This window comes from Lemur catta, chromosome 5, assembly GCF_020740605.2.
Source record: "Lemur catta isolate mLemCat1 chromosome 5, mLemCat1.pri, whole genome shotgun sequence".
Lineage (NCBI taxonomy): Eukaryota > Metazoa > Chordata > Mammalia > Primates > Lemuridae > Lemur > Lemur catta.
Window position 1 is genome coordinate 96,358,569 of NC_059132.1, and position 72,089 is coordinate 96,430,657.

The following is a 72,089-nucleotide window of genomic DNA, read 5'->3' on the forward strand; positions in this document are numbered from 1 at the left end:
GTGTTTCCAGCCAGTATGAAGCCCAAGTTCTTTCTAATAGCTCTCCTTCCTTGTGGCTGATTTATGAGCCAGGTTTGCCTCTCCTTCATTTCCTGGGGATTTGTGAATATAGAGGAATGAGCCTAGGGGCAGGAACAGGAGAGGAGAGGAAGGAGAAATGATGCCTCTGGGGGCAGAGTTATACACCTTTCACCACAACCCTTCAGAGCAAACAGTTTGCACTAGTTTCCAGCAAGGTGGAACTCTCAGGCAGGAAAATACCTTCAGGTGAGAGTATTTAAAGAGAAACTGCAGAGTTCCTCCTCCTCTCTTGTAAGATTTCTTCAGGCTAGCCATGCAAATCTCAAAACGTGTTGAAAGCTATAACCAAGACAGTTGAAGGTATTTCCTTTTGTGCAAGATCAATATCAGATCTGGAGAGATTCAGTTTAGGCATCTATCCAAGAATGTAAATGTCTTCCGTTGGTGATATAGAAGCAAGTAGAGCCCGCCATTTTGAAGATTTCATGTTCATGGTTGGAATGTTTGAGCTGAGTCTGAAACCGCCCTTTATAAAGTAATAAAGAGGTGTAAGGTGAGAACTGTGTGGTAGGGGCCTGAACTCTGCAAAGGCACAGGCATACTTAAAAATAATAATAACCAACCATTGTCCCCTAGTTTGCTTTCCTATAATTGTTACTCAGGAGACACATAGCTGATGATCATAAAGATTCTTAACTGTCTTAATTACTCCCATAGATAACAACACCCTTGTGAAACCTAAGGCTAGTTTTTGAGATATCTTTTTTTAAGAAGACATTTTTATTGCTATTAAAAACTATATTTTTTTTATTTCAGAATATTATGGGGGTACAAACACTTCGGTTACATATATTGCCTTTGCACCATCTGAGTCAGAGCTACAAGCGTGCCCATCCCCCAGAAAGTGTGCACTGCACCCATTAGATGTGAATTTACCCATCCTCCCTGCCCACACCTGCCCAACACCCAATGAATGTTACTTCCATATGTGCACAAAAGTGTTGACCAATTAGTGCCAATTTAATAGTGAGTACATTGGTGATTGTTTTTCCATTCTTGTGATACTTCACTTCAAAGAATGGGCTCAGCTGCTGCATTTGAATATTTATAGCAGCACAATCACAATTGCAAAGATGTGGAAACAACTCAAGTGCCAAAAATACATGAGTGGATTAATAAAATGTGGTATATGCATACCGTGGAGTACTATTCAGCCATAAAAAACAATGGTGATCTAATATCTCTTGTATTATCCTGGATGGAGCTTTTGAGATATCTTCCAGGCACTGCATTCTAGTGGATCTGCTGAACCACCCAGACCAGTGGCCCATACCAAGGAACAGACTCAACTGGTCTTGCAATCCCCATCCAGAAACTGACCCAGCACAAGAAAAGAATTTCTAGATCCCTATAATTCCACCTCAAACCCAGCCAATCAGCAGACCCAATTGCCTAGCCCTTTGCCCACAAAACTATCTTTAAAAACCGTTTCTCCCAAATTCTTGGGGAGATGAATTTGAGAAATTCCTCCCATCTCCTTGCTTGGTGCTCTACAAATATTAAACTCTTTCTCCACTGCAACCTTGGCTGTCTCAGTGTATTGGCTCTTCTCTGTGCAGCAGGCAATATAACCTGGTTGGGCTGTAACAAGTGCATAGGTCCATAATGTGTGAACATGAATTTCTAGTTCTAGGACTGATTAATGTGCAATATCTTTTTCAGTGAGGGAAAATAGATGCCTTCCTATGTAGCTTCAGGAGTCTGGTGAGCATTAACTGTAATTAAGGTCAGAATGGATAGTTTACAGTTGTGAGTTACACTTACTGCATTTAAGAAAGTAAATTATAGTGAATCAAGACAGAGGATTTGGGGATTCATGAAGGTTTGAAGATTCATGAAGGTTTTGGCCTATATTCTGTATACATATCAAACATATTCTCCATCTGCAAAAATGTTGCACACATTTTATTAGAGCAGTTGATACCTGTAATAAAATGAAAAACCTATTTGATATCTGACAAGCTCTATAGCCTATATGATTATGAGAGTCCTACACAGCTTGGTTTTAATTCATTCCTCATAATAGTGAAGAATTGCTAAAAAAGAAGATTACCCACATCATCGGGACTAGCCTTTCCTAGAGATCACTGGGCATTGCTCTAGAGATTAGAGAGGATCCTCATTCATAACTTTTTGGGGTAAATGGAAGAGGTTTTAGGAACAAAGGCTTCTGCTCACTTATTGCTCCTAAATTTTAACTTGGCACAATGAGGACATACAGGGCCTGCTTTGGGAAGGTAGCTGAGTCCACCTCCTAAAATCGCTGACCTATAACTTACTTCTACCTTATCTAGAAGTGACTTATGAGTCTCCAAACAATTCTTCCTTGATCTCCTATAATACAAGAGCAAATAAGAAAGTAGGAAGAAAATAAGAAACCATTTTGGTTTATTGGATATTCTGACATTTGATCATGGTTGCTAAATAACAAGTTTCCCTATTTGAAAAAACAAACCTTTTGAAAAGTGCTGAAGTGTCTGTATCATCTGGCTGGATAGATCTTTCAAGTTTTCAAACTTCAGTAACTTAAAGGCAAACTACGTGGAACTTTGTTTAGCCTTAGAAATTAAAATAAAATATTCTACTTACAACTAATTTTTATTTCCTTGCCCTACCCATTTCTTCATCATTTGAAAAAATTCCCTAGTCCACTGGGGTCCTATTACCTAATGCATGGAGCTGAATTGCAGGTGTAATTAATATAGTCTCTTCTCTTTACTGACAATCCAGATATAGCATGCTCACTGGCTCATGGTGATCAACACAGGAAATCAGACATGACATTATTTGTCACCCTGAATCACTTCTAATCATTATCCGTGAAGTGAAATTGCTACTTTCCCATCACATTTCATCACCTTAACACTTTTTTGAGAATCCACCAGTTCCAATGTCTATACTCCTTGCTCTGAATCTACATGAGAATAATTAGTACAGTTATATTGGAGCATTCAGAGTCTAAACACTGTTTTTCTTCTTTGCCCCAAAAGTGAAACAGAGCATTAATAGGACAGTTTTTAAATACAGCCCAAGGCAGGACATTTCGGCTGGCAATGTTGGATAAGAAACATCTAATTCATAATTTTACTTGTTCTGATCCCCTGGAGGTATTGTTGAGGTAGCCATGGTGAAGTATCCGTGGTAAAGTTTTCTTATACTCATTCATTTTTTTTAATTAAGATTAAAAGCAGTTTTTCATGCCTCATGTAAAGATGGTTTTCACAACTCTGAGTTTATAAGAAACTCAATTCCTTTGGGGGTAAAAATATATTAAAACATAAGTTAATTTTTGTCGAAAATTTTTCAGGGGTCTAATCTAATCTTGGAACTTCAATATGTATCCGTCTTCCTATTAGTCATAAAATTTATAAAAACAAATAGAAAGCTTTGTTTTTAATTGTAATTACATTTAATGAAATCTTTTAATAATAGGCATCTCTTGCTTCCAAACAAAACCTCAGGAACTTTTTGAGTTTTTGATTTTTTCTATTTCAGTGTTGTAATGGAATTTGTATGTAAAAACCATAAAATCTAACATAAAACAGAAAAAGCCAGACTATAAAATCCTCCCTTGACTTTGTTTTCCATTAGAGAAAAATTAAATCACAGATATAGAAACATATATATTAAAATGATACTATTAATAAAAGTATATAATATTAAAACATGCCTAATTTATTAAATTCTTCTTGCATGGGTCTCTCCAGTGAGTATGAGGCCTGCAATTCTAACACACATCCCATCTTATGTTACTATTTTGCGATGTGAAGGTTCATGCTAACAATCTACTTGCAACTTCAGACACAGAAGCTCATGCCAGAAACCCAGCTCCCAGAAATACAGAAATTTATTGGTAAAGGAGAATTTTGAGTGATACTGTCTGACCTCTTCATTTTACAGATAAGAAAGTGAACACTCAAAGAAATGAAATGAATAGCTTTTCATCACTCAAGTAATTCACTGATTTAACAAATATTTATTGAGTAAATAGTGTGTGTAAGGCTTAGAAAGATGAATAAAATAATATCACAGAGTAGAAATCCCAGTACTGAACAATAAACTCATTGGGGTAAGAAAAAGGACAATAATAACTTCCAGAGTGGAGGAAGGATATCTAACCCCTCTGTTAGGCTGAGCAATCTGAGATGAGACCTGGAGCACAAGCAGGTATTAGCCTGGTGAATATAAGAGGAAAAGCATTCAGAGAGAGAGAATACCATGAGCAGTGGCATGGTGGTCAGAAAGAGCATGCTTCTGTGATTTTGAAACATTGAGAAAATATACGTAGCTTCAGATGAGTCTGCAAAGAGATGCATTATGTAATTATGAGAAATACCATTCTCAGCTATCATGAACAGAGGCTACACATTTTCCTATTTGGGTGGATAATTTTGGGTGTTTTTCTTTTTTAAATAACCTGTAAAATATTTTCAGTGATCCGCTTATCTTCACTATTTGCATTAGCCCTTCCACTCCCCATTCTAGTGGAAGAAAGTCACTTTTAATCCACTTTTAACTTTCTCTGTTCTCACCCACTTCCACACTCCACAGAGACTTGAAGCAGCCTTTTTTTTTTTTTCAAGAACACTTCAAATCAATTATTTCTCCTTAACAGTTTGAAACCAGTTTGGAAGTGCTTATGTAAACCCAAATGATCAAATCTGAACAATGTCAGCACTCCAGAATTTGGAACATGTAAGAACAGAGTTTAGCATTGCTTTGCCTAATTCTAGTTGGACTAGAGGAGCTACTTACTTCCCTAAAGAAACTAACTGGTGAGTGATCGGTACATATGAATGGGCTCTGAACATACATAGAGAGAACAGTTTTCATCATGAATGATTCTGGCTTTTAATGTACCCGAGATAAGATTTTTGGAGCAAATGTCTGTGGAAGTAATTTTCTTTCCACAATCCTCCCATAGACTTCAAGAATTCCCAGGTGTGTGGTTATTGCAACATGGATTTTAGTGTTGAAAGAAAGTACTTATGTTCTAGTTAGTAGGAAACATTGAAGCTGCCCCTTAGGGACAAAACCACCTAGCGATTCTTGGCTTTGGGTAGTGAATGATGAGGAATTAAACATATGTAGTTACTATGATAAGGGCCTTTTAGATGGTTTCCATGATATTCTACAGCTCATTTGGATGAACCATTCCATTCGATGGAGTTGGAGATTGACTGGCCTTCTAGTCTTTCCCAAATAAGACAAAATTAGAAATAAGGTCACATTTAAAAGCAGGGTATCTATTTATTTATGCATGGATCACAGTATAGTCTATGGGAGATAGTACAGTAAAGAGATTAATAACATTGGAATCAGAAAAACTTGAGAATAAATCCTTCCGTAGTCATTTACTAACTCCATAACAATGTTTAAATTAATTAGACCATGCAAGTTTGGCACTTAGATTATGCTAAAAACACATAATTCTCTGGATGAGTTTGAGTAAAACTGGCAATTTTTCTTTTTTAAATATTTGATAGAACTCCCTTATAAAAGCACCTGGGCTTGGAGGTTTCTTATGGGAAGGTTTTAATTACAGATTTGATCTCTCAGTGGTCATAAGACTATTTAGACTTTCCACTTCTACTTGTGCCAGAAAAATAAGTAGCAATAAGAAGTGTTTTGCTAGGAACTTTGCCAGTTCATCTAAATCTTCAAACTCATTAGCATAAAATTCTTTATAATAGCATCTTATAATATTTTGTAAGGATTTTAGAAGGATCTATAGGGCTATCTCTCTTTAAAATTAATCATATTGATCATTTGTACTTTGTTTTATTTCTTAATCAATATCACCAAGGATTTACGAATTTTATTAATCTATTCAAAGAAGAGATTTGAATAGATATTTACATCTTTGTTCAAACAGATGTTTGGCAAAGCCAAGTTCAGTGCACTGGGGCAGCACTTTAAGAGGCTGTCTCTCAGAACACATTGCCTATAAAAGCCTGGGCTGCCTGTACCTCAAAGAGATCTAAGAGGCAGGTGAGTAAGCCAAGGCTCCCAGAGGTGAAGGAACTTGTTCTTAATTAGCAGCGTTGAGCCCCCCAAGCTAGAAGAATAGCACCCTCCCCACAGCCCCAGCCAAAGTGGCTTGACCCCACTGTGACTCTGGAGCCTTTGTATTTAACTCCTTCCCCAGGTGGAGAGAGTCTTTCCCCCAGGCCATATTGGGGCACTTGCAGGTGAGAAAGGCCTCCTTAGCTGGGGGGGACTAGTTAGCCCCTTTTGGCCTGGCCTCTTCAGCTGCTCCACTGGACTGAGGAATTCATTTTTTTCTGTCTCCTCATGTGCCTGGTTATCATTTATTGTGTACTGGATATCATATTTAAATTTTACTTATAGAACCCACCTTCTAAAACCTATAAAACATTTTTGAGAGAAAAATAAAGTCTAAGCAAATGCAGAAATACACCAGGTTTGTGGATTTAAACACTGAATAACACTGTTAAGAAGACAATTCTCTCCTAAATTTGTCTATAGATTTAATGTAATTTCAATAAAAATCCCAGTAGTCCTTATATTTCTATAAACATTGCCACTAAGTTGTAAAATTTATATGGGAATGCCAAGAAACTGGAAAACCAATTAACATTTTAAAAGAACAAACTTAAAGGAGTTTTTCTACCTTATCTCAAGACTTACTATAAAGCTACAGTAATTAAGGCGGTTTGATAGTCATGAAATGATAGACATATAGATCCATGAAACAGAATAGAAAGTCCATAAATACACCTACACTCTTACTTCATATCACATACCAAAATTAATTCCAAATGGATCATAGATATAAATGTAACAACTAAACTATAAAACTTTGAGAGGAAATCCTTGAGACCCTTGTGTAAAGTCTCTTAGATAAACTCTAAGAGCACAAGCCATCAAAAAACTAAAAAATTGGACTTCTTCAAAATTAAAAAAAAAAAAAAACTTTTTCTCTTTCAAAGACATCATTAAGAAAATGAAAAGGCAAGCCACAGGTGAGAAGATACTACTGTTCACAACACATACATCTGATAAAGGAATATGTAAAGAATTCTCGCAACACAGTAAGAATAAAAATAACCCAATCTTTAAAAAGATGGATAAAATTTTAAAACAGATTATAGAGAATGAGATTGAAGACAAAAAAAATTATAATGATATCTTAGTTTGGAGTGCTAGAACACAGTGCCATAGACTGGGTGGTTTATAAACAACAGAAATTTATTTCTCACAGTTCTGGAGGCTGGAAGTCTCACAATCAGTGTGCCAGCATGGTCAGGTTCTGGTGAGGGTCCTCTTCTGGGTTGCAGACTACTGTCTTCTCCTTGTGTCCTCACATGGCACAAGAGTGAGAGAGCTCTTTGGAGCCCCTCTTATAAGGGGACTAATCCCATTCATGGTGGCTCCACCCTCAGGACCTAATTATTATCTTCCAAAGGCCCCCTCCTCTTAATACCAACCTGTTAGAGGTTAGAATTTCAACACATAAAATTGGAGGGGGCACAAACATTCAGTCCATGGCATGCCTCCCCTAATCCCCCAAAAAACTCATGTCCTTCTCACATGCAAAATACATTCATTCCATTCCAACAGCCTCCAAAGTCTTAACTTATTCCAGTATCAACTCTAAAGTCTAAAGTATCATCTAAATCAAATATGAAGCTGGGCACGGTGGCTCACTTACAATCCCAGTTACTCAGGAGGCTGAGGTGGTAGGATCCCTTGAGGCCAGGAGTTTGAGACCAGCCTGGGCAACATAGCAAGACTCCATCTTCCAAAAAATACAAGTTAGCTGGGCACAGTTGTGTGTACTTGTAGTCCTATCTACTTGGGAGGCTAAGGTGAGATGATCACTTGAGCCCAGGTGTTTCAGGCTGCAGTGAGCTATGATCGTGACACTGCACCCCAGCCTGGGCAACACAGCAAGACCCCATCTTTTAAAAAACAAAAATCAAATATGAGTGAAGTTCAAGTTATGATTTATCCTGAAGCAAAATTCCTCTCCAACTGTGAACCTGTGAAACCAAACAGTAATGTGCTTCTAAAACAATAGTGGGACAGGCATAAGTTAGATATTCCCATTCAAAAAAATAGAAATGGAAAGAAAGATTGGGCGATAAGTCCCAGGTAAGTCCAAAAGCTAACAGGGCTCAAGAATTAGACCTTAAGTCTCAAAAATAATTCTCTGCCTAACTGCTTTGCCCCCAGACCCCTTGTGGGAGGTGGCCCATTTGCACACTTCTCCTGAGCTGGAGTTATGTGCCCATGGCTCTCCTAGGCTGTCTGGGATCACATGCTGGTGGCTTTGCTGCTCTGGTGTCATGGCACTGTGGCCCCCATGATTCCACCAGGCACATCTCACGCAGCCACTCTGGGCATGGGAGCCCACTGAGGCAGTGAGTGGGGGCATCCTGGCCTGCCTGAATCAGAGAGGATGCCCAACCTTTTGAAATTGTTCTGTGCCTCAGGCCCTTGCAGTATGGGCCTGTGGTGGGAGAGGCAGACCTGATGATCTCTGAATTGCCTTGTGGGATGAGAGGTGAGGGGTGTCATTCTTCCATTGTCTTCAAGAATAGTGCTTGGCTCCTGTTGAGATGGCTGGTTAGGTCTGCAGTTGAAATGCACACTTGGCCACACTCTTAGTTCTCTCTTCTAAACACACTTTCTCATTTTTTGCAATAGAATAGTCTAAGAATTTTCCAAATCTTTAAATTCTGGTTTCTTCTTGCTTAACAATTGTGTATTCAAATTATTTCTTTCTTCTCACACTTTACTATAAGCAGGCAGAAGTAACCAAGCTGCCCCTTCAACACTTTGCTTAGAAATTTCCTCAGCTAAATATTCAATTTTGTTGTTAGCAAGTTCTACCTCCCACAAAACACTAGAACATGTACGCAAGTGAGCCAAGTTCTTTGCCAATTTATAACAAGTATCTCCTTTTCTCCATTGTTCAATAACATGTTCCTCATCTCCGTCTAAAACCTCAGAAGAATGGCTTTACCATCCATTTTTCTACCAACATTCTATTCATGATTACTTAGATGTGCTCCAAGAAAACAGTAACTTTCTCTATAGCTCTACTCGTTTCTTTCTGAGCCCTGACAGGATTTGCCTTTAAAATTTTGTTCATGGCAATCTAGGCTTTTTCTAGCTGAAAACTCTTCCAGCCTCTACCCATTACCCATTGCCAAAGCTGCTTCCACATTTTTAGGTATTTGTTACAGTAGCACCCCTACTTATTGGTACCAGTATCTGTCTTGATCAAATGGCAATTTTAATAGTTCAATAATAAAATTGAACTGGGAAGTTGTTAAGAGATACTGAGAAATGAAAAAACATGGTGAAGTATCAGATGTGGTGAAGTATTGGGTGTGGTAAAGACTCAGGTTTGGCTCCCTGTATTCTGACTTTAAGGATTGACATAAGACCAATGGGTAGAAACACCATATGTTGGGATAGAGTGAGAGGAGGGAAAATGAGTTGAATTTTCAATTTGTCAGGCTTTAGGTGATTAATGGATCTTCCCAGGGAGACTAGCTGGTGATTACTTCAAGGGAGAAACTAGAGGAAAAACCTGAAGAGACGGTGTCAGGAAATCAAGGAAGGAAGAAATAATTAGTAATGTCAAAAATATTAAATAAGGATTGAGAAATAACCAGTATATTTGACAATTAGTTTGCAGTTATTTGTGTGGGAAGAATTTCAATGGAGTGGAGGAAGCAGAAAGAAAATCATAGTAGATAGCATGAGTAAGATACGAAAAGAGGGAAACAAGAATTATACATTGATTATCCTTTCAATGAGGTTGATTATGCATGAGTTATAAAATGAATAAATGCAGTTTCTCTAGTAAGAAGTTGTGAAGAAGATATTACAAGCAAAGGCATGAGGATAAACAGTCCTACAGAGATTGGTGGGTTGAGGGTGGGGTTGCATAAAGAGAAGGGAGCTGATTATATTGTGTTTAAGTGAACCTAATGTGAAAATGCTCTTAGTGGGATTTGTCCCTGCAGTATGTATTAACAATAAAAGTGTGTAGAAACAAATGTTCAAAGTCTACCAGGAATTCCCAGGCTATGACTTCAGACCCTCCTTTCTTTGATTTCCAGTGAACTCTAGATGAAAAGTAGAACTGATCTAAGCAGCTTTAAAGTGATGACTGAGGATTTATTTTTAAAACATGTGGGTATTAAATTTAAATAACTTGTTCAGGTGTTGATGCCTTCTGGGAATTTTCATGATAACTATCCATCTTTGTAATTTAATCACATAAATAATGATGATGATTATTCCAAACAGAAATACTTCTTTCATTTTCTTCTTAATTGTAGGAATAGTATTCACACTTTCATATATTTCAAATCCTGTTGACATTTAGTTAGAATGTGTTTAGTTAGAAATGGAATGGATTATGCTTTGAGTAGCAAGTCTATTTTTTAGGTCATTTGTAGGTGATATAAACAATTTTAATTATATGCTATTCTAGCTTTAAAGTTTGCATAGATATTAACTGTGCAAGAGCAAAGAATGACCTAGTCTATTTTATTTAAATGCTATATTTCTTGTGGTTAAAGAGTTTAAAAAGAAAAGAACACAAAGACAATTTTGTAAAATCAAGTAGCAATTTCAGAGAATAAACCTCTAAACCATCTCATTGTTCTGTATATGATAAACCTAAGACCAAAACTGTGAAATAAACTATGAAAGTCACCACAACCAATTAGGAGGAAATGTCAGATAAGAAATTCAAATACAGATCTTTACAATCATGTTCTATTTCCCTCTCAAACATTCGATAATGCTAATAATTTATGTTTAATTATAGGTATTGCCAAGGACAAAATTATAATTTAGCCCTGATACATTAAATATCACGAAACTCTCTAGAACCCCTGCATTTAGGCAAGAGAGCTAAAGGAAAGATAAATTAATAGGAAAGTATACTTCTCTATGAGTCACCTGAAGAGAGAGGAATATGTATATTTCTTTGAAATTGTTCGGCTAATTCTCCACTTTATAAAGAAGTAGAAATATGCCATCAGCAATATCCTTAAGTGTTTGCCTGGAGTAAATCCCAAGTAGTCTCATGAAGGTGACCGTTGTGATTAATTTCCCACATCCATCACACTCTAGCTGATTCTTCTAAGTGAGTCACAGTCATTCTTTTTTTGTAAACTTACAATTAGCTCAAGAATGAGAATGGTATGATACTTCAGACTAAAGTTAAAAAAAAATAGAGAGACTTGTTCAGGTTTTTTTTTTTTTTTTTTTTTCCCCTTAAGAGTGAAGATTTGCATCCTCACCTGCAATTGCTCCTGGACACATTCTTACAACCATGAGGTAGAATAGTATTGCTGTCTAGTAAATACATAGATGGTAGAGAAAAAAAGCAGATAGTGCCTGAGTACCAGGTGACTTGTTGAGCAAACAAATAAATTACCCAACCCAGAAAGCTGCACTACCCTGGGTATCAAGCTGTATGAGCTAACAGATTTCCTGATGCATAGCTAGCTTGATTCAGGTTTTCAGTTACCAGAGCTGAAAAGATATCAAAGTAATCTGATTTCCTTCTCTCTTAACATCTTTATACTACCTAATTGTAGTTTTAAAAAATACATCAAGGGAAGACATAATGGGGAGTGAAAAATAAGTGGATGTCACAGAATATCAGACAAAAGACATAAGTCTGTTGTGAGGGGTGGGTGAGCAACTGTAGGAGGAAAGTGATAAAGAGGGAAGACGAGTTATGATCACACAACCAACTCTAATGTATCTGGTGTAATGGTAAGGTGCTGACTAGATGGAGATGAGCTTTTTGGATCATTTTTAGCACTAATCAGTAATGATGTTTCTGGAAACAGGGAATGTTGGCAGCAAATGCAAAATAGATTTCTAGACTAGACAGGGTCGTGGCAAGAAAGAGATTGCATACTCAGAAGCTTTGATAAAAATTAATTTAATTCAGGGACTATTTATAGGAGTGTAGGTGACATTAATGGAAACTTCAAGAGTTGGTGATACACCTACGGACAAGTAACAGAGACAGAATGTTACCATCCCTAGACCCAATGGACCAGGGAAAGGCATGGAGAAACTGCACTTTCACAGAAGCTGAGCAGTAGGAGGGGGCTTCCCAACAGGAGCTGTAGCTCCACATAGCCACTGCCAGAACTATGGCAAGAGAAGGCATGAGTGAGCAAATACTATAAATGCCCTGAGCCGCCCACTCCTCTGATATTGTGAACGCTGCCAGTGCTACATATAGACCAAGACCACTCAAAGCCCCGAAGTGCCTAAGGATCAGTTCCCCAGGACACAGAACAGTGAATTGATCTGATGAGGTGGGAATAGTCCAGACAGAAAATCACCAACATATTCTTCTTTAAACATATGACCAAGCATGGCCACTCTGACTTTCTATCTATTAAAAATGTCTTGGTGCCTATGTAGGTCAAACTGTGCTCAGAATTCTGGATAATTCACAGAATTTTCTTAAATATAAATGGAGAACAAGCTGTGTGGTGTGGTTTTGGAAAAAAAGAATTATTAAGAAGCTTTATCTAGTCCTCTGTGTTACACTGCACCCCTTTATAAGGTGATTGTGGGACCACTCTTTAGAATCACGAAACACCCTATTTGTATAAATTCATCTTTAAAATACATAGGAATATGATAGTGACTAAAACTTCAGGCTTTTTTCTTTCCTTTATCAGTAATCTTTCTAATCATTGAATTGATAATCCACAGTTTAATTACTTAGGGAGAGGCTCTTACAAACAACCCATCAAAAATCTCCAAAACCTCTTTAGTGGCCCCAAAACAAAAAGAAAGAAAAAGAAAAAAACACATCTGTATCATGAATACAATTTTAGTCTATACATGCAGATATGAAAGAAATGTAGCTTTTTTGTTCTTCCTTACTAAAGTAAATTTCTTTAAGTCCACAGCTAGCTTTATTGTGAAAATAAATACCATCTAATTCTCTGAAATGTCAAAAAGGTTATTCCTTTCAATTTAGAGTCTCCCCCACTCCCTATAAATTCCAGGACCCTTTTAGAGAGACAATCACCAGGCTCTGTAGGGCAGGATCTGATCTACACTGTATTTATCCTGTGTACATTGGCCTTAGCTAAGATGGACATGTTCTCTCTAGCCCTGAATCCTTGTTGCACTCACTTTGCTGTTGCATTCTCCTCACCTGGCCACATGGTCTCTCTTCAGGTCCTTGGAACCTCAGTGTCATATCCATACTACTTTTAGACATCTGGGAAAATATTCTCATACCATGCTGAAGAACAGGATGCTGTCTGATGTCCACCTACCTGGCAAATGCTGAACAGCCACTACACTACATGCCTGTATCATGGAACAAGATTAGGTACAGGAAGTCCCTAGGAGACTTGTGATCTTCCAAAGGAAGTCGACCACAGTGAGTATCCTTGTTCTTGAATACCTAAATAATTCTGGAGATTCTACTTTCTCTACTTCTAAGATTCAGCCACATTTGTTATTTATACTAGGTCACTTTTGAGAGTAAAAAGAAGCACTCTTAATAATGCATCAGCAAAACAGGTAAAAACCAGATTGTAAAGAACAAATGAAGACCTATGGTCACTTTATTTCTCAGGAATATATTTTTAATTTTCCTTTTGGCTTCTTCTCTGGATAAGAAAAAAACTAGCACTGAGAAACTGATTAAATGTATGGTTTCCTATATCAATTGTTTATCCTAGGATCTCAGGTATTAACACACACGTGCATGCACACACACACACACACACACACACACACACAGATTTTCTTTGATTTTTGATTGTATCAGCCCTTCTTGGAGACATAAATCAGAATGCCCATCCAAATGGCTGCCTGGATGAAAGAGGATCCATTAATATAAATTACCAGAATAAAAAAAGAAATAAGATAATATGTTAAAATTCCTCTATACCTCACCCAAATTTGCCATTAACCATTTCTATCCTTTCAAAGGGTCTGAATCACCTTCTCCCATTGTTTTTTCTATCCCAGTTAAGGTTTATACACTAGATATTGGGATAGCTGTGGATCAAAAAGGGGAAAAGTAGAGAACTACTATATTTTGCCACATTTGACTTTTTCTACTAACTTAAAAAAAAAAAAACCCTGCAAAAATTGATTATGTGCCTCTTTCTTGATTTTTCAGAAATGTATATATCAATGTTCAGGACTGGGGATTGCTGAAAGTCCTTATGTTTAGTCAGGTTCCTACATTTTCTTATAAAATATTCCTACTACTCATTTGTTTATTTTTATGAAAGGGAAGACGAAATACACAAAACATATAGTTATAATATTGTTAAAATGTACTCCTACAAACAGGTGAAATGGACTCCCTGTGGGTAAAATGAGACACACAATGACAGAACCTAATGGCCATATCGGGGTGAAGAGTTGGTCATGCACCCCTGTGTTACTACCTGCTGATAAACAGTTGCAGGCCTCAAGCCAGCTTATGGAGACTACCAAAAAATGTCTTTGTGCCCTATACTTCACCTTTTGATGTGAAGATCCAAATTCTACCTCATTTTAATACCAAAACCTCACCCTGAAAGGAACATGGAATGTGTACTACATATCTGTCTACCCACTGCTCGTGCGCTTAAAGTCCTTCATAAATATTCATGGACTTTCCGCAAACATGCTGAATATGTTTGTAAGGCAGACCTTGTAAACCTGTAGTCCCCAACCCCTAGGCTGTCAGGGACCAGTAGTGGTCCCTGGCCTATTAGGAACCAGGCTGCACAGCAGGAGGTGAGTGGCCTGTGAGCTAGCAAAGCTTCATCTGTATTTACAGCCACTCCCCATCACTGGCAACACCACACAAGCTCCACCTCCTGTCAGATTAGCGGTGGCATTAGATTCTTAGTAGGAGCAGGAACCCTACTGGAAACTGCACGGGATCTAAGTTGTGGGCTCCTTACGAGAATTTCATGCCTGGTGATCTGAGGCGGTGATGCTAGCACTGGGGAGCCGCTGCAAATACAGATTATCATTAGCAGAGAAGTTTGACTGCACAATAAATGTAATGCACTTGAATCTCCCAAAACCATATTCCCACCCCACCCTAGTCTCTGGTGCCAAAAAAGGTTGGGAACCGCTGCTGTAAGGCATAAATACCAGATTTTCCCCTCCCTTCTGCAAAGCATGTACTTTACACTTTCTCTGGAGGTTGTGTTCCCCAATCAGCAGATTGTTTCTCTCTGAAAATAGTTTTCTCTTTATCCTTCCTCCATAGATCTCATGGTCTTTTGTAAACAATACATAATATATTTAAAATAAACATGCTATTTTTAATATAGTCTATAAACTACTGATGTTATCAATATTTATATTCTATAAAATATTAATGTATATTTACATATACATATATAAAATAAATTATTTTCCATTTTATGTTGTTGAACTAAAATGTACCAAATCTTTTGGTTTAATTTTAGATCGATTAGAAAGAATCATTCTTCACCAAACACTAGCATCCAATTAGCATGGATTTTGAAAGTCTTAACTTGTTTCTGTTAATATTTCACTCCAAGGTTTCTCTTGCTACTTCTTGACTTGTTTCTAAACCATGAAATTCATATTGAAATCAGCATGTGCTTTTGATTAGAATTCTTCCACTATGCCAGAAAAGAAGAATAGTTTTAATTCCAATACAAGAGCTCCTAGAAAAAAATCCTAGAAAAAAATTTGTATTTCAGAACACTGAGTTAAGTTTACATTCCAAATATATCATACCGAAGCAAGTATTTTTAGGCTTTGGTCTGATGAATTAAATTTGCCCTGTTTTTATCTCTCCAAAGGGAGAGAGAAAAAATTGGATTTTAATTATTTTTTAAAAGTGAAATAATTTCTTAGAACAAATGAACAAACCAACAAACAAAATCCCATCAAAGTCTAGGAAGCTGAAGGAGTGAAGGATGTGCCACCCTAAAATATACTGAACTGATATATTGATATTTCAAGTTGGAAACATTGGAGAAATTGTAGTTTCACAAAGGGATAGGTGACCTGTCTCTTCCTGCATGCAACAAGCCATAAAGACTCCACTGGGGTCTTGCCATACCAGGGTGAGAAAATAGCCCTATCACCAGAAACTGGGAACTGGGAGCTGCAATGGACCTGCATAAATATACTTACGGAAATAACTTTTATCTTCCCCTCCCTCCATATATCTCCTAGTAAATCCTCTAGAAATTTAATGCCCAGCCAAATCCCCTTTGTCCTGTAATTTCTTCTCAAATTTGTTGTTCTTTGTCTAAAAAGTGTAAAATAACTTTGCTTTAACCACTTTCCAGAACTTCACTCTTGTGAACATCCCCATGTACATGTAAAATTAATAACATTTGTATGCTTTTCTCTTGTTAATCTGTCTAGTGTCTATTTGGCTTCTAGACCCATCTGAAGAGCCCAGATAACAGCTAATGGGGACGAGGGGGTTAGAAGTGATCTCTGGCACCCCTACAGAGCACAATCCTATATAAGGAAACCCAAACCCAAATAACCAGCCAAGCATGGTGGTGGGGGTGCATGTCTGTAGTCCCAGCTGAGGAGGCTGAGACAGGAGGATTGCTTGAGCCCAGGAGTTCAAGGCTGCAGTGAGCTATGATTGATCACTGTACTCCAGCCTGGGTGGCAGAGTAAGATCCTGTCTCTGAAAAAATAATAATAAATAAATTTTTAAAAAGATAAAAAGCCACCATTTCCTACTTTATAAAAAATTCTATAAAATCCTATTTTAACTATTAGAAACTATAGAGGAAACCAAAATAAAAGTTGATGTGTTCTAACCTATGCAAGATGGATTTTTTTCTCCTAAGGCAATTTTCTTAAAATTTATCGTATATTGATGGTTAGAATACTGATCCTGTCTTTATAATTTTTTCTACATTTCTTTGTGATATCTGGTGCAGAGATTTATTGAGTACTGGAGATTTTTAAAACAGCATATAACTTAGTAGACAAAATGACTGGATTATCTCATCTGAAGTCTAAGGTTGAATTTTCTGCTGATGGTGTGGTAACGTGAGATAGAAGTGGTGTATTTAAAAGTAGGAATATTACAGGAAAATCAGTTAGGTACATGACATTTTTGGATAAGCAGAAACAAATCAAGCTCTTTGTAACAGTCCTTATTCCAAGCATCATGCAACAGGATGAATGGGGCAAATACAGCTTACTTGGCTCAGCATGCCTGAAATGAGTGGAGCAACAGCACAATGTGGTTTTATTTGTTTTCAAGGGAAGGGGAAAAAAGGCAGCCACAGTGAATGTTCTCATCCTTCATAGGTTACCAGAGGGGAAACAGAAGCTCCCTTCATCCTTAGCCCAAGTATAAAATCACCTTCTTTCAGCCAAGTTTAAAGTAAATTACAAGAGGTGCTTGCCTAGACCAAGTTCAAATACCAGCACTTAAGAGAAGCTGCCTGCCAATCTGCCCACCTTTAACAAGTTTATTCAATGAAGATGTAAGTGCAGCTTCCTGAAGCCTTAGGGAAGGAATAGAAAAGGCATTTCTCGGCAGGTTTATAAATATTACTTTGATGATCTCTTCTTTCTGTGTGTATGCAACACCATTTCTCTATGGAGAACATGCTAATTCACCTAGGGCAGCAGTCCCCAACCTTTTTGGCACCAGGGACCAGTTTCATGGAAGAAAATTTTTTCCATGGACTGGGGTTGGTCGGGGGCAATGGTTTCGGGATGATTCAAGCACATTACATTTATTGTGCACTTTATTTCTATTACATTGTCGCTTGCCACTCACTGATAGGGTTTTGATATGTATCTGCAAGTAATTAATTTATTATGGTCTCTGTGCAGTCAATCCTCGCTGCTAAGGATAATCTGTATTTGCAGTTGCTCCCTAGCATAAGCCTCACCTCCTCAGCTCCACCTCAGATCATGAGGCATTAGATTCTCATAAGGGGCACACAGCCTAGATCCCTTGCGTGAGCAGTTTACAGTAGGGTTCGCACTCCTATGAGAATATAATGCCTCCACTGATCTGACAGGAGGCAGAGCTCAGGTGGTGATGCACAATGGGGAGCAGCTGTAAATACAAATGAAGCTTTGCTTGCTCACCTGCTCACCTCCTGCTGTGTGGCCCAGTTCCTAACAGGCTACAGACTTAGGTTGGGGACTGCAGACCTAGGGTATTTTGTGGATCTCAAGGCCTTATTAGCTGAATAATATGGATATTAAGACACCATATTGCCACTAATATCATTGACTTATTCTAATATTTTATGTTGTCAGAAGACCCTAATTTTAATGTAGCATTCAGTTACCCATGGTACTTAATTCTTGCTGCACATTAGAACTTGGGAGCCTCTTTAAAATACTCATATTAAGACTGTGGGGACCAAGGCTCTTGGACCCCTGGAGGTTTGCTGAAAATCACTGACATAAGGCAGATTGATCAATAGGAGAAAAGGTATACAAATTTTGTTTAACGTGTATACATGGGAGCCTTCAGAATGAAGACCCAACCCTGCACTGGGGTTCAGAAGCTTATATACCATCGAAGATTATAGAAAGAATGTGTACTCAGACTGTGGCCCAAAAACAGGTTATGGTGTTAAATTAGGTTTTAGTGGCAAGACAGGTTATGGAAAGGGGAGAAGAGGTTATGAGGTGAAACCTTGCGGGTAGCAGCCCTCAGAGAGAATAGGTGGTTTCTTTCAGACCTTTAAAGGTGTCATATTCTCTTACTCTTTCATTGATCTGGGTAAGAGAAGACCCAGCTGTAGTATTAATGTAGATTCTCTATAGAGGCAAACTTCTCCCACAAAAGACAGCTTTGCAGGACTATTTTGCTGGCCCTCTGGTAGCCATCTCAAAATATGTCAAACAATTTGGGATAAAATATTTTGGTTTCCTTCAGGACCCCTCCTCAAAGTCTGATTTATTTGGTCTGGGATACGATTCTGACATTGGTAATTTTTATAAGCTCCCAGATGATTCCAATTCACACCCACGGTTGAGAATTACTGAATTAAACAAACTTTTATGATTTTAGTTTTATATCAAATTTTATTCAAGGTTCTAGAATTGAAAAGAAAAAGAATTACCTGCAGCCTCGGGGCCACATGTGGCCTTCTGGATCCTCGAGTGTGGCCTTTTGACCGAACCCAAATTTTACAGAACAAATAAAGGAATTTGTTCTGTGAAGTTTGGATGCCATCGAGGGCCTGTACTTGGGGATCTAGAGGGCCACATGTGGCCTTGAGGCCACAGGTTCCTCACCCCTTGGATGGTTTAGCTCAGGTTTTAGGCCACACGTTTTTAATGGTGATTTTCTCCTGGTTGTTATAAGCAGTCCAAGCAAAGCAAAGAAGAAGCAAGACTGTAGAATAAGAAAGAATCAAGTAACCTGCCAAGGTCATAAGCTTAACAGAAAGGAAATATGTGTCCAAACTTTTGTGGTTTTACCGGAATATTTGGGGTCTTTGTGAAAAAGTTCTTTAAGTTTTTGAAAGTGGGATTCAGTGTTAGTGAGCAAGGAAATTATAAAACAAGGTTTAAAAACACGTGAAACAAAGGCATCTTAAATTGCAGAACTTAATGAAATATGTAAAACAGGAATAAAAGGAGAGATGGAATCTAATATCAGGAATAAATATGGGGTTATTTAAATTTAAGAATTAATGCATCCAGAAATTCGATAAGATTTTATCAAATAGCCATAGGTACAAATTAGTAAATTAGAAGATCTATAACATTTATTAGAGTTCATGAAGTCAAGATATATGCAAACAAATAGTGTTTGGAAAATTCACAAGGATTTCTCAAGAATAAAAACAGAAAAATAAGTCTTTTAGCCAGTGCACAAATTCTCAGGTAATATGGCAAAGTGATCTGGAAGTTTGTGAATGTCTATAATGGTAGCTGCTGAGGATAGAAAGGGTTGGTGGTATGAATATTAAAAAAGTCCCAGTTGTAAACAGTTCGTTCAGGAAATGCTTGTTAAATTACCATCACCTCCTTTGAACTCTAAGTTTACTCTTGAGTGGAAAACAGTGTAATGAGAAGAGTCTAGAAGAAGCAAAGAGCAAAGAATTTTGTCTTCTACCCTAATGCAATGAGATGGCAATCAAAGGCTTTGAATATGAGAGAAAACTGATCCAAAATAGTCTTAAAGATATTCTGATAGCTGTATATAGATCAGATTGAGAGTGGCAAGAATTAAAGTGGAAATAGGAAGCTATTCTAGTCATTCAGAAGAGAGGTAAAACTTAAAATGAAATAGTGGCAATGGACATGGAGAAAAGTGGAGAGGTGTGAAATATACTTTTTCAGTAGAATAGGCAGACTTTGGAGATGAAGTGGATGAGAATATACAAGAGGTTGGGGTCAAGGATTATTGTAGGCATTTGGCTTATGTACCTAGGTACAAAGAGGAACCATTTATGGAGATGATGAAAACATTGAATTGTCTGTGGGTAAGAACAAAAGTTCAGTTTTGAAAGTGTTAAGTGAGAGAGACAAGTGGAGATGTCAAATAGGCAATTGCATACATCAACACGAAGCACAGAAGGAAAGTCTTCCAACGTCTTTCCAGCTTAAGAATGAATGTCTTTTTGAAAGAAAACTTTGAAGAAGTTGAAACATGTTTACATTTTCTTTGGTATTTAGGCAACAAACCTCCCCATTTCCACAGTAGTTACCAGAAACTGAGATTTAATTATCATGTTAATGTTCCAAGTTGCACCTTTGAAGACAATCATAACTAAACTGAACACAACTGTAGTTAATACAGTACATTAAGCAGCCATGGATCTTCTGGCCAACAAGAAACCAATAACCAGTTTGGCACCTCTTTCAAATCCCTCAGTCTGCCAGATGGGAAGGCACATATTTACTTTCTGTACTTTCTTTGGAAAGCTATCCCGGGGTCTGGACACCTGGTCTGTCATATTGGATATTAAGTGGTTACAGCCTGCCAATTGATGAGATATGTCAGTCTGAAGCAAAAGTCATTCTAACTTCCAAAATGAATCTTCTCTTCTTCTTAATTAGGGCAAATAAAGCCACTGATGGCATAAAACAGATTCTTAAAGAGAAAGTTTGCATTATTTGCCACACAGTTCTGTGAGTAGTAACATGGTCGGAACAGCTAGAAAAAACTCAGAGAAAAACTTCTTGGGGAAAAGCTAGAATGTTTTTCTTCTTTCTTCCTATATAGTACCCCGCCTAACATAAAACAAAATAAAATAAAAGAAAGATTAAGGACTTGCAGAATTTTACATATATATGTTATATATATACTTTTCTATATATACATCCTTCATCATCACACTGGCACTGTACTGGATGTTAAAAAAGACAGATCTAGTACTTCCAGTAACTAAACATCTCAGGACAGAAATCTGAAACCCATGCTATACAAAATTCAGAGCTGTGAAAAGAAAGACTTCTCAGTGTTTACTGAGATTTATGGAATAGATAAAACTCTGGACACATAGAATTACTCTCTGCTCCATAAATATGCTCTCAACTGAAAAATTCTGCCCTACCCTGTGGCCCTCTTGACTTTCGTATTCCAAGTGATAAAATCTTACTTTCAAGGCCAAGTTCAAAAGCTACATTCATCCTGGAGACTTCCCTGATCCTCTGAGATAAATTGTTCCCTCATCCTGACTCCAGTGGCATTGTGTTAAGTACCCAAACTACAATATTTGTTTATTTGCTATTTTTCTGAGTTAGACTGAGGGATCTTGAATTTGCAGTAATACCTCTTGAAACAGAGAATAGTTGCTGATAAAGAAAAAAATAGAATTGTTCAGGGAGAAAAAAGCATATGTTCATTGAATAATATAGAGAAAGCTCATGAAAATAAAGCCCAGAATATTGAGTCAGGCTTCGTTAGAATTAGAAACTGGTCAACAAACACTCTCTCATCCTCTCTTCATGGTATGTATACTCTCTTGTCTTTGACTCTTTCATTAGTTTAATTCTTTCAGTTCTATCAGCAGGTATGATATCCCTGCATGTTCACACTCTCACATATTCTTTATTTCCCATCATGGCAGAAAGAATTTGTTTGGTTCACCATGTTAGGCTTGTTTCAACTTTGTTTTTTTTTGTTGTTGTTGTTGTTGTTGTTTTTTGAGACAGAGTGTCGCTTTGTTGCCCTGGCTAGTGAGTGCCGTGGCATCAGCCTAGCTCACAGCAACCTCACACTCCTGGGCTTAAGCAATCCTACTGCCTCAGCCTCCCCAGTAGCTGGGACTACAGGCATGCGCCACCATGCCCGGCTAATTTTTTTTTTCTATGTATATTTTAGTTGGCCAGATAATTTCTTTCTATTTTTAGTAGAGACGGGGGTCTCGCTCTTGCTCAGGCTGGTCTCGAACTCCTGACCTCGAGCGATCTGTCCACCTCGGCCTCCCAGAGTGCTAGGATTACAGGCGTGAGCCACTGCGCCCGGCCTGTTTCAACTTTGCATTCCTGAAAAAGGTAATCTGATTTATCCTGTTAGGTGAGCCTGATCCAACGAAGGTGTTTAGAGGCCAGCATCAGGTGATATTTTTGGCTACCAAATCTAGGGGCTGTGATATAAAATTTACTTTTAGAAGGGGGATTTATTAGAGATGAACCCTTATAGTCTCCTTTTATCTAAGCGAAATGCCTGACATCAAACAAGAGCTGCCTGATGCCAAAGTCTGTGATCTTTACATATACCAAGTTGCCTCCCTGTGGAATATTTCTGGTTAACCCTGAATACCTGTTTTCCTCTTTCTTCATGGTAGCAGAGTTGCAGCTCTTCACAGGACCATACCACTAAAGAATAAATTCCCTAGTCTTCCTCTTGGCTAGTTGTGTCAATGTGACTACATTCTGGCCAATAGGATATGAACATGTAGTAAATTCTTATAATTGTATGTTGCCTTGGTACCCATTTTAAATAGAAGCTGGACTTTTCTCATCTCAGAAGCAGAGCTCAGTCACCCTTGACACAGTTTCCACTTTTCCATCTCCTCTGAGTTCTTCAATGTTAGTGACCCAGATATTTGCCTTATGCAACCACCTCCCAAGGGGCAGATATATACAACCTACTTGATTCATCCTGCATGGACAGCTCAGATATGCTCCAGTGACCCCCAACCCAGTCACAGCGTGACTCCATGGAATTTGTGCCTACTTGTTCTAAACCCACTAATTAGAATTCCCCTGGGAAATATGCCTCAATAATGCCCTAAATCTCTATGAAGACTTCAGCCTGCAGGTCCCTCACACTCTCTCCCTTCCTGTTAGCCCTTCAAGGCATGCTACCTTCTTCTTTCTGGGATTGGTAAGTAATAAATCTACTTCTGTTGTTTATGTGTTTTGTTATGCTACCTCCTCTATGTCTCACCAGACTGACACACCCAAACCTAACTCTCTTCCAGATCAGGGCTCTCCCAGAGAATGGGTATCTTGGTAGAAATAAACTGGACATAGGTCAGAAAAAAGCAACAAGGTCATCTGCCAGTATAAACAAATTTCCTGTGAGAGGGACTCCTGGTCACAGGTGAGACACTTAGGATTAGGCCTTCTGTCAAGATTAAAGAGTATCCTATGAAAGGCACACAGTAAACATACATGCCCACCTCCTGTGGAGTCCTGTCAAGGAAAGGCTACAGTTTAAATCCAATCTCAAGAGAAAGACCTCAAGTGCCACTTATGAATATTGCACTTGAAATAATTGTATGTGTACACTGGTGTTCCTTTTCCCCTTTCTACTGGCTGAGAGTTGATGAGAACCAGAGAATCTTCCTTAAACCCATAAATAGAAACCTTTTTTTGAGCATGGGAGAGATGCCTACCCACCCTGGATCAACTGCCTACATCTGGCCTAGTACATGAGGAAAATAAATGTCTATCTTTTGTAAAAAGTCATTGAATTTGATGTCTACTTAAAATAAATATTCAATATACCAGAAGGAAGCTGCTCAAGTAACTATCAAAGTAAATATATGTAATTGACTTAGCAGACAAGCAGCAGATGCTGAGAGCACAGAAATTTCTGAATAGAAATCCAGTGATCCTTATTATGTTATGACCATTAACCAAATTTGGTGAAACTGTTGCCTCTGAACATTAAGAAAGCAAGTCAAGTGTCAGGAGAGTCTGTAGCTTTAGTGGAAATGATCAGAAAAATTCAGATTATTCATGTATAATGGCTGACAGTTTGCAGCTTTTAAACAAACCACAGAAGAAAAATAGAGAAACTCTGATGAGGGGGGTTCAAGCAGAGTTGGAAAGAAATATGCTCTGATAGGGGAAACTCTCTTTTCCTGCATCCTCTAGTCTAAACAAACTATAATGTGAGTCAAGTATTTTTGAACCTTTCAATGTTGGAAACCCAAGGTTGCTAAACCCTAAACACAATGAGATAAAACTGAGACATGAATGTTTTTAGAGGGCCTTCTGTCTGACTCAAGTGATCTTGGCCAAACAATGGAACCTAATTCAGATCATAGATTAGATTGAACAGTAATTTTCAATTCCTGTTGTTTCAGACAGCCTCAGGTAGTAGCTATTAAATTGAGGGAAAGAGATGGGCCAGTTGCACAGGCCAATAGCTGAAAAAGATTTAGTTAGGTTTAAAATCTATGACTAGACAAGATCCTTGGCTGTAGTTAATTTCACATGAAACTTACTGCAAGTAAATAGACTGTAAGTCTACTAGTTTTGAGGTATTTGTATTGGCAAAGATATTGCAAGTTTGAATTACAAATGTTTATGGTTAAATCTATCCCTGAGCCTCCAACCTGCAAAAGGAGTTTGTGTAATCCCCCAAGGTTGCATACTCTCCGGTAAAACTTTATATGTTGCCAGAGACAACAGTAGACAAGAAAGAGTCCCCAGATCTCACAGAGGACCATGAATGAGGAAGTTCTTCACAAAAAGTAAAAACAGGTGTTAATCAAAATATTTATACTATTGCCTTGAAAGAGAATCTTCACAATTTCTGCTTCTTAGGACCTCAGTATTATTATTATGATTGCCCTATTTCCATTTGTCTTTTTTCAGGATGAAAGTTAGCCACTATCCTATTTCTTATCCACTACTGAATGTCGAAAGCAAGGAATATTGGTAATTGCCTCTTGTTAGACCCAAAATTTAAAGCTCATATTTCTTATAAAACAATAGAACAAAAGGGAAAACAAAGCAATAAGGTAACAACACCCCATATATCAATTATATCACTCAACACTACTGGTCTGTATGCCTCACTCAAAAGATATACACTGGCTGAATGGAGTAAAAAATACAATCCAAGTATCTGGTATCTTTAGGAAACACATCTACCCATAAGGGCTGACAGAGTATCAAGGTGAAGGAATGGAAAAAAATATTCCACACAAATGGAGACCTAAAGAAAGCAGATATAGCCATTCTCATATCAGACAAATTGACTTTAAATCAACAATGGTAAAGAAAGATAAAGATGGTCATGATATAATGATGAAGGGAGAAATTCAACAACTAAATATATATGCACCTAACACAGGAGGTCCCAGATTCATAAAGCAAATTCTGCTGGATCTAAGCAAAGAGATAAACATACACCATAATTGCTGGGAACTTCAACACCTCACTGACAGAGCTGGATAGATCATTGAAGCAGAAAATAAATAAAGAAACACTGTACTTAAACAGGACTCCAGAACAAATGGACCTAACAGACATTTACAGAACACTCTATCCAAAAACTACTGAATATACATTCTTCTCATGAGTACATGGGACATTCTCCAAGATTGATTGTATCTTAGGCCACAAAACATGTCTAAACAAATTTAAAAAATCAAAATCATACCATGAATCTTCTTAGACCACAGTTGAATAAAACTAGAAATCAATTCCAAGAGAAACACTCAAATCCATACAAAGTCATGGAAATTAAACAACCTGCTGCTGGATGGTTATTCAGTTAATGTTGAAATTAAGATGGAAATCAAAAGATTCCTTGAACTAAATTATAAAGGGGACACAAGCTATCAAAATCTATGAGATTCAGCAAAACCACTCCTACGGGGAAAATTTATAGCCTTAAATGCCTACAGCCAGAAGGCAGAAAGATCAAAAATTAACAACCTAATGTCACATCTCAAGGAACTATAAAAGGAAGAGCAAAGCAAACCCAAAGCCAGAGAAGAAAAGAAATAAAAAAGTTCAGAGCAGAACAAAATTAAATGTAAAACAAACAAACAAACAAAAATACAAAGGATCAACAAAACAAAAAGTTGTTTCTTTGGAAAGATAAACACAATCCATAGACCTCTTGCTATATTAACCAGGAATAGAAGAAAAAGGACCCAAATAAGCTGAATCAGAAATGAAAAAAGAGATATTACAACTGATACCACAGAAAAACAAAATATCATCTGTGAGTATTACAGAAGTCTCTATGTACATAGCTAGAAAATGTAGAAGAAATGGACAAATTCTTCTACACACTATCCGAAGACTCAATCAGGAAGAACTAGAACTCCTGAACAGACCAATAATGAGCAGCAAGTTCAAAGCAGTAATAAAAAAAAAATTTCCCCACAAAAAAAGCCCCAGACCAGATAGATTCACAGGACAATTCTACCAGAACTACAAAGAAGAGCCTGTACCCATACTACAGAAATTATCCACAATATCGTGAAGGAAGAAATCCTCCCCAACTCATTCTATGAAACCAGTTTTACATTTATACCAAAGCCAGGAAAGGACACAATAAAAAGGAAAACTGCAAACCAGTATCTTATATGGATATAGATACAAAAATCTTCAATAAAATACTAACAAACCAAATTCAACAGCACAACAAAAAAATAATCCACCGTGACCAATGAGCTTCATCTCTATGATACAAGGATGGTTCAACATACATAAATCAATAGAGATGATTCACCACATAAACAGAAGCAAAAACAAAGACCATACAATCATCTAAACAGATGTATAAAAAGCATACAACAAAATCCAGTATACTTTCCTAATAAAAACCCTCAACAAACTAAACATAGATATAATATATCTCAAAATTATAAAAGCCATATATGACAAACCCACAGCCAACATCATACTGAATGGGGAAAAGTTGAAAGAATTTGCCCTAATAACTGAAACAAGACAGGAGTATCCACTGTCACCACTCTATTCAACATAATACTGGAAGTCCTAGCCAGAGCAATCAGGCAAGAGAAAGAAATAAAGAGTATCCAAATTGGGAAAGAGGACGTCAAAGTATCACTTTTCAGTGACAATATGACCTTGCATATAAAATATCTCAAAGATCCCACCAAAAGAATGCTACAATTGTTAAATAAATTCAGCAAAGTCTCAGGCTATAAAATCAATGTATGCAAATCAGTAGCATTTCTATATACCAATAACAGTCAAGCTGAGAGTCAAATCAAAGACTCAATACCACTCACAATAGCTACAAAGAAAACAAAATACTTAGGAATATACTTAACCAAGGAAGTGAAAGATCTCTACAAGAAGAACTACAAAATACTGAGGAAGGAAATTGCAGATGGTGTAAACAAACAGAAAAATGTATCATTCTCATGGATTGGTAGATTCAACATTGTTAAAATGGCCATACTGCCCAAAGTGATTTACAGATTCAATGAAATGCCCATCAGAATACCAACATTATGTTTCACATATCTAGAAAAAAATAATTCTACACTTTGGAAACAAAAAACAGCCTGCATAGCCAAAGCAACCTTAATCAAAAAGAACAAATCTGGAGGCATCACATTACCTGACTTCAAATTATCCTACAAGGCAATAGTAACCAAAACAGCATAGTATTGGTACAAAAATAGAGACATAGACCAATGGAACAGAACAGAGAAACCAGATATAAAACCATCTAGCTACAACCACGTGATCTTCAACAAAGCATACAACAACAAACACTGGGGGAAAAAGCCCTGTTCAACAAATGGTGCTGGGAAAATTGGCTAGCCACATGCAGAAAAATGAAACAGGACCTCTATCTCTCACCACTTACAAAAATTAAGTCCAGGTGGATAAAAAATTTAAATGTGAGTATGAAGCCATAAGTATTCTAGAAGGAAAATGTAGTAAAAAGTCTTCTAGACATCAGTCTAGGCAAAGAATTTGTGACTGAGACACCAAAGGCAACTACAGTAACAATAAATATAAATAAGTGTGACTCAATTAAATTAAGAAGCTTCTACACGTCAAAAGAAATAGTCAATAGAACAAATAGACAACCTCCAGAATGAGAGAAAATGTTCACAAACTATATATCCCATAAAGGGCTAATATCCATAATCTACAAAGAACACAAACAAGTCAACACGAAAAAAAAAAACACAACCCATTAAAATGTGGGCAAAAGATAAGAACAGAAATTTATCAAAAGAAGATAAACAAATGGCAACAAACGTGAAAAAATGCTCAACATCACTAATCACCAGGGAAATGTTAATTAAAACTACAATTAGATATCACCTTACCCCTGTCAAAAAACAGATGCTGGGGTGAATTCAGAGAGAAAGGAAAGCTTCTACATTGTTGGAGGGACTACGCATTTGTACAACCTCTATGGAAAACAGTAGGAGATTCCTCAAAGAACTAAAAGAAGACCTACCATTTGATCCAGCAATCCCACTACTGGGTATCTACTGAAAGGAAAATAAGTGATTTTATCAAAAAGACACCTGTGCTCAAATGTTTATTGCAGCACAATTCACAATTGCAAAGACATGCAATCTACCTAAGTGCCCATCAATTCAAGAATTGGTTAACAAAATGTGGTATATGTGTGTATGTGTATACATGCACACACACACACCATGGAGTACTACTCAGCCTTAAAAAAAATGAATTAATGTCTTTTGTAGCAATTTGGATGGAACTGGAGACCATTATCCTAAGTGAAGTATATCAAGAATAGAAAACAAACACCACATGTATGGTCTAATAATTTGGAACTAATTGATGGGCACACATGGGCACAGAGAGAAGTTAAAGTCATTGGAAATCAAAATGTGGGGAGGTGGGAGGAGTGGAGGAGTAAAAACCTACCTAACAGGTACAATGATCACTATTTGGGTGATGGGCACAAAATGGTTGGGGACTGCTGCTCTAGTTAATAAACTTTTCCTGTGGGGGTGCAGGTAAACCGTTCTGATTCTCATATATATGCAACTGGAACTAGACAATTAACTAAATGGCTAGCAGATGGTGGGAGTCAGATTTCTCCCTCTTGGAGCACTAGTTTGGGATAAGCAAGGGGAGGAAGCTAGAGTAATGTGGTTGTGGACTGGAGTTTGAGACACCAGCATGCACTCAATGTTTAGCTTAATATAGCTACAGATGGATACTGCCTTAGACCATTTGGACAACAAAATACACTAAACTGGGTAGCTTATAAATAACAGAAATTTATCTCTTACAGTTTTGGAGGCTGGGAAATCCAAGATTAAAGGGCTAGTATGATCATGGTGAGGGCTGCATCTAGGTTGCAGACTGCCAACTTCTCACTGTGTCCTCACATGGTGGATGGGTCAAAGCAGCTCTCCAGGACCTCTTATAAGGGAACTAACTCTGTTCATAAGGGCTCTGTTCTCATGAGCTAATCACTTCCCAAAGGCTCCACAATGTAATACCATCACCTTACTGATTAGGATTCAATATATGAATTTTGGAAGGACACAAACATTCAGACCATAGCAGCTACATATAAAAATATTTGTACAACAAATTATTATACACACATAATTTCCTTTACTTTGTCATCTGGAAGGCTTAGAAGCAATGACACCCCACTGGCAAGGAGCACACCTAGCAGCCCAAGGTTACCACATGAGCTGCATGCCCATCACTCCAACAGTACCCAATTCCATTGCCCTCTTCCCTACCTTTCTTCCCTTAAGCTACAGGGTTCATGTCTATAATACATCAATAATAAACAAGATGGCTTTGTGTGTTTCTCCTCCCAAACAAAACTTGATATTAAAATGAAATTTTCAGTATTTTATCCAAAGGCACACTAGGACTTTTATGATATCAATGATGGAAACACTACTTTTGAGCTGGATAAAGAGAGGGAGTTCTCAATATCCTTAAGTCATACTACTTCCAAATTTCACAGATCTTACTTTGGCTTTAAGACACATTTTATAAAGTATTCTACATATAAAATGTTGGGCCCACCATAATGAATAGTAAGAAATAGTACATATAATATTTTTAAATGAAATTATAGTAATAACACTATTATCTATATTTTATTAAACTCAGCATGTACTAAATCTTTTCTAAACTCATTACATATATAATCACTTTGAATTCTTGCATAAATTCTGTTTTTTATAATTATTTATAATTTTTTTAATGAATGTAACGGAGCACTCACAAACTTAATACTCACAAATCCTGTATAATATTGTGCCATTAGTCCCATCTCCAACTGACAAATGAAGGCATTGAGGCTTATGAAGATTAAGTAACTTGCCTAAGGATCATGTGATTTATTGATGGTAGAAATGGGATTAAAACACACATCTCATGTCAAAGCCCAGGCTCTTTACCTTTACTCCATGCTGTCCCCATAAATCATAAACAGCATCTTCAGTAAATAGTGTTCTGATGCTCAAAGGAAAACAAAGATGGAAAGAAAGAAAAAGAGAGAGAGGGAAGGGGGGAAAGACAGAGAGAGAAGGGAAGGAGACAGACAAAGGGAAAGAGAGAAGCAAGGAAGGAAGAGAGGGAGGGAGGCAAAGTGGGAAGAGAAAGAGGGAGGAAGGAGGAAGCAGGGAGGAAATGAGGAGGGAAGGAAATAAGAAAGGAGAGAGAAACAAGGGGCAAAAGAGGGAGAAAGAAAGAGAGAGGGAAACAGTTCTTTGTATATATTTTTTCATATTACTCCCTACTATCTTGTTTTTACAAATAATGTGGACTGTGTGTGATAATGTATTCAGCAGAGGTGAACTTTGGCTAAGCTTAGTTTGAATAAAGACAGACTCTATATTTTATTCCTTGATTCACTACTGACTCATTGCATTTAATAGGATAAAGTCGTTTCAATTTGGGGAGCCTTGAATTTGACCGCAATAAAATGAGGAGGTTGCACTGTATCTAATTTCTAAGGTCACCTCACATTTTCAAAGGGTACAGTCCATGAAATTCTAATTCTGTATAGATTCACGTTTCTCCTTTCTTGGATATGGTACACCTGAATAGACATCATCTGATGGGGGAAATTGTGAGGTTATTACTCTTTTAGTCTTCTGTCTTCCTGTATGCATGCAGGAAGTTCCTACAGATTCCCTGTCCCCATTGATGCAGGGTGCAGTGTTCAGCAGAGGGCAGTGGAACTCTAACAATAAAGAGAGAATTCTAAGCACTGGCACTGCACAGGTTGCGTCTGTACAATTATCACTGCTTAGATTTCTTTGCTTGCTTAATTTTTAAAAAATTAAGTACAAACATATAGGCATACATGTCCTCAGTGAGTAATTAGAAGTTATTTATGATTATTATTACAAATATTTTGGTGTAGCATTTTCCAAAACAGGTAACTAAAAACAAAAATGAAAAGACTGTTTATCCAGCTTGCTGTTGTAGAACTCAATAAGGATTAAATTCCTTTTTAAAGAAATCAAATTATTTCAGTTAAAATGAGAATAATAAAATTGGTTGTTTTAATCAAATAAGGAAATGAGAATGTTCACATTAGTAAAGAAATATATAAATACTTACACAGAGTTTAAAACTCAAAACTAGCTTATCTCTTGCTAGGAATTTTTTTTAAGGTTTTCCTTTCATTTCATATCATCTATGAAGAACTAAAAATGAATGAACTAAAATGGAAAACTATTTCAGGGCTATCTATATACCAGAGAACTTAACAACTCTATAAAGATGTTGCAAGTAAATTTGGGGAAATTATTGATTATTCCCATTTTATTGTTTGTTTCACAGCTTTATTGAGATTTAATTTACATACAGTAAAAGGATGTACATACAGTAAAAGAATGTAGTTCCATAAATGTATTCACCCAAGTAAAGAACGTCTGAATAAAGTTGTAAAACATTTCTATCACCCCAGAATGGAATCATACAATGCACACTCTTTTGTGACTTGTTTCTTTTGCTAAGCATAATGTTTTTGAGATTTATGTTGTATCAAGATTTTGTTCCTATGTATGGTTGACAAATATTCCTTTATATGAATATACCACAGTTTGTTTATCTACTCACCTGTTGTTGAATATTTGGGTTGTTTCAGCTTGGGGTTACTGTGATTCAGGGTTCCAGGAACATTTACACCATTATCATTTATCTTGGTTGGACATAGATTTTCATATCTTTTGGGTAGATATCTGGAAATAGAATCACTGGGTCTTATGGAAAGAGTGTGTTAACTTTATTAGAAACTTCCCAGTTGTTTTTGTAAGTACTCGTACTACTTTTCATCCCCACGAGCAATGCATTAGAATTCCAGTTGCCCCACAGTCTCAGGGACTCTTGATATTGATAACCAATTTTACTTTTAGCCACTCTAGTATGTGTTGGTGGCATTTCATTATGTAATGAAATTACACTGATTTCTTTAGTAATTCCTTGATTAATGACATTATACATATTTTCATTATGGCTGTTTGCTTACCTTCTTTGGTGAAGTGTCTGTTCAAATCATTTGCATAGTGGTTTTTTTTTAATTTGGGGTATTTGTCTTTTTATTGAACTGTAAGAGTTCTTTATGTATTCTGTACACATGCTAATAAATTAATATTGTGAATTTTTATATGTGTATATTCTGGATACAAGTTCTTTTTAATTTGTAAGTATCATTAATATTTTCTCCCAGTCTGGTAACATGACTTTTTCATTTTCTTAAAAGTATCTTTAAAAGAACAGAAATTAATAATTTTGATGAAGTATAATTTATGAAATTTTTCTTTTTTGTTCTTGTTTTTTGGTGGTGATCTGATCAGTTAGTGCCAATCTGATGGTGAGTACATGTGGAGGCTATTCCTCCAATCTTGTGATAGGTCACTGCAGATAATGGGTTCAAGCTCAATCCAGGAAAATATAAGAAGTGCTAGATTACTGTCGTTTCTTATAATTGAGTAATATTCCATTGTATACATATACCACATTTTAATAATCCACTCATAAATTGATGGGCACTTGGATTGTTTACACATCCTTGCAATGGTGAATTGTGCTGCCATAAATATTTGGGTGCAGATGTCTTTATTATAGAACGTCCTTTGCTCTTTTGGGTAGATGACTAATAGTGCTATTGCTGGATTGAATGGTATTTCTATTTTTAGCTCTTTGAGGTATCTCCAAATTCTTTTCCACAGAGGTTGCACTAATTTTCAGTCACACCAGGAGTGTAAGAGTGTTCCTGTCTCTCCACATCCTTGCCAGCATTTGTTGTTTTGGGATTTTTTGATAGAGGCCAGTCTCACTGGGGTTAGGTGATATCTCATTGTGGTTTTGATTTGTATTCTCTAATGATTAGAGATGTTTTAGCAAATCAAATTCAGCAGCACATCAAAAAAATAATTTACCATGACCAGGTGGGCTTTATTCCAGGGATGGAAGGCTGGTTCAACATACACAAATCTATTAATGCAATTTGCCTCATAAATAAAAGCAAGAACAAAGACCATGTGATTCTCTCAATAGATGCAGAAAAAGCATTTGACAAAGTCCAGCACACCTTTATGATAAAAACTCTTAACAAAATAGGCATAGACAGGTCATACCTTAAAATCATCAAGTCCATTTATGACAAACCCACGGCCAATATCATACTGAATGGGGAAAAATTGAAACCATTCCCACTTATAACCGGAACCAGACAAGGTTGCCCACTATCTCCACTTGTATTCATCATAGTGCTGGAAGTCCTTGCTAGAGCAATTAGACAAGAGAGGGATATTAAGGGCGTCCTGATGGGGGCAGATGAGATCAAACTCTTGCCCTTTGCCGATGATATGATATTATATCTAGAAAACCCCAAGGATTCAACCAAGAGACTCCTAGAATTGATAAATGAATTCAGTAAAGTCTCAGGATACACAATCAGTACACACAAATCAAAGGCATTCATATACGCCAATAACGGTCAAGCTGAAATTCAAATAAAAAACGCAATACCTTTTACAGTAGCCTCAAAGAAAATTAAATATCTAGGAATATATTTAACGAAAGAGGTGAGAGACATATACAGGGAAAACTACGAGACACTAAGAAAAGAAATTATAGAAGATGTAAACAGATGGAAAAATCTACCTCGCTCATGGATTGGTAGAATCAATATCGTTAAAATGTCCATACTACCTAAAGTGATCTACAGAATTAATGCAATCCCTATCAAAGTACCATCATCATTCTTTACAGATCTAGATCATTCTTGATCGTTGTTGATCATTGTTGCACCAAGCAGCAAGTCTGAAGGACAAATGAAATTTGGGCACACAAGGACTGGGTAAACTTATTGGTCTAAAGATACCAGATTACCCTGCCAAGCAAGGGTCTTCAAAACTATTTCGAAGAAAACCATATTATTCGTAAAAGAATGAGATCTCTACTCAAAATCTTAAGGCAAAAAGCTGAATTTATTGCCTACTTGAGTAAAAAAGAGCTATGTTGATCAGATATATGTAGCCTCATTGCACATTGCAAACTGCTAATTTTATGCAGGGCTTTGGGGAAGAAATTGATTCAGGTTGCATTTGTATGCGAACAAAAGTGGAGTTATATCAGCTGTAGAATCATATTTTGTGTTGGTTACAGAAGCATGTTTTGTGTTGGTTGCAGAGTCAGGAGAGAGTTGTCAATCTTAGAAGAAAGCATAGCTTAATATTTTACAAAGATAGTAGTAGTTCAATGTCAGCCTTAGAAGCATGTTCACCAGAGTAAGTTGACTGCCAATTGGATGACTTTCAAGGCACGAACTTATTACTAATTGATTGGCCTTCAGGGACATATTCACTGAAGCAAATTGTCATTGCTCAATTAGAAAGATTTAAATCCAGTTCTGAGTTTTACTTGTTACCACGGCTATAGAACAATCATTGGTAGATAGGTATAAAACCAGTCCTAGTAGTTATTTTCCCCATAGAAATAAAACACTGTCTTTTTCTAAGAGGTTGGTTTTTTTTTTAATTTTACAATATTCTACACCAAATCAAAAACTCATCCAAGTTTTGTATTTCTCTAGGTCCCAGATAATAATTGGTAAAAACAAAGCAGTACTCAAGCCCCAGAAAAATGGGACTAAGAATTGGTAATAGGATTTAGTACTTATAATATATCAGGCATGTATTATCTAATTTAATTCTTACAGCAGCCCTAAGAGACAGGTATCATTATCCTCTTTCTACTTATGATATGGTAGGACTGGAACACAAAGAAGTTAAGCAATTTGAATAAGTTCACACAGCCAGTAAATGGTAGAAGCCAGGATTCAAACTTTGAGTCTCTGAATCTGGAACCTCTTCTCTTATCCATTGTACACACTGATTCTGAAGACAGGGGCTCATGACAGAGGAATATTTATTTAACTCTGTATGACACAAACTAGGTAGTCCCCCCTTTTCTTCACCAACACACGCACGCACAAACAAACACACTCACACAAGCACAAATGCCGTTTAATTGCTATAGAAATTGGAACATTAAAACCACTCAATATTATGGCTAAAGTCTATATACCCACTAGTCGTATGAGCCAAGTATTTAACCATAGTAATAGCAATTGTTGATAAAATGTTAATTTAATGCATTTTTTGTTTCCAGTGATCCATTAGGTACTTTTTATATGCTACTTCACTTCTCTATACACCTCTAAGTTAAATATTATAATAACCATATTGATATATAAAATCTATAGATAACTTGAACAAAGACACCCACCCACAGCTTGAAAAATGAAAAGCTACATATGCTACCTTTTGTAATTCATCACTTGGCCATATGCTCTGTGAAGACCAAGACAGTTTCTACCTTATTTAATGCTTTATGCCCAGAATCCAACATAATGTCCTCCATAGTGGTATTCCATACTCTGAACATAATATGCTCTGTTAATAAAGATTGAATAGATAGAAGTGTCCAAAACTCTTGTTTTTTAACTAATTACTGAATTTATGAATAAGGTATTGATTCTGAAGAGAAATGCAAAAGTGAAATTTCTTGAGCTGAAAAAAAAAATACAGAGTAATGATGTTCCTCTTAAAAACTCTATCTGAATGGAATGACCAATAAGGCTGGTCTGATTTGATGTTTAGCTGTAGAGACAGCAGTCATATTTATATTAATTCTCCCTCTGTATTTTATTTACATAGAAAAACACATAATAATTAAGTAGATTCCCCTTGTGTATAGAATCCAATTCACCTGTTCAGCGTGGCTGCTAAGCCTTGCATTTCTAACTTCACACCTCTAGAACTATAGCAATCTTCTAGTTCCTGAAATGCATTGATACCTTTGTGCTTGTTCTTCTTCCTCCCAAAATACTCTTCTCCTCCTTCCTCTCATCTCATCTCTCTTTCCCATCCTGTAGATTGCATGCTAAATATTCTCCTACTTGTCATTTAAGTCATTTTTAAATAAGCCTTATTTTTAGAGCAATTTTAAGTTCATAACAAAATTGAGAAGAAGGTATAGAGATTTCCCATATCTCCCTGCCTCCTCATATAGCTTTCCCAATTAATCAATATCCTCCAACAGAATGGTACATTTGTTACAAATGATGAGCCTACATTGACACATCATTACCACCCAAAGACCACAGAGCTCACTCGTGGTGTTCTCTGGGTAAGTCATTTTTCTCCCTTCATATCACAGCTCATTTAGCTTGTTTATTTTTTCTAATTTCTCCTTCTCCTTCTCCTTCTCCTCCTCCTTCTCCTTCCTCTTCCTCTTCCTCTTCTCCTCCTCCTCCTTCTCCTCCTTTTTTAATTTTCTCTTCTGTGATGTCTGCTGCACTTAGTACTGGATTGAACATAATGTATATACTCAATTTATTGAATAAATGAAGAGGACTAGACCTATATGCTGTAAATCTGAGAGATGTCAATACCTACAAGTAAGACAAGGTAGTCTTAACTGAGTTGATTGGAAGAATGCAAGACAATAGGAGGCAGAAAGTGACTCTGATCTTCTCATAGGATTAGACTGGAGAGTAAAAAATCGAAAAGGAATATTCCTGGTAGTAATATTGCTGTATTCGAATTCTCTACCTTCAGTCTGGCTCCAATATTACTGTTTAGTTTTTTTTAGATGCAAAGCTACTTATTTATCATTGCTGGTTGAAATTTATTAGCCACTCTTAGAAAGAGTTAGCTCTAAGATAGGTCTAAGACAGAGTCTTAACTTATGTATGACATTTTCATATTTGATCCTTACTCCTTGTCCTCTCTCCCTGCATGTCTATCTCAATTCATTCTTTTTATTTAAACAATATCAGGCTGCACAGAGCTATGTGGACTAAATAAATGTGCTCATTCACTCTTTAGTACATTTGCATGTAGAGTTAATTTTGCCTGGAAGCTCCTTCAATGTTTGTCAAGCTGCTAAACAGTTTATGCTTTAAATCACTCCTCATATTATTCCCCTGCTAATAAATACACTCCTACATAAATGGTCTTTTATGGCATATCTTCATTGTACTGTAATTGTTGATTTCCATGTATCTTTCTGCTGCAGACTCCCTGAGTGAATTGGCATACACACACACATCTATGTATATACACACATACATACAAAGTTTGTCCAGAAAGTATCCAGCCATTGTTAATATAACAAGAATGGTTAGCATGACATCGATGTAACCTGATAGCCAAAAAGAGTGAATTGGAATACGCGTGCCTGAACAATGATGACGTCACTGTACTAGTCAGTGGGGTGCTAGTGTTTGTTGAGTGTTGAGTGACCATGTGTACTGTGTGGCCGTTACATTCAAAATGTCTGAGCAAGTAGAGCAGCAAATCTGCATCAAATTTTGCATTAAGCTTGAACCACATAGGAATATGTGGAAACTATTCAGATGATTCAGAAGGCTTTCGGGAATGATGCAACGAATGCAGCGCAAATAAAAGTGTGGCACAAACACTTCAAAGATGGTCAAGAATCTGTTGAAAGTGATCCAAGTTCTGGAAGGCCTACAACAAGCAGAACACCTGAGAATATTAAACATGTACAGGTTAGGTAAAGAGATGCTGGAAGAACTGTGTGAGGTCCTGAGGTGCCTACTTTGAAAGGGACTGAGGCGTCGTTGTCCTATGTACAATGTTTCTTGTATTTTGAGTTGTCTTGAATAAATGTCTCTATTTTTCCTAGTACATGGCTGGATACTTTCCATATATATGTGTGTATATATACATATATATATATATCTGCATTCTCATCTCTTGCTACAATAATGTGGCAATTGGTAGGCATATAATAAATACTTTTACATAAATGAATGAATTTAGATATTTCATTATTACTATTTGTTTTGTTTTGATTTGATAGACTTATTTTCATTAGTGATTTATTTTAAGCTTCCAAAGGTTAAGAACTGACAAATAACCTTGATTTCAAATAATTCATATATTTAAAAAAATAATTGATTGAGTTTTTTATTGTATATTCTATATATCTACCTATTTGTCTACAAATTGAATGGTTTTAATCTTTCTGTAAGTACTTATCTATAATTATATCTAATGTATAGCTGTCTTTAACCATATTTACATGTAGTTATATAACTACATATAAATATAAACTATATAATTACATATAAATATAGAACTTAATATTTCACAGTATGGATTAAATTCTACCTATAGATTCAGGCACAGTCTGTGGACCTTTTCTTCAGGCATTTGCACCTTGCTTTTTCCACTTTTTTTTTCTTTTTTGAAAAGCCTCTTCATCTGTAAAATTGCTTAGTAAAAACTTTCTTATCCTTCAGATGAGAGTTCAAGCTTTTATTTATTTTAACTTCCCTGACTAGTCTAATTTTTTCTTCTCAATATGCTAGACTAGTTGCACTTTTACATACCTATGTTCTTATCTGATTAATATGGCCTTAAAACTGTAATCTTTGTAGTGACTCTGTACTTTGAGATGTTAACTAAGCTGAAACCATATTTCCCAGAATCCCCTTCCCTGAACGTGCCCAGATGATGATTGACCTCCAGAAAGATTTGTGTGAAATTTGGAAGATGAAAGTAAAGCAGAAGTCATTTTCTCTCTGAAGAGTGTGTAAGGCCAGGCACTTTTGTTGTGGTGCAGACACATTACTGCTGATCTGCTGGCCCATCTTGTTCACATGGGGAGCAGCCAGCTCTTTTAACTCTCCAAATCTTGGGCCAGGTTCATCTCCACGTGCATTTCCTTGGCCATTGGCACCAGCATCTCTTTCAGACTCACCATATAGCACACGTTAAAGGCAGTAAGAAGCAGTCAAGTGTGGGAGTTCGTTAAGAAGTCCATATAAGACTGGGCGCGGTGGCTCACGCCTGTAATCCTAGCCCTCTGGGAGGCCGAGGCGGGTGGATCGCTCGAGGTCAGGAGTTCCAGACCAGCCTGAGCAAGAGCGAGACCCCATCTCTACTAAAAATAGAAAGAAATTAGCCAAAACAACTAAAATATGTAGAAAATATTAGCCGGGCATGGTGGCGCATGCCTGTAATCCCAGCTACTCGGGAGGCTGAGGCAGTAGGATCGCCTAAGCCCAGGAGTTTGAGGTTGCTGTGAGCTGGGCTGATGCCACAGCACTCACTCTAGCCCGGGCAACAAAGTGAGACTCTGTCTCAAAAAAAAAAAAAAAAAAGTCCATATAAGATCTAAACTCTAGAATTAGTTCTTCATTCTTTATCACTCGTAGTGGTCCTGCTTTTTCTGATTAAAATCTAATGCACCTTTCAAGATGGGGCCCTTCACCCATTTTGGTCACTGATTAACTTACAGGACTTTGCACAGTTTCCTGCATATCCTACAAGTTCAATAAATATTTTTGCTGGAATAAACAAATCCGTACTCACTCATTCCTAGTATTTTTAATGGGCACTGAGTAAATACTGTCAACTCAATTTAGCCTTCTCTATTTCAACCAAGATCATCTCATGCTCCTGAAGCCTGCTTATTCAAAGTCAATGGAGCAGGGGTAGAAGGGTTATTGGAGACGAGGGATGGTGCAACCACATAATCAATGTGTCCTTTCTTCCTGATTCAATTGCTTCAATTTCCATCTGCCACCAATGACATTGAAATTTTAGTTACCCTTTTAAAATTGATTTATGTTTAAATGCAAATTGACTATACTATACAATGACTGTGTATGATAGAATTGGGCATGCTGCTAAACAAGTTAAATGTGTTCATGAAATGCAACTTTGAAAGTGAGATGTATATTTTAATGAATGACAGAGCTTAGGATGAACTTTATGCTGAATATGTAATGTGGATCTATGGCATTTTTCTTTTGGAAAAACATGGGAGGAACTTGAGTAGCAATTTTCTTTGAAATTAATGCCATGGTGAACATTATCATTTTCATCACCACAAACACTTAAATCAGATTAGAAATGAGAACTAAACTTTACCCATTGTATTCCTAATTTAATTTAAAACATTGAAACTGGAAACATAGTTTGAAACTCATAAATATAGGTATCGAGTGAATGTCTAACAATTCTCTGCCTTCAGCTGATGTAAGTATGCATTCTGGTATCTAAAAGAAAAAACAGCAAATATTTTATAGAGTCAACAATCCTTTCCAGGATTATATGGAATAAGTATTCCACAAGGCCTCTTTTTTATGAACAGACCCCCTCAATCAATGTACTTAATAAATTATCTGTGAAAATCTAACCCAATTAGCCAGGTACCCGGAATATTCCTGCCTCATCATTTCCACAACTATGTTGAGGAGAATATCACAGAATTCCAGGTCTTGGAGTATTTTGAAATTTCTTCCTATGTTAAATTTTCCTTAATACAAAGGAGGGGCTTATTATTAAGCTGTCTAGGGTAGACAGATATATGGAGGAAAAAAGTGATTACCTTTTTAAAAAGTGATTATTCTATTACTCATTTTTTCTAGGATATTAAATATTATCTATTTTGAGGATATTGTAGGTTAATATAGCAATGATGAATTGTGATGATAATGATTCCAATTTTTTGTGAAATATGTCTGATACTCAATCTTAAGTAGGTACCTCAAAAATCCTGTTGAAATAAATTGATTTGTTAACTAATAATCCAAAAGTGGTCAAGATTTGATATGACCCTAAAAGTAGCTTGTAAATTTCTCTTGCTCTATTCAATATGCAAATATATTTAATAAGGAAAAATTATGATAAGATTCACAAATCATTAAGATGATCAAAACTTCATTATGGATATGTAAACTTCTACTTAAGAGATACTGTATTATAGTAATGCTATGGTTCAAAAGTCTTAGGTTCTAACAAATAAAGCCAAGTATTTGTACAAGATCATTCTTGATTTTCAAGTATGTATTTTTTCCTCAATCGAAGTTAACCTGTAAACAAAATCTAACAAAATGTTTACTTCTCATATTTTATTTTATTATTGATGCTTATTTCTTCTGGAGTTCCTCTGAACTTTTCTCAGGTCTCTAAGGCTGTGAGAGAACTACTTAACCTAGGATGAGAATAGGGTTTCTGAAGAGAGAAGACACGTCCTAACAAATGGATTTGTCTTGGATCTGTTACTCTTGTTGCCATATTGCACCACATTTCAGTGAATCTCCAGAGGTTTAGATATACAGATACAAGGTGGTCATTGAACACCTGGAAGATTCATGGCAAATAGGACATCACCAAGATACATAGTGATCAGCCTGACCAAGGTCAAAGTGAAGGAGAAAATCCTACAAACTGCAAAATGAAAGCAACAAGTTACTTACAAAGGAAAACCCATCAGAGTAGCAGCAGACTTTTTAGCAGAGACCTTTCAAGCCAGAAGGGATTGGGGTCCCATCTTTAGTCTTCCTAAACAGAATAACGTCCAATCAAGAATTTTATATCTTATAAAATTAAGTTTCGTAAATGAAGGAGAAATAAAATCTTTCCCAGACAAGCAAACACTATGGCAATTCATCACCACTAACCCTGCCCTACAGGAAATGCTTAAAAGTGCTCTGTACATGCAAAAAATCAATACCCACCCACCAATGTAAAAACACCCTGAAGTTAAAGCTCACAACCTTTACAAAACAGTAACACAAGGGAGAAAACAAAGCAACTGGATATCAGTCAACATGATGAAGAAAACAGTATCCTGAAAGTGATACATTTTCATATTTATTAACTCTGCTTAAATTCGATAAAATGTCTACTTTTCATCTTGTGTTATGACAACATTCATGGTTACATAATGTTTAAAATAGAATATATTTTATCTCTGAATATGTTAGTTCTAAGTTTATTTCCTATCCCTAAGAGTAAACTATTATATGATTAGATTACAGATGGGAGCCCTTCTTTATTCTGTTCCAAGCACTTTAACATATTTTTTGTGATTGTCACAAACTCTTGAAATGTGTCTCTTATCTCCCAATCTTGCTCTTTAGGACACAGAGAGCTTCTTAGCCTAGATCACAATGCTAGAAAATGGGATTATTCTCTTGATTTCTCTTTCAGATAGTTCATTTTTAGTATATAGAAATGCTACTGATATTCATGTCTTGATTTTGTGTCATGTAACTTTACTGAATTTGTTTACTGATTCTAGTAGTTTTTTGGTAGAGTCTTTTAAGGTTTCCTGTATATAACATCTTGTCATTAGAAAACAATGACTATGCTACTTTTTCTTTTCTATGTGGATGCCTTTTATTTCTTTCTCTTGACTGATTATGTTGACAGCAAGGACTTTCAATACTATGTTAAAATAGAAGTGGTGAGAGTGGGTATCTTTATTCTAAATCTTAGAGTAATGGCTTTCAATTTTTCACATTGAGTATATGTTATCTGTGGCCTTCATCATATATGGCCTTTATTATGTTGAAGTACATTCTTTCTACACCTCATTTGTGAGAGTTTTTATCATGAAAGAATGTTGAATTTTGTCAAATGCCTTTTCTGTATCTAATGAGATGATCATACTGGTTTGTCCTTCATTCTGTTAATGTGATGTGTCACATTTATCGATTTATGTATGTTGAACTCTTGCATATCAGGGATAAATCCCACTTGATCGTGGTGAATGATCCTTTTAATGTGTTCTTGAATTTGTTTTGCTAGTATTAATATTTTGTTGAGGATTTTTGCATCTATGTTCATCAAGAATCAATATTCTTGATGTAAGAACTGATCAATAATTCTTGATCAATATTACTTAATGCAAGTAATTCTCTTTTCTTGTAGTGTCTGCCTTTAATATTAGGGTAATGCTGGCCTTGTAAAAAGAGTTTGGATGTATTTCTTCCCCTTCAATTTTCTGGAAGGGTTTGAGACATATTAGTATTATTTCTTTAAATGTTGGTAGAATTTAGCAGTAAAACCATCAGGTCCTGGGCAATTCTTTGATGGGAGACTTTTTATTACTGATTCAATCTCCTTACTCATTAAGTGTGTTGAGATTTTCTATTTCATTATGATTCAGTATTGGAAGGTTTTATGTGTCTAAGATTTTATCCATTCCTTCTAGGTTATCCAATTTGTTGGCATATAAATGTTCATAGTAGTCTCTTATGATCCTTCTATTTCTGTAGTATCAGTTGTAGTGTTTTCTCTTTCATTTCTGGTTTTATTTAAATATCTTTTTTTCTTGCATTAGCTAAAGATTTATTGATTTCATTTTTTTCAAGAAAACTAACTCTTAGTTTTATTGATCTTTGTTTTGTTTTTCTAGACTCTATTTTATTTATTTTGGCTCTGATTTTTACTATCACCTTCCTTCCTTCTGCTAACTTCAGGCTTAATTTTTTCTTCCATTTTTAGTTCTTTCAAGAGTAATATTAAGTTTGAGATTTTTCTTCTTTTTTGATGTAAGCATTTATTGCTATGAACTTTTCTTTTAGAACTATTTTTGCCATATCCCATAAGTTTCTGTATGCAGTGTTTCCATTTTCTTTTGTCTCAAGATTTTTTTTTTTTTGTAATCATTTTTTATTTGGCCTGGTAATTTACCAGCTTCTTTAGGGTAGGGTGCAGTTGTGCTTTTCATATCTGATTCTTAGTATCTATCATAATATATATTATATATAAAACATATTAGGATTTTTTTAATTTCCTCATTGAACCATCAGTTGTTCGGGACTACATTTAATTTCCATATATTTGTGAATTTTTCAAAATAACTCCTGTTATTGATTTCTAGTTTCAGACCATTGTGGTTGGAAAAGATACTTGATATTATTTGAATCTTGTTTATGTTGTTAATACTTGTTTTTTGAAATAACATATGAACTATCCTGGAAAATATTCCATGTATGCTTAAGAAGAATGTGTATTCTGTCTGCTGTTGGATAGAATGTTCTGTATATATTTGTTCAGTCCATTTGATCTAAAGTATCATTCAGCTCCAATGTTTCCTTATTAATTTTCTGTCTGGATGATCTGTCTACTATGTAAAGTAGAGTATTAAAGTCTCCTACTATTATTGTATTACAAATATCAGATCCTTTAATATTTGTTTTACATATTAGGTGCTCTGATGTTGGGTGTATGCATATTTACAATTGTTATATCTTCTTGATGAATTGACCCCTTTATTTTTATATAATGTCCTTCTTTGTCTGTTTTTACAGTTGTCAATTTAAAGTCTATTTTGTCTGATAGAAGTATAGCTACATCACTTTCTTTTGGTTTCCATTTGTGTGGAATACCTTTTTCTATGTCTTCACTTTCAGTCTATTTGTGGCCCTAAAAGTAAGGTCAGTATCTTGTATGCAGCATATAGATGGGTCTTGTTTTTTATCCATTTAATCAGTCTATGTCTTTTCATTGGAAGATCTAATCCACTTATGTTGAAGGTAATTATTGATGGGTAAATATTTACTACTGTCATTTTGTTCATTGTTTTCTGATTATTTTGTAGATCTTTATTTCTTTCTTTCTCTTCTTCTGTCTTCCCTTGTGGCTTCATGATTTTCTGCAGTAGTATGCTTTGACTCCTTTCTATTTTAGTTTTGTGCTTATACTAAAGATTTTTGCTTTGTGGTTATCATGATGCCTACGTATAGCATCTTATACTTGTACCATCCTATGTCAAACTGATAACTTAATTTTGATTGCATACAGCAACTCTGCACTTTTATTACCCCCATTTTATGTTTTTAATACCAGAATTTATATCAGTTTGTAATATGTATCTTTTGACAATTTATTTTAGCTATAGTTGTTATTAATAGTGTTGTCCATTAACTGTAGTACTAGGAATAAAATTATTTTACAGACCATCATTATAGTCCCAGAGAATTATGAACATGGCTGTATATTACTCATACCATTGAGTTTTATGCTTTTGTATGTTTTATGTTATTAATTAGTGGCCTTTTATTTCAGCTTAAAGAACTCCCTTTAGCTATTCCTGTAAAGCAGGTCTAGTGGTGATGAACTCCCTTAGCTTTTGTTTGCCTGGAAGTTTTTATTTCTTCCTTATTTCTGAAAGACAGATTTGCTGCATAAAATATTCTTAGTTGTCAGTTTTCTTTTTTCCTTCAGTGCTTTGAATATATCATGGCAATCTCTACTGGCCTGTGGGGTTTCTGCTGATAAATCTGATAGTCATACTGACAATCCTTCATGTGTGATGTGTTTTTTATCTTCTGCTGCTCTCAGAATTTTTCTTTGTCTTTGATTTTTGATAGTTTTATTATTATGTGTCTTGGTGAACTCCTCTATGGGCTGAGTTGAGTGGAGATCTCTATGCTTCCTAGAGAGAGAGAGAGAGAAAGGGGGGGAGAGATTAATGAGGAATGTATAGATTAAGTGAGATTTAAGATACATATAAACCAACAATAAACCAACAATAAGGTATGAAACTTACTTGATCCTATCTCAAACCAATCAAATTTTAAAATAAATTATGATAAAATCAGAATAATTTGAATACTGACACCCTGACAAGATACTTGATAATATTAAGGAAATACTGTTCATTTATTTGGGTTAGTACCAGCATTGTGGTTATGTTTTTTAAAGTTCTTACATTATAGAGATACAACTTGAAATATTTATAGATAAAGTGATATGTTAAGTGAGAGTTTTTTTCAAATAATATGGAATAGGGAGGAAAGATTGACCATGAGTTGGAAGCTGTGTACCTTAGAATTCCTTATATAATTGCTTACTTTTGGATATGTTTGAAATTTTCCATAATAAACAACTACAAAATAAAAAGAAGAGAGAAATAATTTAATTTGCATATTTGTGAAGCTATTCTTTTTTCTGGTATATTGAATGGATTGTAAACATCCTGGGTGAACGAGAAGAGTGGCAGAGGAGATGTGAGACTTAGTTGGTAGGCCATTTGTTGATCAACACACATCATCCGCTGCTCACATTACACATTAGCAAGCATATTTCACTTTTTCCTATGGATTACAATTGTGTATTCACCACACAGAAGGACTCAGGAGTTAAATAAGACTTGGGTTCACATTCTAGTTTTAAGCCTCAATAGCTGCATGACGGCAGGTACTATAGGGTAATGTAGCTATGTGGTTAAGTGGTTAAGCTAATAAACATTTTTTACCCTGAAATCCTAGACACAGTATATAACAGGAAACCAGAGGTTCCTTTTAATAAATGACTAGGTCTATCTCATTTAGATGAAGAACAATTTTGCAATATTGTATCCTGAATTTAAAAATACATTATATATATTTATTACTTAAACTTTCACCCTGACAAATATAAATTTGACATTTTAAGTTTTTAAGTAGTATAGGGAATTTTAAATATCATTAAGGGCGCTTCACTTTATTTCTCCTAATATTTCAGAGCCAACTCAGTACCCGGGGTAATCGTAGTGGCCAAGATTATAAGTTATTCCTTAGTTCTGATTATTACAGTAGCTCATTTTGCAATGCTATCTTCTGCCATTGATCCAAGATTTCCTCATTTTTTAAAAAAAAGTAAATATCTGAAAAGTACAGGAAAGTATTTTTTTTTCTTTTTGAACTTGGCTAGTAGAATACCAGGAAAGCCAAAAAAAAAGTCTGTCAGAAATATTTTCTTCTCAGTTGCACTGATGACATTTCTGTCAGGTTTTTGGAAAGGCCATAATATACAGATGTTAAATGCTTAGTTGGAATCGAAAATTCATGTCCATTCCTTGTGGTAAAGAGTGAATCAAGCAGTCTGTCTGTACTCTTGCCCCAATTTTTATGAAACTGACCATACTGAATTTTACATTAAGGTAGTTAAGTAATAAATAAGGTTAACATCACCAATGCTTTGCTACAAAACAACTCTCAACATTGCTTTGTGTGACTTGACAAGAATCTATTTTTAATGTCTAGTTCAGTTAGAGACTGATGTGGAAAAGTAATCAATGGCTTTATAATGGAAAATAAAAATTACTACTAATTGTGTGGGACAGATTTCTGAAACCAGACAAGGACCCTGTCTTAATAAATTTTGAAAAGCGGCAAAAGTGGCAAGTACATGGACTGGACACAGGAAAACTCTTAAAGAAAAAATCTAAAAAAGGAATAAATCATGAGATTCAAGGCCACACTGTAAGCACTGCCATTCTTAATATCTGCCTAGTAACTTCAACCAATATAAAGAACCCAAAAAGTGTATGCCTCATTGCAACAATCTCTAGCCTGATCTAAAAGGCTCTAACATTGTGTGTGTGTTCAAACTTCTTTATGACTTTTATTCTCTTTGAAAAGCCCTGGATGAAAAAGTTGAGGTTCCTTCTTTCTTGAACTTATCCATACTGAATGAATCCAACCAGGACAATTTTTAAAATGAAAATTGAATTATTTATTTAGAACTATCAAAATTTTTCCTGTGTAGCTGAGTATGTGTACAAAGTTTATGTCAATGAGGTCAACAGAGCGATTGACCATCCCAACATGTATGCTAGATATCCTCGCCAATCGAGCCTACCTGTCAGGGCAGCCTCACTCCCCAAGCATCTCAGCCACATTTCCCTTATTTCTTCAGGACTTGGAAACCATCCTTTGGAGCTATTTGCCTAATCAGGCACCAAAGATTCTGTTAAAGGGAGTCTTTCAGGAACGTCAGTAGGTTTTAGAAACTACCATGTATTAGAACTCCCATGAATATTCTCTTTCCTCAATTTCCCATACGGAATTAGAATTTGTAAACAGAGTGCTACTATTATGGTGAAAGAAAAGAGGATGGATTAATTCTGCTTGGAAATTCTTCACAGACTTCAATCTTGAAGATGAGAATATGATTGTGAGTTTTAAATGGGGAGAAAATGCAAGAAAGAGGGGAAAACTTACTTGATCACTTGTGTCCCAAGCTTTCTCACAAAAACTTCACTAACAGGTGTCAATTAGTCGTCTTATTCCTGTAATCCACCTGGAGAAAACTGCCTCAAGAATAGACAATTGAAAAGGAAGACCTTCTCTAGATCCATGAAAATGTATACTGAAACATCATCTTTCAGGAATGAATTAGGTCTACGTTTCATAAAGAAGAAGATGAACTGCAGGATACAGAATTTATTTAAATTCCATAATATGCACAATCACTCAGAATTGCTAGAAGAAACTTCTTGGTAGGGTTTACAAGATACAAATTGATACAACAGATATTAATTAAGCAGTGTATAGATATAAGTAAGGAAGCAACAATTAAATTTTAGAGAGGCACAATTTTTACAGAGGTAGCAGATACCCTGGATGAATTGCTAAGGCATGTTTTCTGGTTTTTTAAATTTTTCAAATGTGCTCAGACAAGGTGAGTTTATGGATAATTAATATAGGAAAAATTTGATTATAAAGTTGAAATAGTAAGCATTGCTGTAATTACAGTTCTTTTCAGTAAAAATTTATAATCTAGTATAATAAATAAGGCAGTAGAGTTTGTATTTTGACTTTTAGGCATTTTACTGAATATTTTAAAAGCAATAAATAGAAAACATCATATAGAAGATAGAGAAATATAAATAAAATGTATATATTGCCATTACATTCCTATAAATAAATAACTTCTTGTTTCTTGATGTGCAGGTGAGTGGGAAATAGAGTACAAAAATCTTTCAATTGATAAATAGTTCAAGTAAATTCCTTTTCTCATTTTCTCCAAGAATGCTGTCAGATATAAAATACTTATGTTGAATAATTATATAAATTCATTCAATTTATATAACAAATATCATGGGCCAGTTATCTTGTGTATTAGTTAGAATTAAGTGACAAAACTTCACCCTGCCTCCAGCATAAAAGAAAGCAGGAGTATTAATATAATTCTCTCTTATAGAAAAGTCGTCATAGTCATTTAGAAGTTGTATAAATACTTTCATGTTACTATTCCTCCAGGCATTGCTTCTATTCTCAATATATACTCATTTTGCACTAAAACAGATCTATTTTCTACGTATGCTGATGGCTCCTGCTCATCCATCCTGATGCTCCCTCCTGTATCCCTGTAGTTGCCACTTGACATGTGCTTTTATCTCTTTGGCTCAAACTAGCCCTTGGGTGCATCCAGCTGCAAAGGACACTGGGAAACAGTTTTTTTTCTGATCAGTCATGTGCCTAGATCCTCTGCCTCACCTAGCTAGCTATACAAAACACAGCAATCAACAAAATCTTAGGGGTCCTTGCCTCATGGAATTTGTAGTCCCCATAGGTTTAGTGAACACATATTTATTGGGCTCATATGGTATATTCGTTTTCTGTGGCTTCTGTAACAAGTCACCACAATCTGAGTGGCTTAAAACAACAACAATTTATTCTCTCACAGTTCTGGAGTTCAGAAATCAAAAATCATGGTGTTATTGGGACTGTACTGTTTCAGGGAGCTCCACAGAAGTAACTAGTCTTTGCCTTTTCCAGCTTCTGTTGGTAGCTGGGATTACAGGGCTGCCTGATATCGCTTCTGTGTCTTTTCCTCTTCTGTCTGTCTCAAGTCTCCTGCTTTTCTCTCATAAGAACACTTGTCATTGGACTTAGGACTCATCTAGATAATCTAGGATCATCTCCTCATCTCAAGATCCTTAACACTTTAAGTGTCTCTTATAATAGTAGGTTAGCACAGAGATTTTGCTGATGTCAAGATACAACGTAAAGAAATGAGAGCATGTGGATCTGTTAATACTGTTTTTATCTATGCAATAAACCCTTCATGTTTTCCTGTCGTGGAAGGTGCACTGTCTGTACATACACTCACTAAACTTACTGAATTCAGTCCAACTTCAAAACATTTGCTTTTCATCTTTTAATTTCTGCAATACAACGTTTTGTGCCTCTCCCTCTAATTTAGAATATTTGTGGTCCTTATGAGTGTTACAATTCTGATGAGCATTGAATTTCTTTAATGTTGATATTGCAGTATTACAAAGCAAGCAAATCATGTTATCTTTAGCAGAAACAAGATAATATTGCAATTCCCAATCTGCATTAAAAAAAAATCTGTTTTATTCCTTCAGCATTCTCTTGGTTTTCTTTGACATGATGGGCTGTTAAGCAGACAGAATTAAAAAATACTGTTGAGCTGTACAACTATTCAAAAATTCCAATTCAAACAGAAACATGGTGCACCATTGTCAAAAGCTGATAAAAGACTGGCATACTTGACCCCCATAAACTCTCGCCAAGCAGCCTCATGCAGTAGTGATGCCAGTCAGACAGGGAAAGTTAGAACTAAATCATGAGCGTAGCAGCTGTCAATTTAGCCCTAATGGCTTACTAATGTTCTAATTGTGCGGTCAATCTGGGAGGATTATTTCATTGAAACTTATTTTATTCTTTGTTGTTTTAAATAGGTTCACTTTAAAAATAAAGTAAAAATATAAAAGATGAACAAAAAATGTATTAATAAAAATAAATAGATTTGTTCTGTAAAATTTGGATTTAGTCAAAAGGCCACAGCTAAAGGCCTAGAAGGCCACATGAGCATTAAGGACGCAGGTTCCCCACCCCTGTTGTAGTTTATGCTGTCCAGTACCAGCCCAAGGCTTTCACCCTAGTTCTCCACTGCTGTATTCAGGAAATATCAGCTACGTTTAATTACCTAATTTAAACTTAACTTGAAAGGTACATCTTCTGTATAAAATCATAGTAAGCTTATGAATGTCAAATATTTAGGACAGTCCATTATTTCAGATATCAGCTCCCTCATGTCTTTCATTGTGTGATTAAGGTTTGACTGCAGTTTTATAAGACTTTATCTGTAAAAGGTTTTGCTTTTTGACAGCTCCTTAAATGGTCATGTGGAATGCAGCTGTTGAACACACAACTAAAACAGAGATATAGGATATAAATAACACACAGGATAACTTTCTAAGATGCAAATAACTTCTTTTCTATAGCTACCATGGAATAAAAATCCTAGCAAAAATGTTGCACAGGAAGTTTCAGCATGAAGATTGAAAAACCAGATCTGCTTCCTTTCTGTCTGTTTCTCTGTTAGTGATTTTCCAGACACAGTGTAGAGATTCTGGTTTGAAACAGCTTTAGGCAGGGCTTCAGAGAGGTTTTATTCCATAAAAGCACACTATTTCCATTAAAGTCCACAATGAGAGCTGAAGGATATGCCATTTTTTCACGGGAAGCAGCACTCATAAATCTTAGCAACATAAGCAATTCTGAAATAAAATCAAATAGGAGCACAGAACCATTTGTGGGCTGCTTTTCACATATTTTTTTTTTGAAGAGCCAAAGATTTCCAAAGAAATAAGACTGCATTTTCAGCCTACATGCTGTCTCACACAGGTAATATCTGCTGTCTTTAACCTCCACTTTGTCAAAGTAATGTGTGAATGCATGAACATAAAGTCACCTCAGTGACCCAGTAGGGCACCCCAAGAAGTTTTGTGATCACATAAATAGACTAATTTTCATGTGAACCAGTAATGAATATCTCTTCATCAAACTCCTTAATCTCCGTAATTTTTCAGGCTCTGAAAATGGAATGTGATTTATAATTCTATAAATTTTACTGCTTCAGATTTTTGGTTTTCTCTAAGTCTAATCACAGCTGTTTAAGGAGAATTCAGAAGTTCCCTTTCAGTTTTTCTTTTAACCAAAGAAATGAATGCATAAATAAACCCCAGCTAAACCTTTCATGTGTCTGGTGTCCCAGAAGAGCAAAATGGTTGGCTTGGAATTAAAGGAAAATGTAACAGTTTTGATATGTTGCAAGATGAATAATGAAAAGATTGTGTGAAATAGTGTATAGTGTGATGAAAAAAACCAAAAAGTAGTATTTCCAATGTCAACATTTTCCCTTGGGCTCTGTATTGAGCCCAGAGAAGTCCTTTGTGTATGCTTTGTAATTTTTAACTGGAAAGAAAAAGTGAGAGAGAAATATGTTTCTTGGGCCTCCAGTTTGGCAGGTCTATTGATCTCTTATAAAGTAACCTGGAGCCTAAAGATTGCTGTAGTGAATATATGGGTTGGGAAACACTCCTCTGTTAGGGCTTATTTATTAAGCTATTAATATTACCCTCTATCTTTTGCGAGTCAGTACCAGTGCTGCATGAAATTAACAGAATTCCACAGCTGGAAAGGAACACAATGATTTGATATCTGTGATTCATGTTTTTGGAAGGGAAAGATTTTATGAGTTTTCATTGCAAGACAGACTGAAGTTTAAAACTTAAAGAAGGAACTGGAATTACTTTGGTTGGACCATTATGGTCTGGAAGTATGATAGAAGGCTTTGTTTTTCCCCAGCTTGTGGCAGTGGAAGGGTTTTTAATAATAGATGGCTGACCCCTTCAGTGGAAGTGGGAATTGCCTTGTTATCAATTAGTCATCTGGCAAATATTCTGAAATTAGGAGGGCCTCACACTTTAAAAAGACAATATCATATCTTAAAGTGAATAAAGAGCATGATTTAAGCTACCTAAACACTTATTTAAATGAACAACTTCTAAGTTTTTTATATGATATGATCAATGTGGTCTCTTTAACATTCATAAAGTGATATTTAGCAAAAAATTCCAAAAGTTAACTGTGAAGTAGATTTTAGTAAACCAGTACATACAAGTGTTTTGACTTAAATTTGTTTTCTTACAAGGGCTGTGTAACAAATTAAATGCACATAAAGGTACTGTAGTAGAGTACTTTTTAACATTAAGATTTGAAGCAATATGTTACTGAGATGCAAAATATTTGGGAGGATATAACACATCTCTAAATTATAAGCAAAGAATAACAGAATCCAGATATAGGAAACTCAGGAACTCTTCCTTTGGTCAACCATCTATTAGCTATGACTATGAATCATCCTTTTACTTTCCCAGTCCTTACCTGATAAATGTATACGATAGGTAGGTTATATTAAATGACCCTGAGGTTTCCTTCTATCTCTGAAATGTTGTGATTCTAAGTCAATACAAAATAAAATATAATTTAACAGACAATATTCACTTTTCTACGTAGCTCTTAGGATTTGGGAAATTTGTAAATGGAAGTTAAATACATGAAAATTTTCATGACAGAAGTATCTCAATACTATCACAGGTATCATTAATCCAATTATTAATTTTTTCTGCCAGACACTTGGTGGTACAGGAAGGATCCTGTGGTTCAGTCAGAAGATATGCTATAAATAAATAATTACATGCAATATACTGGATGATACAATAAAGGCACTTTAGTATAGTGAGCAAGAACACAGACTTTGAAGTCTTTCAATAATTGTATTTGCCATCTATTAATATTCACTCTGTGATCATGGTCAAGTCGCTATCCTAATCCAAACCTCAGTTTCCTACAATGGGGGTAATTATGATGATTAAATGAAATAATGATTGCCTCACTCTTAGTAAATGTTTGATAAATATTAACCATTGAGCTCAGTCATGCACTTAGATGTGCTATAGGAGCATGGAATTGCAAATGGTTTCCTGGCTGGAGACGTGTGTATGTGTGTGTACATGTGTGGAGAAGTGTGTATGCACATATGTGTTTATTGGTATGAGAAGGGGGGGTGGGAATTAAGTAAGGCTAGTACTTAAACATAGATGTGAATGTTATGAAATATCTTGTGTTCAAAGGATTTAGAGTTTAATTCTTCTGGAAACATCAGTGAAACACTCAGGGTTTCTAAGTAGTAGTACAATAGCAGTATCAATAAACTTACTGATTTAGGAAAATCATGTTCAGGGTAGTGTGGAAAATTGATGAATGGAAGTAAAACTGGTAACAGTGAGGCACCAGTTGGAATAGTCTAGGCAAATATTGATGGAGGCCAAAACTAAGGTTGAAGTAGTGGAAACAGAAGGAGCAGAGTTCTGAAGTAAATAGGTATGTGTATTAGTCAGGGTTCTCCAGACAAACAGAACCAATGGTGTGTGTGTGTGTGTGTGTGTGTGTGTGTGTGTATTAGGGGGCAGTTTATTTTAAGGAATTGGCTCATGTGACTATGGAAGCTGGCAAGCCCAAAATTGGCAGGGTGGGATAGCAGGCTGACAACCCAGGAAAGAGCCAGTGCCCCCGTTCAAGTCTGAAAGCTGTCTGCTGGCAGAATTCCCTCTTGCTCAGGGTAGGTCAGATCTCATTTCTATTCAGGCCTTCAGCTGCTCAGATGAGGCTTACCTACACTACAGAAAGCAATCTGCTTTATTCAAAGTCCACTGACTAAAATGTTAATCTCATCCAAAAACACCCTCACAGAGACACACAATAATATTTGACCACATATCTGGGCACAGTGGCCCAGCTAACTTGACATATAAAATTAACCATCACAGGTATGTATTGAAGATTGATTGGAAAAAAAAACAAGAAAAAGAAGAGCAAGAAGATGAGGATGAAAAAGGTATTCCTCATGATACAGGAGGCAGCATTATCAGAAGTAAGAGAAAAAGTAGAGACCGACTGTCGATGGAAGGGATAGGGTTGAATAATGAGCTTGATTGAGCATATTGAATTTGAAATGGCTGTGGATAATCCAAATGAAAGTGTTTCTTAGAAAATTTGAGATGTTAGTCTGAAGCTTAGATAATAAGCCAGGGCTCAGAAAAAAGACTCAGATATCAATGGTTTACTCATCTGGGAACATACCTAAGATTCATGAGGGTCGTGATTCTCAAACCTGAAGCTCCTAAGAATCATCTGCAAAGCATTTTGAAAGTACAGACTCTAGTCCCCACCCCAGCAATATTAAGTTAGAATTCTGGGAGCTGTAGCCCAGGCATCCCAATTTAGAAAGTCCCATAAATGCAGCCAAGTTTGGGAGCAACTAGCTTAATGTTTGGGAACTGCTGGCTGACAGAACAGGGCATGAAACTAAATATGAGACCAAGAAAGAAGGATACACAGTAGAGAATAGCACATTCTAAAGGGGACAGATTAGGAGAATCCATAAAAGTAATCATCAGCCAAAGAAAAATAATTTTAAAGAGAACTGGGTCAACAGTATCAAATGGGGCAGTGATGTGAGTAAAGATAAGGAATGTAAAGGACTTTTAACATTCCTCAATTAAAGCTCATTTGATCTGCTAATAGCCAAAGGACCATTCAAGTCTCAGGAATAGTAAACTCCTACTGCCCAGTCCCACTTACAGTTTCCTCCCAGCCAAAAGCAGCTGTTTCACCAGAGGGCAACTGGCCAGGCCATTTTTTGTTCTACTGAACTAGGAAACAAGACAGGCACAAAACAAGATATAGAATCAAAGAAAAAGACTAAATAAACGATGTCATAGACATCAGCCTGACCATGATGTTTAGAAACCAGCAGGATGACATGAAAAAGTCACTGTATATATCTTCCAGCTGGAAAATGTTTCTAACTAAAGAGAGCAGAGAATTTTCAAATGATTTGTTGAGACTATAAGTTGTAAAGAGAATGCAACAAATCCTACCTCAATGTCACTACAACAAATGTCAGCCTTATCTCAAACAAGCCCTGCATTCATCTGAATTTACATTACAACTTCGCATCAGAGCCAAGTCCTAAAAGAAGATGCTGCAGAACCGCAGCTACGATGTAATCAAAACATGTCTCTTAAAGCGTAAGTCCATGCAACTAAACCGCCCCAAATAGCCAGCCTAGGAAACAGGCCTATCTCCTCTACAGGGGAACAATCACTTGAAACATTTTGCTCTCACTCTGGCGGGCCAGTAGAGTACACTGTACTGCAGGTGGGAAATTAGTGGGAATTTATTGGAATTGAACACAAAATTGGGCTCCGCTACACCAGGTTCTACACATTACATAACTAGGACATTTGAAAATTACTGACAGAAAGCTGGGATACCTGGACTTTTACTTAATCTTTAATTTTCTAATTTAGGTACTGTAAGTACACAAGTATCTATAGTTGAGAAGTCTCTTGCTTAAAAAATGAGTGAAGAAAGCCAATCTTGTCTTCCACCTTTCATTGTAATTAATTATATTAGAAATGTTTCCTGGTTTGGAAGATCAACTGAAACAAAACATCACAAATAATAATATATTCATGAGAAAATATAGCTGATTTCAACTCAGAAGATTCTCATTACTGCCAATATTTTCATTAGATTAGTCAAATTTAATCATCCTGGAAAGAATTATTAGCTCACTGTTGCAGTACTGTTCTAAGTCAGTTGAATGTCTATTTCTTCCTAATCCAATTTTCTCCCATATGCTAGAAGCATAATCCTGAAGCTAATGCTTTCTGTATACCAGAGCTTAGTCAAATAAGCAATATTCAGGGCCGATTTGAAAATCAGGATCTTGCCTGACAAAATGAGCTCCTCCTCACAACCCAAGATTGTGCCAATTCACATTCTATATGTTCATGAAATTACTAAGAATAAGACCCATATAAATGGGGTAAGTGCCAACACAAATGGTCTTATTGTATTATCCACTACCGATACAACCTACCAGAATATCACTGCAGATTAAAATCAAGAGGTAAAGGGGACTTTGGTGTCTAGTTTAAGTTTTTGAATTCATAGATAAGAACCAGAAGGTTGGAATTGAGAAATAATTTATCCAACATCACACAACCGGTGAGGGACAGAGTCTGACCTTGAACTCAGGTCCTTTTGAGTACAGATAAGCTTTAATTTTTCTATTATGTCAAGGTAATGCTATAATTTCTTTAAGAAATTTATGACTTGGTAACTCTTACATGTCTGACAAGTCCACACTGCCCCAACTACCTATATGTTCTCCCTTTTTTGCTTTTCGTCAGCATCTGTCTTTTCATTTTTGTCCCTCTGGCAACTCTATTCCCCATCTCTTCAATGTGATCTACTTTTTCCTTCTTATGTCTGACCAGATTTACATTTCTGTCCTGAACTTCAACCTTGTCATCAAGAAACAGTATTTTGGCTACTTCTTGTCTCAGGGGCAGATCAGACCTACATGGGGCTGAGGTAATCTGGCCTTAAAGTTTTACTCTGGGGTGACCCGAGTCCCTGCAAAAACATTTTCTATCTGGGTCTTTGGATTAGGAAACTCTGAATGGTATGATGGAGAGATTCAGGAGAGCTGAGAATTTACAATAAATTTTATATATTTTGGCATACCCAAACTGCACAGCCATGTTATATTTAGACTGTTGCCATATAAAATAGTTGTTCATTGCTTCACATAAATATATATATTATGTGCTAACACTTATTTGTAGTGGGAGTACATTTGCTCTGTGACAGTTCTGATTCTGGAACTCTAAGAAAGGGAATATAAAATAAGCAGCTGCTCATCTCATAACTTCTCAAAACTTTTTCATGTATATTACAGGGTTCTGCTGAGGTGCAAGTGACATTAGAAACAGACACACATATTATGATTCACCCAGATATAAAAACCAAGTCAACGATAATATACCTTTATATGGGATTTAGTTATAATAGCCCTTTTGTTAATTTTACATTAACTGGCCAGAAATATCCAAAGTGCTCTTGCTAAAATCCCAACTTTAATTATTGAATAATTTAAGACAAAATATACTGAGGTTCATGTATTTGCACAATTTCATTTCTGTGACCTACTCAGAAAAGGGAGGAATAGATGACTGAATGCTCGGGAATCCTTGCCTTCCTTACAGCTGGCCCAAGATGAGAAATCAAATACTGTGGCCTACGAGAATTAAGAGTGCTGAAATGAAAAAAAAAAAAAATCATAACAAAAAATTAAAAATAAATAAATAAAAATTTTAAGAAATGAAAGCCCAGAGGATAGACCTCTACATTCAATCAAATCTCACTTAAATATTTCTATTCACTCCCTTGAGATTCACTGTGGAAATGTTTCCTGTGTAAATCCTTGCACTTCTCTTACTAGATACCTGATGAAAGGAACAAAACAGTACCTGCAAACAGAGGTCATTTATATCTCCTGCCAACCTGCCTTTTCCTGGCTTGGACTGATGGTGACGGTTCCAATCTACCTCAATCTCTCTGATCACATTCTTAATGCTAAATAAAGTGCTGCTTGCTTGTTCCTTCAACCCAGCTACTTTGGATTTAGAGGTATGCACACAGAGAAGGTTGCCAGTCCTGTGCAAATGCAAAAGATGCAGTCTGACACACCATGATTAGCCTCAATAAGCACAGAAAAGTATTTCTAGTTTTCTGAGAAGCAGAGTCACAGACTGAGCAAGGTAGACACAGAGATGAAGAGGAAAAACCACAGGAGTGTGCCAGGAAATGCATTATTAGGTGGCCGTCTAGCTCTCTTCCATGGTCAAATATAAAAGGATGATACATGGTCAATGGTGGCCTTCCTCCCTGAATTTTTATGGTGAGGTTTCTATTGAAACCTGAGTTTTCAACCCACATTCAAATATCTGCTTTTGAAACTAAGTTCCCACTTAAATGAAAACATCAAAGAGGCATTAGCATGAGAGAGGGAAAAGACCATTATGTCATCCAGCTCACTTCCTTGCCAGTAATGAATCTTGCCCTCATTTCTCTTCCCTAAGTGTTGGTCTAGCCCTATTTTTAAAGCCTCAGAGATGGGCATTCATCGTCTCCCTGAGAGGATATTTATTCCACATTTTAATAGTTTTCACAACTAAGAAACTTTTTCTTAGAGTCTGTCCAACTTTTCTGTGCTTAATTTCTTTCCATGGCCATTTAGTAATGGCTCAGAGTTCTGAAAATCATTCAAACAAAGGCAGTAGATTTGGAAAAGTGTAGCTGCAAATGTGCATGACGTCTGTCAAATAGTGAGAGCTGTAGAGACTGGTGGAAGCGTGCCTATCGTGAGCATCTGAAATCACTCTGATTTCCTCTATGAATTCTACCTACATGTTTACTTTATGACATATGATATATATTACCATGAATTTGAGTCAGCAGAAATTATCTGAAATCTTCAATGGCATATTTTTTAGCTTGGAAAAAAAAAATCAACACAGGTCATCAGACACCACTAGGGAAAGATCAGTTATTTGTTGCCAACTTCACCAAGGTTGTGGTCCTAATTTTTTCCACTATGGTGGGCCAGGGCTGGTGAGAGCATTAAAGGAATGAGTTACTCAGAGGAATAATTTCTTTCTCAAAGCAATCTTAAAGGCCCATTTGAAGGAAATCAAACTTTGGCTCTCTGATGAGAAAAAATACATATATTTTGAAGAAGCCATAGCTCATGCTCCACATTCTTGGATTTCATCTCCCTAAGGCTTTCATTTCTTCTACCTTCTAACCAACTAAAGACAATAATAACAATAAAAACTCAAAACAAATAAAAAGGCATTAATTGAAACAACAAGCAGTTCTGGCCATTTCTAAAAACACAAATGCCTATATAAAATGACAAATCATATTTTGTCTCATTCTATGTTCACTTTTGACAAATTAAAAGACACTCAATAATAGGAAAGCTCTCCAATATATTTAGCTATAGGGTATCTTTGTCCAGAGGGCAAAGTCTTATTTTCTGTATTAGGATTTTCTCCATTATATCCATGTGATTTGATATAAAATATGTTTCTACCAAGTCCTTAATCAATTATTAATTTAAATGGTCTCTTGAAAGCAATTTAAGTACATAAAAGGAGTTTTAAAATAATTTTGGGTGCTTCTAATTATAAAATATTTAACACATTATAGAAACCTCATTAACTGCAATATGAGGATCCATAGTTTTGTCTTCCTGATACATGATGTTTATTCATAATGACTGCATGGATACTAAGAATTCTTCTTTATCCTTTTCTGACCTTTGTATAAACTTTCTGCGGCTTATCAGTGAACCTTTTCCAATCTCAGGAAGTCCCTAGGAACAAGGGGATTCGCCCTTGTATAACATTTTATGCCCCTGAGGATGCTATTATGCAAAAAGTATCAGGTTCTACTGAAGTTGCTGCTAACACACAGCAGATCATTGTGCAACCAAGAAAGGGGCTCTTTCCTTTGGCACAAATGGGAAATATTGCAAATAAGTGCCCCATCTGAGCAAACCAATTAGAAAAACTGCCCTTTCTTCTGGGCTGAGGCCGGGTCCCAGGCAGGGCACAGAGTATGATAAGCATAGTGCTCCCCGGGTTTTAGTCCATCATGCCCACTTGGGCAGGTTCCCCTGTGCAGGACGCAGGATGCACAGCATATACAGTGGCCCTGGATCCAAGTCATTGCCTCAGTTACCAGTCAGTGTGATGATAGACGATATGCAAATGCTCAACAAAGATCTCTAGTTCCCATATTACTTAGATCTTGTTTTGTAAAAGTTGTTGATCTAGTTACATTGTGACTTTAAAAATGTGATACTTAAACTAAAATGTTCAGAAACCACATCTTCTCAGAGAGCTTTTATCAGCATGAAATATGGAAACAATTAAATGCTGGGGAGTTAGGAGGATGTAGAATCCAAACTTTAACATTTGTGGTGTGATATTGGTCAACTTTCTTAAACTCTCTTAACATTTTCTGATCCACATAATGGAGATAATAATGGCTTATGGGAAGACTAAATGAAACAACATATGAAATATTTATTAAATAGTCCATAGTACATAGTTGTACACAAAATATCTGGCTTCAATCCTACATGGAAAGAAGATAGAGATATATAATCATCTGGCAAAGAAAGTTAACTGTTCCTTTCATTAAGGCCTGATTTTGTATATGAGTCATTGCACAGTTGCTATGGAAATCACTGAATAGTAAAGGTGATTACTTTAACAAATTCTTTTGTAGTGTATTCACTGTAAAATACTTCTGTTTCTGAATAGCCTAAAGTATATGGTTTCTCTTGTAACATTCTCTAAGATATTTGTTGTCAAGTAATTGAGTTGCTTCTCTCTTGTCCCCAACCCCCACACTGGATATAATATTTATTAATAAAAACAATAAATTTGATACCCTCAGAGATTTACAAGTAAAACGAAAGAAACTTTGCCTTTTTATATGTATGTTTAACTCTGAACAAAGTAATACTTTGATTCTGCTTCTTACATACTCTGCGGCACAATCTAATGCTCCGTGACTTCCCAGCCACTTCTACAACAGAGATCCCTAACTGGATGCAGTGGAAGTAGCTACACATGGCTGATACTTATTTTCTGCAGTAAATTGGCCTAGCCAAACACATAGTACTAGAGAGTCATCTTGCATCTTTTTTTTATAATTTTGTTTTGTTGTTACCTTTCCAATAGGACACTTGTTCTTTAAAATAGAGGTTAGCATATTATGAACACATATATATTGAAGAGCACTTTAAGGGCTTCTTGAAAAAATGACTATATTAATATTATATAAATTGCATTACATAATCTAATTATATAAATGACAGTTGTATTAGTCCATTTTGTGTTGCTATAAAGGAATACCTGAGACTGGGTAATTTATAAAGAAAAGAGGTTTATTTAGCTCATGGTTCCACAGGCTGTACAAGAAGCATCCTGCCAGCATGTGCTTCTGGTGAGAGCTTCAGGGAGCTTCCAACCAATTTGGAAAGTGAAGGGGGAATAGGCTTGTCACATGGTGAGAGAAGGAGCAAGAGAGGGAGGAGGTGGTGCCAGGCTCTTTTAAACAACCAGCTCTCTCATGATTCACTTATTATCGCAGGGAGGGCACCAAGCCACTCATGAGGGATCTGCCCCCATGACCCAAACGCCTCCCACCAAGCCCTATCTCCAACACGGGTGATCTTATTTCAACATGAGATTTGGAGGGGCCAAACTTCCAAACCATATCAATGATGTATTTAACAGCCATGTCTGTTTAAATGTTTTACATTTCCTTTCTGCTAAATAGACAGTTTAACTGTTAAAAAAAAAAAAAGAAAGAAAGAAAAACCACAACAATCTAATAGAGGAGAATGCTAACATGAGGTTGGCCTTAGAGACAGACTAGCTATAGCAATATCCCGAGAGAGCTAAAAGGAAAGAGGAGCATTTTTTAACCTATATTTCCTGGTCCATAACAATCAGTCCTGCTGTGTGGAAGTCAATATGTTTGTTATAAGAGTTACCAATGATCATGTGGAAAGTGAGCATTCATGATAATTCACTTTTTTTGAACCACTTTTTAGTGTTTTACTTTACAATTATAAAGCAGGAAGGGCTAGATGTTTCTGTTGTTCTCTAAGATATTTTTTAATTGTGCCAGTGCAATTAGAATATGGAGTTTTAATAGATAATTACAGTGAACAGCTAATAGTCCCATAAAAGATTGCTTATCCTCAAGAGCCTAAAAGACATTGTATAGTTTTCAGACAGAAAAGAATCATGAAACTTGGGTTGCATTCATTCACTCAAATATTTGTAGAGCACCTACAATGCACTGTGATATTAGTGCTGAGGACATACATTAAGCAAAGTAATCATGTTGAGTTCTTGTCCTCAAAGAGCTTTTCAGTCAATCTAGGGGGCACCACTCATTAATTACAAGACCACAGAAAAATGTAAAATGGCAACATTGTGAGATACTCTGAGGGAGGAGTATGCAGTCCAAAGTCCCCAAGAAAGGGGAGGAACTGAAATATACCAGTGTGGCTGAATCCCAGAAGACAGAGTTTTAGAGAACAAGATAAGGATTTGCATAAGCATCCTGAAAGAAATAAAAAGCCACTGGAACTTTTAAGCAGCAGAAACATTAGTGGATTTTTGTTTTGAAAAAGTAATTCTGACTGCAGAATGGAGGATGTTTTGGAAATGGAAACAGTGCAGGCTAATGCAGTAGTTCAGATAAGAGACAACCAGGCTTTAATCTACGCATCTCCATCAGAACTCCTCTTTGTACACATAGCTCCATAACCTTGCTGCCCCAGCCACCAAACAGACTGTTGCCCCAGCCAACAGTCACCAGACCACCAAACACGTGTGTGAGCCAGAAGAACTGCTCAGCTCCACCCCGCCTAAATTGTTGATCTTACAGACTCATGAGCTAAATAAATACTTATTGTTTAGCTAAAAATGAAAAAAAAAATAAAACTCCTCTTTTAAAAGTCATGAGGTCACTGATGACCACCACATTAACTAATCACATGGTCAAATATCACTCATCTTACCCAACTGCTCAGGGGCATTTGATGTAACTATCATTCAGTCCTTCCTGACACACTGCTTCACTTGTCCTTCTCCAATCTTCATTGTCATTCATCTCAATCTTCTTGGCTGGTTCTTCCTATTCCCTGTGGTAAGCTGCAGTACTCCAGGGCTTTTGTCATGAATTTCTCTTCTCCCTCTATACTTTCCTGTAAGATCTAAACAAAGTGACAAACGACAGCATTGCCAGGAACTTCAACTATGCACTGACAGAACTGGACAGATCCTCCAATCAGAAAATAAACAAAGAAACAATGGACTCAAACAGAACTATAAAACAAATGGGCCTAACACATTTTTATAGAACATTCTACCCAGAAAACACTGAATATATGTTCTTCTTATAAGCTCATGGGGCATTCTCTAAGATTGATCACATTCTAGGCCACAAAACATGTCTCAACAAGTTAAAAAAAATAGAGGTGGGGACATTAGGAGATGATTAAGTCACGAGGGCCAAGCCATAAATGGAATTAATGGCCTTATAAAAGAGGTATGAGGGAGCTGTTCATCCTTTTTGCCCCTTCCACCATGTGAGGACATGACATGAAGGTGTAGGCCCTCACTAGACATCGAATCTGCTGGCTCCTTGATCTTGGACTTCTCAAATTTATTATAGAGTATAATAAATTTCTATTATTTATAAATTTTTAAAAATTCCTAAGAATTTGAACACTTACATATAGTGAACACTCAAAAGATTATCATTAATTATCTACATATATTTCTACATTTAACACTCAAAAATCCTCATGAGGTAAAGAATATTTTTCAGATAAGAAAATAAAGGCTCAAGAATAATTGGAAATTTGCCCGAGATTCCACTGACAGTATGTGTTTGAGTAAGGAATTCAACCTACATCTTATAATTCCTTTCCACACCGTCTCTATAAACAACCTGAGTATTGCAAGTAGAGTTTGACTGACTTTGTGTATTTAGGTAGTTACAGAAAGAAGTCTTGGCACAAAAATAAGGTAATGGCTTGTGGAATATGATAGGGATAGAGTCAGAAAAATGACATGTAAAATTCTGGCTCAAGCAATAACCCAGGTTGTGCCCTTGAATGCACCCTTCACCTCTCAACTTCGATATTTGCCTTTATAAACTGATAATCTTAAAACTGATGAATTACACAGCAGGATATCAAAGATTAATGATTACTGCCTGCAAAGAATTATCTAAGTGCTAAATAATATTATCATTACTAACAGGCCTGGAATCCTGGTTCAGAACATTTGGCTGCTTATTTAGACCTTATCTAAACTATCTAAATATCTTGAGTTTTTAAAACTAGACTTACTAAAGCTTTCTCATTGCTTATAGTCTCATTGCTTATGATTTGTTAAGAAAAAAATTTATCTTATGAATCTTGTGAAATTTTCAAATTTCTACTTTTAAAGTTATCCCTCAAAAGGAAATGAAGAAGTATTTATTAGGAAAGCAAAACAACCTACTGGATAAGGGATTCCTTTTGACCTTGACATTGGCTCCACATCCTGTGGTGGATGCTACTGATTTTCTACATCTGTAGTTGAGCCAAATTTCACAATGGCAGTGGAATTTTTGAACGCTTTCTGCCCAAAGAGATACAAAATGCAGGTACAACAAGCAAGAGGAGAACCACTGACTGGAAAATGGGTCATTTTAAAAAACAACCAATATAGCTGGTAGTAACTTTCCTAATATAAGTATGAATTTTAGATAACTCACTACGATGTCAGTTATAGTGATATTTTTCTTACTGCAGAAATTATTTTGACAATATTATATCACATATATGTCATTTACTTAGATATTTATTGGCTGCTTAATACATGACAGGGACTTGTTAGACATTGGAAATACAGAAATAAAGACACAATCACTAACATTATAAAAATGCTAATGAAAGTAAACAGAGGACCTAGAATGAAATGCCCTAATTTAAACTAAGGATGTAGCTCCTTATGGCTTATAAAAAACATAGAACATAGTGTTTAAAGCAACAGACTCAGGCCAAATGGCCTGGTTCAAATACCATCTCTGCCACTTAATAGCTATGTGGCTTTGAGCAAATTCCTTAACTCCTCTGTGCTTCATTTCTCTATTATAAAATGGAGATATTAATAGACTATACCTCATAGGGATATTGATCAAATTAGTTAATATGTATAAAATACTTGGAAAGTTCTAGAAACAAAAAGTTATTTATAGCTATTAGTTGTTATTATTATTCCAAATATAATAGTCTTTCCCTGGCAGCAACAAATAATCCAATATTTTAGTCAAATCTAAACTGGAATAACTGTAGAATATCTCTACGTAATTGACCACATTAAGAAATTATTAATATAATTTAATACTATTTGTGAGTTTTATTCAGGACTTTACCACTTACTAGCTGTGTGAACTTGAACAAGTTACTTAACCTCTGTGTATTTACATTTCCTCAACTGTAAACAGGAGATAATATTTGTAAACAGGATAAAATATAAAAATGGGAAAGAGACCAGAGTTTCTATGAGTAATTAACAATAATCATCCTACATCACTTTAAAGTAGAAAATGCTTCCTCTGAGATAAACATAATTTTTAATAAGAAATAATCAATTTAAAATCAACATTTTTAGGTCTACAGCCAATGGAGCAATAAAAAACATACCAGCTCTCAGTTAATGAATAATATGATCTTTTTGGAGTCTCTTTTTGGACAAACTTCTTTGGGTAGACATCAGTCTTTGCATTTACATAGCACCTACCAACTAGCCTAAAGCCCTCTTAACAAGCTGTGACATGGGGTGTTTTACAGTCCTAACAAGAAAAGGAAAAACAAAATAAAAAGCGGAAGGAAAAAGGGCATGCTGTTTTGCTGAGTTGTATAACCTGGCCAGTGGCCTACTTAAATCCTAAGAGGTACACTTGAAGTTGCTGAGTCTTGTTTAAATAGTTAACTCTAAGTCTCAGGAAAGTTGAAGAATCCAATGTCTACCAGTATTTTATCAAAACTTACATAAGTCTTTTGTAATAAGCATTTAATATGTTTGGGGGAGATATGCCAGATTACCTACTGTCAATGTGTGATGACAAAAATCCCCCTTTGCAGTCTCACACATTGGAGTTATTAAAATCACCACTCCCCCATTTACGTATGTAGAAACAATGACTCCATTTACAGTCCCACCCACCCACCTCTCCTGTTCTTTCTAAACTCACCAAATTCCTGTTTACAGCCTTCAATCCCCCAAACATGTACTGGCCTACCTCCAGCTCCTTCCTAAGAGGAGATAGTATTTCCAGGTCTGTGCACACTGAATAAATTCCAAGATTTCACCCTTGTCAAGGCCAGGAGGATAGGAAACGTCCTACAATTACAGCAAATGAACCAGCTTTTATTTACTCAGCATGCCTGACAGGTCTGTCATGCTGGAAGGGACACTCTGGAGGTGGCCTGGCTCTGAATCTAAAGGCAGAATAGCTTCTGTGGAGCAGCACAAATCCTGAAAAATTGTGTGTGGTTTCCCCTTAAAAACTGTTTATTAAAAGCCTTAGCAATATTTAGGTGTAACACAGAGTCTTTGGCAAGGAAATTCTACTTGTACAAATCATATAAACATGTGCCGTTAGGATTTTTCAAAATAATAAACTCAAATCACTTTATATTTCTTTACATTTATACTTATTAAAAAGTATAAAAAGGTAATCAGTTCCTCTTTATTGTTACACGGCCAACAAAGGTTATGCCCAAACTTATTTTGATTCAGACAAAAGGAAAATTGAATATATCTCTATGTTAGGATAAGCCTGTAAAAATTCATGAGCAAAGCAGCAACTAATCGTCAATCCACTTCTCTTCCCTCCTTGTACTGCTGGGGTGAAGACAGAGCAGCAGCTGTAGAATCTGCCCCTGTGTAGAAGAAAGTTGTGGGGAGTTGACACGAAAACTGCTAAACACCCATATATGTGTGTGTGTTTGCATATGTATGCTATATATAATTATATATAATATATATTTAATGCCATATATATTAATATATATGTTGTTTTTTTTTTTTTTTTTTACCTTCTTGGTTTCTCAATTTCTATAAACTCCCAATTTAAAGTAAACCAGCACCAAAAAAAAGATAACCTTGTACTCCTAGCTAAGTACTTTTTCTGCTTCCAAGATTTATTTTATTAGTGGTAACCCATATATTGCTGCTTGATAAAATAGTCTGTCCCAGACAGCTACTTGGTGACTTAATGAAATCAGTTATTAATAGAAACAACTGAATAGATGTATAGAAAAAATATTCAAGATAATGTTTAAAAGAAAATAATTAATGTTTCCTAGTAATACAAGATTTGGGATTTTTTTTTAAAAAAAAAAAGATGAAACACATTATTCTGAAAATGTCACTTTAAAATACCCATGTACAAGCTACCCTCCTGGAAGAGACCCAGTCTAAAGGACTAAAGTTTATAATGAGCCACACAAAAGGACCTTGCTAAACAGTTGCAAATAATTGAATTTTTGAACTTTCAGAAGTTGAGTAAATGCACAATTTCTATGTAAAGAACTATGTGGACATCTTTTATTAAAAGAAAAATCTTTCTTTGTTGTTATTGTTTTGTTATTTTCTGTGATAATTTTCTCTCAGTATATTTTAAAACAAGGCATACCTATGATATAAAAATAAGAAAAATGGGGGTAAGATTCATGTTGTAATATCTTTAACCTATCAAGAGATTATAATAGGGGCTATCTAAAATTGGAAACCGCTGGAAAAAATTTCTTTGAAGTGTTAGCTCATAGAATTTTCCATTTTATTTCACAAAAGGCAGTTTGAAATAGATATGGTTTTACAACCTCTGAGCAGCTCCAGATTCCACATGATAGTCACCAAACTGCTTTCTTCCTACTTACAGACCTTGTGCACAGAGGGGACTTATGAAATTACTCCTGAATCCATTAATGCAGAATCTCCTGCAAATAAAGGACCTGTTATTCTCACCTGCTTGCAAAGAGAAATTAGTGTAGAGTATTTTGAATAAGGACCAAGTACAATTGCTTTAAAAAAATAAGCCAGCCTTATGGTGAGTATTAGGAAAATAACTATAAGACATTTTTCAACACTGGTAATGTTATTGTTACTTAGATCATTTTTTTCAAATAGAGACAGAATGTACCTTCCTTCCAAGAAGGGATCATAAAAGTGAAATGGAACAAAGAAATTAGATACACTGCATCTTTCTCAGGGTGTAGCTTTTACAAGATTCTGTACACTGGGTCATTTAATCACTTTAAGTGTCTATAGCAGTACTTCCCTTGCTCCCAGCAATTTGGGCCAGAAAGACTATAACAGTAAATGGAATATGAGTCACAGGATGTACTTTAGGTCAAGACAGCACTTAAGGAAAGGCCAAGTCAATACTATCTCAAACTGTGTAGGTTTGGGTCATTTTTTTTTAATTTAGTTTGCTTTCAGTTTTTAATGTATTCATTTCATGTTTTGGCTTAAAGTTCTTCATATCCTAGAATTTGGGCTAGCACTAAAACAAACAAACAAGCAGGCTTTTTGTTGTTGTTATTAAAGCTGTTTTTAAATAATTTTAGAGAATTCAAAGTCCTCATCTAAAGTTATGGTGACCTGCAGTTCAAGATAAGAAAATATTTCCAACTAGAGCACATTTCAGTAATTGTGACCACAGCACATTATATGGAATAAACTGTATTTGCCAGTTTCAAGTTACTTAAATTATATTTCTAGAGTTCTTTTTATTAAAGTCTTATTTTGAGCATCAGATTCCTGAGATCGGAAAGCTTTTTTTGACTCATCCAACTGATCTTAGTCAATGTGCAATGAGCATTCGTGGTAATTGTCAGGACACGTATTACGCTTAGAGGCAAATGTTGATAAGATACGTTGTTGGCTGATGGGGGGCTTAGGGGCGGGGATAAACATGGTGGCTGGCAACCTCTCCTTTAATTTCCAAGGCACCTATCACCATGATGATGAGATCTGTAAACAGACATATTCACTTAAAATCATACATAATGTGCTGAATCCTTTATACTCTTTGCTGTAGAGGCAGGAGCAGAGACAGAAAGAAAGGAGATTATGCCATGATCTTGAAGGGTGACTAAGAGCAAGCACTTTCCTTGGGTCCTGGCTGCTCCATGATGGTATATTGTCCCTAAACAATCTAGTCTTGGTTCTTTGGAAAGGGATGGGCCTTGGCGATGATACAGAGGTATACTCAGAACACAGGCCAGGAATTCTCCTAAGCACATTCACTAAAAATTATTGCAATTATTTTGTTTTCAACAACCCTCTTTTAGCAGAATCGGGTCAAACTGGAATGCACAGAATGATAAGAAATTTGAAAAGATTACATTAAATATATTTAATTCTATTTTTAGGGGTACTGAACTATTTTCACAGGCTGTTGAATAGAAATCTAGGTAGGGTATATGTTATAAAATCTGTATCAGACAATAACAATTAGTAGTGTTATCTGTATTGGTAGTTTATCAAAGAAAAATTTTTGGTGGACAAATTAAGTTGTATTTATTATAAATAAGAAATAAGCACAGTCTCCCATAAAAAATATCAAACTTGTCAGCTATTATTTGCTCATCACAAAGCTTTACTGGTTGCTAAATTATATCTGTCCACTTGTTCTATAATGTCTTAGTACATGTAGAAGGCAGTGCAGTGTACCTTGAATATGTCACTGTATAGAAGAAATATTCTTGCAGAAATGAATAATTTAAGGTAAACCCGTTGGCTTTCTCCCCACACGCACCCATGGAGAGCCATATTTAATCTCCTAATCTCTAGAATTTTCCTTATCATCTTATTTTGAAAAATAAGCTGTCTTTAATTTTCTTGAATCCAAAATATAATGAATACTGACCTTCATTTCAAGTGGAACATAAGTTTAGATTGATGTTTTGGGGTATATTCAGTCCTTCTAAAGGGAAGTAAAACTTCTCAGTTTTCCTTATGGTGTTCATTCATTCATACCTCTTGCTCAGACCGGTCTCAAACTCTTGGCCTCAAACAACGCTTCTGCATTGGCCTCCCAAGTGCTAGGATTATAGGCATGAGCCACCAAGCCCAGCCAATATTTGCTTTTTTGCAGTGGTCTGGAACTGAACCTGCAATATCTCTGAGGTATGCCCGTACATTGCTAGTGAGAAAGTAAAATGATGCAGCCACTTGGGCTTTTGACAATTTGACCATAATGTGTTTCAGTGTGAATCTTTTAAAATGTATCTTACCTGGAGTTCTTTCAGCTCCCTATATGTGTACACATTCATATCTTTCATCAAATTTGGGACCTTTTTGATCATTGTTTTTTAAATAGTCTTTTTCCTCCTTTCTGTTTTCTTTCACTGGAACTCCCACTATACATATGTTGATCAATTTGATGATGACCCACAAATCTCTTAGATTGCACTCATTTTCTTTGTTTCTTTTTCTTTTTCTTTTTTTCTTTTTCTTTTTTTTCTTTTTTTTTTTTTGCTTTTGGCTACTCAGATTGGGTAATCTTAATTAACCTATTTTCAAGTTTTCTGTTTCTTTCTACTTTCTGCTCAAATCTGCTGTTGAAATCCTCTAGTGAATTATTCATTTAAATTATTGTACTTTTTGACTCCAGAATGTCTATTCGGCACTTTTTAAATGTCTATGTATTGACATTTTCTTTTCGGGGAGACATTGTTCTCCTGGTTTCCTTTTACCCTTTGCCTGTGGTTTCATTTAGCTCTTTGAACATATTTAAAATAGTTAAAGTCTTTTTTCTGGTAAATCCAATACCCAGGATCTTCAGGGACTTTTTCTATTTATTTCTTTTTCTTTTCTATGAATAGGCCATACTTTCTTCTTTCTTTGAATGCCTTATAATTTTTTATTGAAAACTAGACATTTTGAATATCATAATGTGACAGCTCTGGAAATCAGATTATCCTCACTCCTCAGGTTTTGTTGTTGCTGCTTGTTGTGGGGTTTTTTGTTTGTTTGTTTGTTCAGTGACCTTTCTAAACTGTTTTGTAACACCTGTATTCTTTGTCTTATGTGACCACTGAAGTCTGCGTTCCATTAGCCTAGTGGTCAGCTAGTGTTTTAACAGTTTTCTTAAACCTCTGGAGCTAAAAATAAAAAAATAAAAAGAATAAAATACTTTCTCAGTCTTTACACATTGGCTCTGGATTTTTACACTCCAACTCTTAGGCAAACTGTTTATAACTCTGCCCTCAGCCATCACTTGTTGCTTGTGTGCAGCCAGGTGAGCCAGAGGCAAAAGCTTAGGGCTCTTTCAGGCCTTTTATCTATAAAATTTCATTATGGCAGCCAGGCTGATTAATGCAATAGTTTATAAATCCATCTGTTGTTAGGACTAATGGGTCTGATAATTACCA